The following is a 72089-nucleotide window of genomic DNA, read 5'->3' as shown; positions in this document are numbered from 1 at the left end:
GCTGGTTGATGGACCCATGTTCGAAATGGGGCGATGTGAATGTGGTAAAGGCTGGGCCGGGGGCTAAGAAGTTTAAGACATCGTTGAATGGAATACTTGATGACTGGAAGGCAGGGTCCAATAGCTGCATGTGAATGTGAGTTGAGGGGGGATGAAAATATGCACATTCTTTGGTTTAGCTGTGGATGCAAGAAATTCTTTTGTTGGAGGAGAGGGACAGGGACAGGGATTAAGTCTTGGGCTGGCAAGCATCAGCAGTAGCAGGTGAGTGTTGTTTGTTGTACTTGTACAGACATGGAGGAATTTCGTTTCTCTTCTATACACTTTTAATTAGTTACCAACATTCAAACCTGAGCTGAATGCTCTCTGTTTCTCGTTTTCTGTCTGTCTGTCCTGATTTTGTGTTACATTGAGTTGAATACAGGCACAGCACAGGTGATGGGTTGGGATGGGATGGGATGGGATGCCCAGATAGTGAAATAAGCAAAATTCCTTATCCTTATTAATTCCTTTCTCAAGGAGAATTCGATTTTGTTGTTTGCACTAACTATTATATATATATATATATATATGATGGCATGGACTAAGTTTTTGTTGTTTTTAGTTCCCATGTTATTATGTAACGTTCCTAGGTCGATCGAGGTAAAAGAAAGGATCAGACAAGGCAAAGAATGATGGAGAAGAGGAATTTACTTCTGTTCTGATGCCAAGTGAATATTTACTTGTTGGAGACAACAACACATGCAAATGATGGTCTATGCTGTAAAAATCAAAGGTGAAATCGAGATGGCATGGCAGAAATATAGATTTCAAATGGCCATTTTTTTGTTTTAACTCGCATTTCAGGATAGAACGAATAAATTCCAAATTGAACCGAACTCGGAAATCAGATTTTGGTAGCATTTTTAACGGGAAGAGTTGATGGAAGAAAGAAGAAATTCACTGAAAAAATAAAAATAATTAAATTAAAGCTAGAGAGATATAGATAATCCATGTCCAATTGATTCATTTACACATACTATTTATGTTTATTTTCCTCCACTTGTTCACATACAGTTCACATAATTCAAGGCTTGAGATTTATAGATATCACCAACCATAGCGCGCCCACAACCACACTTGATGACACTTACGGCAGCCAAAGGAAACAAAAGAAAATACTTGGTGGCACAAACTCTAGTTCAACCCTCTTATTCTTGTTGTAGTTTTGGTTTTTGAGAAAATTTAGAAAATCAAATGAAAATTTAATATGTTTAATCATTTTACAAACACAAGTTTTTGTTAGTGAAATATATATGGGTTAATTGGTAAAATATTATTATTATATATATATATATATCATATTATTTAATGATGTGCCAAATAGTTTTCGAATTGGGCATTGGTTCACAATGGTGAACTTACTGGTCGGGTGGAAAATTTTGAGAAAAAAATATATCCACACTAAATGAATATATTTTATTATATATGTGATTTATATTTATGTGTTACTTTATTTTAGAATGTCTAAATTGTTAACCTGGATTGAAAATTTTTAATTGGATAATGATCAATTATCTTATTTTGGAAAATTTAGAGTAATTCAATTTTTAATTTGTATCAGTGCAAAAACGTACGATAGTAAAAAAAATTGAGAGATACAAAAAATAAAATACAAGAATGAAAAGATAATAATGTAAACTTGATTAAGACGCCATATTTGATTTACAATGAATAATATACACTCTATTTATAAAATCTAAAAAAGTGTATTATAAATTAAGATCATTTTAATTATAATTTCAAGAAAATTAATTTCACACTTACATTTGAAAAAAAAAAAAAAAACTCAATTTGCTTTAAATCGGATAGTTATGACAAACCCCCAAGATATTCTTAATTTTGTATTAATATCTTGGTTACAATTCCAATACATCTTTCAACAATTTTAGATTTATATATTAGTAACAAACAAAATATATTTATCTAAAATCACAATTAGTTGTCTGAACAAGGCCACACCACAACATTCTGGTGATTGTGGTCCAGGTGATGAAGTGTCTCGCAGGTGATGAAGAATTACTATATTCGGTTCAACAGACTTGTGAATAAGAATATTGGAATATAGTTTGTTGGATTATCGAATTGTGGGTAGGGTAGTATATGTGAGATATTCAAGAAAGCACAGACATAGAGATAGCCTAGGAAGCATTCATATTAAGGAGGGGTTAAGAAATGAGAAATATTTCTTGACGCATGCAGATTGAATGGTTTCCATGTATCTTGAAGTTTCGATATTTTTCATAGTAGATTACGCCTGGATTTGAACTCCCCAAATGTAGGCTAGTGCAACCAAACTGGGTTAACATTTTGGTTGTGTTATTTCTATTATCTCCATTACTGTATGCATTCGTTGTCTGCCCCATGAGCAAACAACTAATTTATGATTTGGGTATTTATTGGTTTATTGTCATTCTTGGTGTTGTTGTGTGTGCGAGTTGAGCGTTTGGGGATCTACAATTCGTATCAGAGCCTCTTCTTCACGAATATTACTGAAAAGTTATCCATAATCATGTCAGCAAAGGAAGGAACATTCGCGATAAGACCTTCATTGCTAGATGAAGACAACTTTCAATATTGGAAAATGAAAATGATGTATTTCATTATGTCAATCAGTGAAGAAACTTGAGATCGGTTGTTCATGGCTGGACTCCCCCTCAAAAGACCATTATGGTTAATCCGATAGGGAAAGAAGATGATAAGGTGGAAACTATGGTTGTGGAGAAGCCTAAGATGGAATTCACTCCTGAAGAAAGAGCTCGGTGCAATGCTAACTCAAAAGCGATCAATGCCATCATTCGGTGGAGTGGATCTTTCGCTATTCGAGATTGTGTCTACCTGCACTAAAGACAGACGCCCTATGCAGAATGTTAAAAAAATTGGTGCCCCCACTAAGGCTAGTGTTCAGAAGGGTGATGGGTTTAAGATGGTTAAAGTGTCAAAGAAATTAGACATATTGAATGACATCAGATGTTATGGGCATGCCAGGGCTGAGTGTCCAACTTCCAAGAGAAAAGATAAGAAAGCAACGAGAGTTACATGGAGTGACAATGAAATCGAGGAACAGGGAACTGTCCAAGAGAAACGAGAAAATATGGAGAGTGAATTGGTTGTTTTTACTGTACAGGATGATGAGAAGAAATGGGCAAAGGAGGATGTTGAATTTACTAAAATGAGTTGTGAAGAACTGGTTGAGGCGTATGATGTGCTAGTTGCTTAGCATAAAGTCTTGGTTGTGCAAAATGAAAAACTGAAGGCCTGTGTTATGAGGCTGGATAAGAATGAAAAAATAACATAAATGAACGATGAGTTTGTTTCGGAACATGAAAAACTGCTTCAATCCTCAAATGAACAGATTGAGAAAATTGGCAAGTTGAAAATGGAAAAGAAAGATTTGGAAAGCGAAATCAGCATGTTAATGAAGGGGAAACAAAAGCTTGATGAAGTACTTAATGTTGGGAACCCGTATGGTGATCACAGTGGAATTGGGTATATTTATAAAGCTGGAACTTTTCAGACAAAATTTATCAATGGTGGATTACTCTCAGAATCAACTGAAAATCATTCTGCTAGCTGAATCCAATTTGTTCGAAATTCTTTCATAAATCAAAGAAATTTTTGGAAATTAGGTAGACAACTGTCAAGCTGTAAGTATTGCAAACGAACAGGACATCAGTTAGTGAACTGTGATCAAATCAGACAAGATTTGTCTCTGGGTAGAAAAATTTTCGGGCTATCAAAGCAATTGAAGGACAGTATCATGGGAAGATTGGTGTGGAAACTGAAAAAGAATCAAAGATCATGTCTAGTTGCATTCTCCATACAGAATTTCAAAAAAAATGGAACATGGTACTTTGACAGTGGGTGCTCTAGACACATGACACATCAAAGGGAACTTTTGACTAATTATCGGAAAATAAACTGTGGGAATGTCATGTTTGGATGATGGAGCGTCCGACAGCTCTTTTGATTGATGTCTCCCAAAAGGGGAGTATTTCAGGAAGAAAGAAAGCATGATTTGCAGTAAGTTGATGTTGAAATTTTGGTGTGTGGTGAATTTATATGGGCTAATTATGAACTTGAACTGCTCTGGTATTTTGCTTTCTGTATTTTTGTTAGAGTTTTTGTGATGTGAACTTGAATTGTCTTGATTGTTTTTGTTATTTAGGTGCGTACTGAGGTGGTTAGGAATTTTTTTGCTTGACATTGTAAAAAAAAAACAAAAAACTCATATAAAATCTCTGCCCTTGGTTGGAAGACATCAACCAAAAAGGAAGAGATTGTTACTGGTCATTATTTTGTTTGGATTTCACTTGATGTCTGCAGGCAGTCTGGACAACAGATGGACTTCAATTGAAGATTGGGCCTTCGTCATTTCATCCAAATTGTTAAGAAGGCCCATTTAGTATGTGTTTCAGAAACCGATTGAATATAATGATTGTGGTCCAGGTGATAAGGTGTCTCGCAAGTGATGAAGAAGAAATTTATTCGGTTTCAACAACTGATGAGTGGGAACATTGGAATATAGTTTGTTGGATTATCGAAATGTGGGTAGGATGGTATATGTGAGATAATCAATAAAACATAGACATATAGATAGCCTGGGAAGCATTCATATTAATGAGGGGTTAAGAAATAGGAAAAAAATTTTGACGCATGCAGATTGAATGGTGTCCATGTATCTTGAAGTTTCGATGTTTTCCATAGTAGATTACACTTGGGTTGGAACCCTCCGATGTAGGCTGGTGCAGCCAAACTGGGTTAACAACTTGGTTGTGTTATTTCTATTATCTCCATTACTATATGCATTCGTTGTCTGCTCCAGGAGCAAACAACTAATTTGTGCTTTGGATATTTACTAGTTTATTGTCCTTTTAAGTGTTTGGTGTTTCTGTGTGTGCGAGTTGAGCGTTTTGGGACCTACAATTCCGAAGTCTACCCCAAAACATACATACGGCTGAAGGTCTATTTCAAATTATAACTTTGGAACTGCTATATATTTTGTATTGTACATTGAGACTGCTGTCTATTTTGTATTTTATCTCGGGATTGCTGTCAGTTTTTAGATTTTATCATAAAACCGCTATATGTTTTGGATTATATCCCGAAACATCCATACACCTGGATGCCTTTTCGGGATTCTTAACCGGAACACACCTAAACAATCCACGCATTTATGCTATTTTTCGGATTCCATCCTAGAACTATTATCCATTCTGGATTATATCCCAGAAGTGCTTTGTGTTTTGGATTCTACCTTTGAAAAACTGTCTATACCGATTCACACGCTCAGGCAACCTTTAGTTCACCATGCATGGATGCCATCCATGCTCAGCACTCCCAAGCACCTTCTTACCCGGCCACCCCGAAACTCACCACACCTGTATTGATTCGAGTTGTTTGAACGCATTATGTTGGTCATGCCTGTTGATTTCACACGTGATTAATCTTAGGTGGTAATATAGACCCTCTCTATTGTCATATGTGTTAATTTATTGAAGTCACTTGGCAAAACGACTTCAGATATTCAGAATTTTGGATCTGCAAAGACTTGTTTCCTACTACATGTCCCAATTTGATTCGAAATTCTATTTTTAGAAACTGCCACCTAGTAAGCTTCAGAAGACCACTTAGTTATTTTATTTGATTTATTACTATTTTACTTGATAATTACTTTTCACGGTTTATCAAAGATCAACCTGATACCAACAACTTGCCTATGAATTGACACACATTTTCCCCATAAAGGATGGGTTCACTCAATAAGACTACCCTTAGGCCATCGTCCAATCAATTCGGCCAGCCTCTGAACGAGCCTATCGATGATCTAGTAGGTGATTGAAGTGAATCCACATGCAATCCTTCAAATTCTATTGAATCGTTTAACATCCCTAGTTACCAGAGTCAATAGGATTAGTATATGCAACACTATTGAAGATCCCATAATACTGTTAGTAGGGAAGAGAATAACCATGATTCCGATGGCTCTTCTTTTGATAGTGACTTAACTCTAACTAGAAGACCTAACGGAAACATCCCCATTGTACGTCATTTACATCGAAGGCTTTCCTCCATTCGAAGTTACTTACCATTTTGGCAGGGCCCGAGCAAATGAGGGCCTGGTTCGAATGCCTAACATCATACCTTACAAGGAGTAGCATGGAAAGAACATCTTTTTTGCTATTTGGTGCTGACATGCATTTAAGGTGTGTAGTCTTTAGTTTTGTCTTGCACATCTTTATAAAATAGGTTTATCTCATTCAAATGTACTTGTTTTGCAAATCCAATCTTTCCAACATTGCGTGCTCATATTGTTTTGGAATTTAAAAAATGGGTAAATATATAATACTTCCTTGTATTTTACTAAAAACGCATAAAACACCTCGTGTTTTATTTATTGTATGAAACTCTTTTGTGTTAATGTAAAGTTTGTATGAAACACTTTTTTAGTCTTAAACTGATATTTGATTGTAAATATTAACCCAATAATGCAAGTTTTATACAAATAAAAGAGATAAAATATCTTAAATATTTTTTTGTTATAAAATAAATAAATAAATAATTGATTAATCATTTATTTTATAATTTTTTGGAAACAAATTATTATTTGATTTTTACAAAAACAACAAAAAAAATAAATGATTGAGCAATTATTTATTTATGTATTTTATTCAAAAAATATTTAAGATATTTTACGTCTTTTATTTGTATAAAACTTGCATAATTTATGTTTTTCTTTACAAATCAAACATCAGTTTTGGACAAAGATGATGTTTTGTGCAAACTTTAAATTAACACAAGAAAGTTTGACGCAATAAATAAAAGATATGATATTTTGTACATGTTTACGAGGAAATTTTATATAATTTACCCTTAAAAAGTTAATGCATTATGTTTCCTGATAGGGATCCTGAGCATCACCCTTAGCTGATGTGGCTGATATATATTACCGAACTTTTGATTGTTGGCATCACTTTGGACCAAGCAAAGATTGAGGAAAAAGCAGCCGAATCATCCATTAAATCTAATTTATCTTCTTCTGGGAACATATTGCTTTTCTGAACAATTGGATGGTCTATCTCTTTGGCAAGAACCGACTTGATCATATTGCTAAGACCTTCGAGGTACTAGCGTGGGCCATCATGAAATCAAACAGACATCTAATGTTCGATGAGGTGTTTTTATATCACGTTTATTCATTTATTAAAAACTTTATCAAGATAATAGACTAAAGGAATTTAGTGGCCATGCATGATCCCTTCAGATGTGGCGTGCAAAATATTTTGTCCAATTAGAGTAACCCCTTATTACCACATCGTGAGTGCAATGATATCTTCCAATGATATCTTCATTTCTTACATCTCTTTTGTTCTGAAAGAATTTTTCACCCTCACAATCCCCTTTTTTCTCGATAAGAATATTCGTGTATGAATTTTGTTAGCTGATTTGACCTTTAGGCTCAAGAGGTAAGAAAATTCTAGATAGGCCGATGATCTCAAGGATTAGCGACAAAAGATAAAAGACGAACTACGTACCGAAGGATTAGGAAAAAATTCAGGAGCTCAAGACAAAAAATAATTCGAACAAGGAAAAGATTTAGTCCATACAAAGGGTTGAAGAGGAACTAGCCGAGACCATGCATGGCTGTAGACCTTGTTGTTCAAATGAAGAGGTCATTCAACGCATGTAAGTAAAAAAAGTTCAAAGACATATGGAAGAATTTAGGGTGTGTTTGTTTGGGAGTTTGAATTTTGAGTTGGAATTTGAATAGTAAAAATTTTGAATTTGAATAGTTGTGTGATGTGATATAAATAGGTGTTGATGTGATATTTTAAATGTAAAATTAATTTTTAGTATAATATAGAAAATAAAAAATAGATGTTTAATTTGATATTTTTGGGGGAAAAAATTGGATGAATAGTGTAAATCCAATCCAATTCCCCAAACAAACACACCCATGTCAACAACTATTTTTTACAGTAGTTTTCCTTAGCCATGTCTTGGCTAAAATTCTTTGAATTCATATTCTATGAGATTTTCATATGTTTTATATTTATTTATTTCTTTATATCATTATTACTATTGTTGTTATTATTATTATTTTATTTTATTTCATTTCATTTTTTGTGGTATGGTATCGCTTATGTTTGAGCCATGGCATGCAACGTTTCACTTTCACCTAACATGTTCTAGTGTCGATCTTGATTTGGGTATAACTTAGGGTGTGTTTCTTTAGAGGGATTTTGGGAAATTTGGGTTTGAATTTGGTTTTTATTTTAATTTTGAGTTGAGTTCGAATTTGGATGGTTTTCTTGTATTTAGGTTTGGTTGGGGTTTGGGGAGTTTTAATATGATTGATTTGATGAGTAATAAATATAATAATATAAATGTGTATTAATTTGTATAATTTAATTATAAATTTATATTATATCTATATATATTTCTAAATTTTTATTTATCTGTATTATAAAATATTTTATTCTCTATATATTTTATTAAATTATACATATTATAAAAATTTATATTTATATTTATAATTTAACTACATAAATAAATAATCAATAAAACATGTCAGCTCCGTGCAATTGTTGGTCGGGGCAGATAAAAAGGCCCAGTTTGGCGCTAAATCCGGCCCAACAGTGGCCATACAGTAGTTTTGGCCAAAACTACACTGAAAAACGCACCTTAGTGTCTGATGTCAAAGTCCAAATCGGATATCGATATTAAGATTTCCTCATGGCCTTAGAATTTGGATTCAACACCAAAATTCAAATTCAACGGCCTTCCCTAAAATTTGTATCATCATCGACATCATTTGTTATTGGATGACCATTGGCGATGAATTTAAATTTGACGTTGGACCTTGTCTTGATTAATATTGAATGGCAGTCATTTTATTATGAACGGCTGGCCGGAGAATGTCGGTCAATTGAGGTGACATTTCGTGCATAAAATCCCGAGGGCTAGGTTGCAACGTTTATCAGATCTCTTGATGAATGAATGCTATTGCCAAATAACACTACTCCTTGTCCATGAATTTTTGCCCCTTGGTGTAGGCTATATTGGATGGATAGCACTCGCAGGGTCTCCCACAATTAATCGCCATATTTTTTTTATTCAACTCATGAACAACTTTTTTTCGATTGTAGTCACATACAATGTTGGTTCTACTGGGCGTGCCAATTATATTGATTTGAAAATATAATTTTCGACCTTGAAATTCTCATTCATAAGAGACGGTGGGTTCCCGTGCCACTTGACGAGTTCACAGTAGTGTACAATTGTTTTTCAAAAAAATAACAATAATGAAAATCGATTGAAAAAAATACTGACACAATGATAAATTATATTGAATTGAGATCGAATGTCTATTACATGGAATTTTATCTTCTAATTTGCAATAATAATAATAATAATAATAATAATAATAATAATAATAATAATAATAATAATAAATAAATAAATAAATAAATAAATAAATAACATTATCAAACTAAAAGAAAGAAATGTAGCAACATTAATTACCTCTCTCAAATATTCAGCATCTTCTTTAATTGCACTTCTACTATCATCAATAAATAATTATCACTTATCTCATTAATTAATCCACTTCTTAATAGCTAATGACCGTAGGTACTCAACACTATTATGGTATTGTCCGCTTTGGAATGAACCTGCACATATTTATTTTTGGATTTACTCCAAATGCCTCGTATTAGTAGAGTTGATTTAGGACTTATAAGATGTTGAATTTTCTTCACAACTTGAGACTTGAGTTTGCACCCCAATAGAGTGAAGCCTAGATCCTTTTCTTAACACGGAATCAGAGTTGAGGGTAGCCGTATTGGGTATTGATCTTGATTAAGAGATTTTGAAAAGAAAATGTTAAATATTTATTCCACATTAGATTAGTTTTAGGATGGAGCCTTGGAATTTTATTTTATTTTATTTGTAACACATTTTTTTTTTTTAGATTACAAACAACAACAATAAAAATAATAGTAATCCAAAATTAATCTTGCATCATGTAATTCAAGATCCAATACTGTCCCAATCTATATTCTTTGAACCCAGGATAGATTAATTTTCTCCAGTACTACTCCAAAAACGCAATTTATTCAATTCACTCGTAGATATATATATCTGGAGATGGATCAAAATGGATCAGTAGTCAATCCATATGTATGTATGTATCTCATGAAATGCTCAATCGATCTCTTATTCCATTTCTTAGCTGGGAAAACGTATGTTCTCTCTAGCTACAAAAACAGATATATAAGACAAAAATAAATCCATTGAAACCAACTTTAATTTAGAAACTATATATCAAACCTAATAAGTCCTATGGATATATATATATATATATATGATCAAACTAGTTCTTCAATTCATATAAGCTAAGTGTCATCTGCTAAGCTAAGCTAATTAATTAATTAAGGTGCATATATCGATCATCGTCGTCTAATTATATATTAGGCATTGCTGTTGTTGTTGTTATCCTCGGCTTCTTTGATGAGCCTGACAATCTCATCCTTTTTCTCTACAAGAGTTGCGATTTTAGCCTCCATCTTCTCCAACTTGGCCTTGAGCTTGTCGACATCATTATACTTGTCTTTAATCTGTTGTTTCTTCTCCTCCTTGGATTTCTTCTTCTCCCCATCTGCTCCTCCTTCTTTGTTCTTCTTCTTCTTCTTGTCTTTCTTTTCCGCGCCTTTCTCTTCGCCTCCGGAGACGTAACCCTCCTCAGCCTTCGACTCAATCTTCTCTTCATTATCTCCCATTGTGATAGTATTAGTTATATGTATATCTGCATTGCATTTCCCGGTTGTGAATATCCCTATAGAAATTTATTAAGGGTGTGTTTGTTTGGGGGTTTGGATTTTGAGTCGGGATTTGAATAGTAAAAATTCTGAATTTGAATATGTGATATAAATAGGTGTTGATGTAATATTTTGAATGTAAAATTGATTTTTAGTATAATATAAAAAATGAAAAATTAGATGTTTGATTTGATATTTTTGAGGAAAAAAATTGGATGAACAGTGTAAATCCAATCCAATCCCCAAACAAACACACGGTTCACCATCCACATGAAATATATATATATATAGCTAGTTTGTATGTGCACACACATGAGAAATAATATCCAAAGAACAATGGGAAAAACACAGGCTCAATAATGAATGTATACATAAAATGATAATGATAATGACAATTACAATTACAATTATCACAAAAACCTAACACAAAATTGCAACCAGAATAGAACTGTAGAAAGAAGAAATAGTTCTGCACAGAATGAAATTTGATCTTATATTTGGTAAATTAGATGATTGAAAAATATAATAGAAAAATGTGAGATAAACCGAAATAGAGGAATTGGTAAAAAATTAAACCTAATTCGAAGAGATTAGAAAATAAAAATATGCATATACATATAGCTATTTTCTTTCTTTACTATTAATTTTCTTTACAAATAAAATAGATTCTAAAAATGTATTGTACATACATACCAGAATATTGCAAAAAAAAATATCTCACATTTATACCCTATTATTACTTTTGTCATGTATTTATCAACCTAGCAAAATATATCCCACATGTTTACGAAAATCGTTATTTATGTCATTTGCCCGCACGTGAAATTCACACCATGCGCCCTTACGCGCAATCACGCGCGGCCAAATGATAGAAATAACGACTTTTGCAAACATGTAGGATATATTTTGCCGGACAAAAGTAATAATAGGGTATAAGTGTGGGATATTTTTTGCAATATTCCCACGTACATGCATGCGCAGCATCAAATCATATATATATATATATATTACGCACCTCTTGGAAAAAAGCACAAAATATTCAAATATTACTCCGCTTTAAATAGAAGAAAGTTTTTCTTCAATGTCAGTACGTAGATAAGAAGCACCATATATATATATATATATATATATATGAATCGACCTTATGCGGCCACATTAATTAATTCGTGGACTATATCCATGCGTCCGTACATTTTCCTCTGAAAATGCGCTCTCTCACTATTATTAATTTTTTTACATAATAATTAAATAGAGTTGTTATTGAGTCTCAAGGCTTTGGAAAAAAAAAAAATCTTAACTAGAAAATTAATTAGAAAAAAGTAATTTTAAAAATATTTATATTATTTATTTATTTTAATATATTTAATTAATAATATTAATATATTTATTTTATTGTTATACATTATTTATACTATTAATCCTATATATATATATATATATTTAGTTATGAAAAAGCCCCAAAGACCCTCAAAATCTACGACAGCAATGATAATAAAAAATAAAGGATATAAGGCTATGGAATCAATCACAAAATTCCAATGCAATCATTGAGACAAATGCTTATCAGATTAGTAATTGTAGAGATATATTTTTAACTTTCAATATATTGCTTAGATTATTTCATAATTATGTATAGAATAGTTTTCTTTCTTGCTTTGGAACACTCTGAAAATATTAGGTGAATAGTGTCCAGAAAACTCTATGGTCGTATTTGGTTTCGGTTTTTTTTTTTTTTTAATTTTATTATTTATCAATTTTTTTTCTGAAAAAAATATATCAAATTATTTTCTTATAATATACTAAAAATTAATTTGACATTATAAATACTACATTAATATATCACATAAAATAATTATTCAAATTTAAAATATTTACTATTCAACATTCATTTCCAACCAAACACGGGCCGCCCTGGACTCGGGCAAGAGAGGTGTCCACTCAGGGTCCAATATAAATGAAGGTTCCGTCAAGTATTTATGTTATATACGGTTACTTATTTGATTTATTTGAAACTAAAAAAAATAGTTTTGTGTTGTGAGGTTATTTTGTAATTGTGAGGTCATGGGTTTTAATTAATAAGGTTATAAAATTTTGAAATTTTTTTTAATACTGGTTTTCAACACCTTAAATTTCAATTCTGAACTCCAACAAACAATACAACAAAATTGAATACAAACACTGAAAGTTTGTTGTGTTCAAGTGATGTCTATTTATGATTTAAATGACGAACAAACCACATAAAGGACTATGCATAGTGAAAATAAATAAGGAATACACCAATACACATTAATTTATTTCGGCTCTCAACCCGTCTATGTATACAGGATACCAACCTAAGAAAGTTCAACTATGAGTTAGGTATAAACAAGATGCAAAACTTCTTAGACAAACTTCACAAACCTACAACCACACACACAATCTAATGTTTGGATTTCTCTGCCATATATAAATGCATCTTCCTTCGTCAAAGAAAGCATGCACAGGCTCGGCCTTCAGTGGATGTCTTCTGAGATGGGACGAGGGTGTAGCCCGTTTGACACATTTTCTTTCTTCTACTCTCCCTAGAACGCTTTTGCTCCGAACAAATATTCAGTTGTTTGTCGACACAGTAGGAATTAGAAACTCCTTCAAGATATCATTTTTTGCCTTGAATCTCTAGCAATTTTGACCAAGTTCAAACCCAATACAATTGATAAAATCCTTCCAGGTTTTCCTACTCAATGCATTATCTGACCTCACTACGAAAATCTCTCAAAATAATAGAGCACACTCTCCCTCAACAAGAAGAACGACTCAATCTATTACACCATGAAATTTTAGTTTTTCTCAAGAAAAATAAAAGTGAGATGAAATTTCCAAATTCTCAAATCACACCTACAAAATTTCTCTCTTATTTTCTCTCAATGAATTCGAAAAATCCTAGAGCACATGTATACGTAGAATACGCATGTCTCATTTCATCCAATGAAAAATGAAAAACCAAAGAATCCATATAGTCAAACATGTTTTGAACATACACTACAAAAGAAATCCAATTTTATGACGGAAGTTTGCGAAGGATTACAAATCCTTTGCCAATACGGATATTTGCAATCGATTTTTGCAAAAAATAAATTCCTTATGAAAGTGTCCAATATAAAAAGGGACAATAAACTATTGTAAAGTTAGCAAGGTATCATATCCCTCACCAATAATCTCAAATATATTTTTTACAATAAACTTATAATTTTCTAAAATTATTATTATTATTTTAATCTCAATTTTAAGGTAATTGCGTCCATGGCGAAATTTACTTTAAAACCCTTGTCCACACATAAACAGATACTCGCCACACACATAAAGAATGACAAAGACACACTTATACTCATACTATGACGAAGACGGCAGCGACAACAAAGAGCTTTCGACGGCGAGTTTTCAGTGGCGATGACGGCACGCATTCGGCGGCTGCTATGGGAATCTATTTTTAACAGTACGGATTTGAGGTGAGAAATGATATTTTTAAGGCAATTTTTTTCCTTTTGTTTTCGTTTATTTGTAGATTGATCTTCAATCGTGATTTTTTGAATTAAATTCCAAATGTCTTGGTATAATCTTATTCAACAAATTTGCTAATTTACGGATTTGATTTTATTACTTTATTGATGATGGAAGAACAAAAAGAAGTAGAAGATTTGCAGAATGCCGCAAATGAAGCTGGAGGAATTGAAGACTCAGGGAAGATTACCAACATGATTGAGGAAGAATACCATCAGGAGATCCTTTCACTCGACGATGTATGCCCAATATGTTTCAACAGATTCACCCTCCTTACAAATCGAATAATGGCCACTGATTTTCCGGTGAGCCTTTAATTCTTGTTGAGTTTTGAGGCTTGTAAAATCATTTATGACGATTTTTTTGTCACTTTTTTGTAAAAAAATTGTTGTGGATCACCTTTTAGTGTTTGCTTATCCTTTTTTTTGCTACCCTAATTTATATGTCTTTATTATTAGATCAACAAATTGATAAATAAAATGAGATTTTTTTTTCATTTCCACATACTTAATACATATGCCTTTAGTTGATTCATTTTTGGCAGGAAAGAAGCATTTTCTTAGCTGTGAATATGTCGGATCAAGATGTGATATAGGGGCAGCCTCATAGTGTGTATTATTGAGTGATTGAGATAAAGAATGTTCTTGAGAATTAGTAGTTACTGATGATCGAATTAGGAGCTTCACAACTTCCCGTGTTTCTCATATTGATTGTGTTACGCTATTTGCATTGTTATTTCTAGCAATTAAGTTGAGTTACTCTTTAATTTGTTGAAGAGATGATTTAATCTTTTGATTTATTTATTTATTTATTTGTAGTTTCAACCTTAAATCTTCTCAATACCAAAGATTTAATCTATGAACAGACCAAACTACCAATAAACTATGCTAAACACAAGCAATCACAATCCTGCAGTCAAAACCAATAAATTTTGGTAAAAATTACACAACGTCAAACAATCCATGGTTAAACCTAGTACTGTAAGCTCAAACCAACAAGACCTGTACTCATTTTATGCCTTTGAATATCACTCACAAACTTGGTGCAGCTTAGTTTTGTCCTTTGTTGAATCTTCACCTTTTCTTTTACATATTTATCATTCTCTTATAATTGACGTTTTAGGTCTAGTCTTCTTCTTCTTTTTTTTTTCCTTTTTTCTTGGTTGTTTATATTCAAATGGTTGTCAGGATATTAAATTTCTTTTGCTCACAGATTTTTGGCATGAGATATTTTGGTTGTATAGTGTGGTCTTAAATGTGGATTCAAATCTACTATTAGGATGTCTATGAAGATCTATTTGAGGAAATTAGCAAGTATGGAGATATTGATAATTTTGAATGTTTGTGACAATCTAGCTAATGACATGGCAAGCATTCTTATTCTTTGAACTGTAAACAAACCATACTTTTTGTGTAGTTCTACTTGAATTCTTATTTAATATTAATTTTTTTTAGTTCGACCGTGAATACATTGCAAGTTTATCATGAGAAAGTATCATTTGATGCTATTTTGGGTCAAACCACAACATTAATTTAATATGTGATCTAAGCCACTCAATAACCAAAATAGATTGATCATATTCTTTATGTTGTTGCCAAAGATTTTATTTTTTTAGGATTATTTGAGTAGGATGATCGTGTTTTGCAATAACTATTGTTAGCCTTTAGTCTTTTTAACAAGCTAACCTATTTTCTTAATGCATTTGCAAGACCCCTATAAGATATGGATTCCATTGACTCACTGTTTTGGAGACAATTGAAAATGCAGATTTTGACTCGAAAGTACAACCAATGAAAATTTTGTGATCCGTGCATACAATACAAGGAATTAAAGAAAAACATCCAGCTTAGAAAAGCAAACTCTGTTACATTCAAATTTCAAAATTACAAGAAAAAATATGCTTCCACCATCATCCAAAGCCTACAAATATCACTCCACTTCATTTCAAATATCACCTACAAATTTTCATATTATCACTATCCTACGTCTTATTAGGAATTCTATATATTTTCCCAAGAAAAATTATGCTTAGAAAATTTAGATAAGTTCTTTAGATCACTTAAAATCTTGCAATTCCGACCATGTATCATTCGTGTTTGTTAATGATATTAAACAATTCTTGAATGATCTTCTTGAAAGTTTGTGATCTTTCATACTTGAATCAATTAAAGTGCATAGAACATATCGCTCTACTTATACTCGTATTTTGGTACCAGTAGCATACACAAACAAGAATTTGGATATACAAGATCAAAAAATGACAGAATTTTTGGAGAAAAATTAGGAGTGAGCATTTGGATTTTGTCAAATCCAAATCAATCCAAAATTTCAATTTATTTTTTAAAAAAAAAAATTAATCCAAACATAACCAAAATATATTGAATACAAATTCCGAATTATAAACTGAATGAAACAAAAAAAAATCCAAATTTACATAATATACTTAACAATTCATTATTTTGATAATTTTATTTATTTTTATTAACATATTAAATATATAACATAATAAGTGTATTAATAAATAATTATGAATTTAAAGTTTTATTAAATTATTAAATATATATAATAAAATATATCAATATATGATATTTTAGATTTAAATTTGGCTCAAATTTTTATTATGTCAATCCAAATCGATCCAAAAATTCAAAATTCAAAAGAAATTTAATCCAAATCAATTCCAAAATTCAAAAAATTCAAACCAAATTTTAAATTTTCATTTGGTTCAGATTAGATGTTCAGATTTTAGATATATTTCTCACCCAAAAGTAATTTGATTTTAAAGATGGAGATGTACTCAATTTCATAGATAAAGTTTAAGTACATTTAACGATAAAGTTATGGCCACGGTAAGGCAAGAGATAACAAAGGGAAAAGCTTAAAAGAGGGCCAAAAATCCACATAGAAGTATGTGATCAGTCATTTATAAATTTTAAGGCTCTTACACTATACGAGTTGTACAAGGCTAAGGTCCACAGATTGGAAAAAAGTTTTTGACACATCGTTATTCTTCTCAGATGATGTTATTAACTGGACACCCAATAGACTTCACCAACACACAGTCATAGCGCAAGAATATTAATTAGACTTACAGGCAAAAAAAAATATTTCTTCAATTTTTGTTAGAGTCTAGTGAATCAACGCCAAAAAATTGCTAGATTTTTAGCTATGGCTACAAACCGACCTGCCTGAGTAAAGGTGCAAGACAATCTCATGAGGATGGGTCCCAAATTTTACCGATGATCACATCCTAAAATTCTTCAAGTTGTTCAAGAGCCAATAATTCAATATAAGTAGTTCGTCTGAATTAGTATTAAAGAATAATGCATAGATTTGGTCAAATGATCCTGTGCGAGAATTTTGTTTTACCACGATCAAGAGGTAATACTAATTTGTTATCATAGAGATTTTATGAGATTTTTGGGTCAACGTTTCCAGGATCATCAACTTCAGCATCTCTATTCGTGATGAAAATTTTAGTAACACGATGACAAAGATTTTTTGAATTGTAAATAAATCAAGCTCTTAACATATACATTTTCCTTCAATGCTGCCTCTCAGTAGAAATTAGCGACACACGATGGGTTTCAAATATGTAAAGACACAAGGCCCTAGTCAAAAACTCTGGCACCAAGACAGCGGTGAAAAAAAAAAAAAAAAAAAAAAAAAGGCAGTTGAAATCCCAAGAGCCACTCAACCATCCCCGAGCATGAATCAAGCCCTTTAATTTCTCTCTCTGGCTAAGAGCTTCACTACCATCGCAAATAAGGACTGTATTTAAATCTTCCTCAAAAAGCAAAAAAAAAAAAAAAAAATGTCAAAGAGAGAGACATCTTACTCAATGAGAATGTACAAGTGCTGCTAAGAAGATCACAACAAGGTATTTCTATTTGAGATCCAACAGAGGAAACCCAATCTCATAAGCATGATAATATGATGTATTTATAGTTACTTTCAAAAGGAACCATTAATAAACTTAGTGGCGGATGAGCTAACTATTGTTGTGGCAGTCAAGATATGGTTATTGATGATATGGATGTCACGGTGATACCATAATTTATAATTGATCTCACAGCGTTGCAGAAAAATTTAAGAACACAATCATCATTTACACCACTAGAAGATTTAAATAAAGGTAAATGGTGGCAGAAATAGCATAAAAATCGATGTCATTGAACCATAAATGGAAGTCTAAGCCAGGGGAAAAATAAATGCCATCACAATACAAAAAATAGAAGTTGAAAGATTGAGAAATGAAGTTGAAGAAAGAGCCACTGCACCAAAAAAAAAAAAAAAAAAAAAAAAATGTCATTCACCATAAGTTGAGATTTGTAACAATTGCATTATAACAAATGGCTATTTTCATTATAATAAAATCTATGACAAAAGAATTTTTTTCCGGTCAACAATTTAGGTTCAGTAGTTATGCAAAATTTTTCGGAACAATTACAAAGACGGAAAACTTTGGTCAAAATAACATTAGTTATGGCATTTTTTTCTAACTAATGCCATTAAAAAAAAAATAAATAAATTTGAATTTAAATTGAATATTTAAAAATTTAAAAATGATCGCAATTAATCATCTATCATTTTGGTCGAACGGAGACACCTATATAAAGGGTCACACTCCTTCATTCTAAAATACACCAACAACATCCTCTTCTTCTCTTCTCATCTCTTCTAGTTTTTCGTTAACCTCTTCAGTTCAGTTTCTCCTTCGTCTTTGTTCGCCAAAGCTCCGATGATTTAAAGTCTCACCCTCATCGGAGATAAAAATCATTTTATCTTTGGATTAGAACGTCGGCCACCGGAAACACTACCGAGGTATATCTAATTTTCGGAGATAAGATTTATCCTCGATTCGGTTTCACAGTATTTTTATTCTCGCAATATTTCTTTAAACTAACATCGTAATATCAAATCTATAACATGAAGCATGAATTTTAATAGGAAAGCAAGTTGTAGTTGTACCAGAAAGCAAAGCAAAAAAAAAACAAGCAAACAAACAAACAAAACAAACAAAGGTTGATTTATATGTTAAAAGCAAAATAGGGGTTTAACACTTTCTCATTACATTCCATTTGAATAATGCATTCCACTTGTTATTTTATTTTGCAAATGTCATCTTCTGCTATCTAGAAGCTCAAGCTATAACGGTTCCAAATAATTTATTTGGTTGGTTGGCACCACTCGTGATATGAATCACATGGCTAGCTTTCAAAATCGCGTTTGTAATAGATTTACTACTTTCTAGATGTATTTTCAATTTTATGTTTTTAGTAATTAATTAAATATCATTATTCTTCAATTTTTGATTACCTATGGTTGATATTTACATAAAATGACTATTTCACATAATGCATAGAGCAAATATATATATTAACTAATTGAATCTTACGAGAGAGTACGAAAATAGTTGTATTGCTAGGTAAACTAAAAGGTGATCACAAAAGTGACCCTTAGCACTTAATTCAGCTTATAATATATAGTAAAAAGATAGGGCATATGCTAACCATTTGGTTTATCAGTTGCAGTAACGAATAGAATAATTTGTTGAATACCGAATAATATTCACAGAATTGAATATTAGCTCAATAACTAGATATTGATATGTCATCCAGTATAGATTTTAGGCTAAAAACACTCGTACTAATCAAAAGGTAGTTCTCAATGTGGAAATCTTGTGTGATTGCTTTCACATAATGTTTCATATATGAAATTATATATTGGGATCATTTTTCTATTTCAATTTTTCTTTTCTTTTTTTTATACCTTGGTAGAACTATATCCCCACTAATTGCCATTTTCACCTCATTCCTAAATTGGGAACATCCCTTTGGCAACATTGTCACTTCATATAACCTTAATTTCTATGGGTAATTCATCCATGACTCATTCTATTTTATTGTTATTGAAATTTTTTCTATGATGATGAATGTTGTTTTGATCTATCTTCGAGAAGGGAAGTATAAGGTGCGTGCTCGAAGATGTCGATGCAGTGTAGAAAAAAATATAAAATGATGGAATAAAACTAGAGAGTGAGAAAAATACAAAAGAGAAAATGGAGAATGGTAGTTTAACTTACTATGACTAAGTAGAAGATATCTCTGAAAAGTCATTTTCGTCCTTAATTTTAATTTGAAAGATTAAATGATTAAATTAGGACTTTATTAGTTAAATTTAAAAAATTCCTATACAAAATCAATCAAAATGCATAATTCAAAATTTTTTGAATTTGAAAATAGTAACTATAAAATTTAAGTTGCACTTCTTTCGCTAAATTGAACAAGACACAAAGTGTATTTCTATGAGTTTGGTTAGAGAAAATTTGATTTAGATTTTGTGTTAAATAATATTTGAAGAGATATTTTTCAAATAACGTAAAATTTGAAAAATAAAAATTGAGCATAAACAAACACAATTCATATATATTAATTAATCTTTGTCTTCACTAGTACATAGAGATTCAATATACTCCAGATTTTTTAAAAACACCATCTTCATACACAAAATCCTCTGGACATGCTCGAATTTTCACCTAATCTCGGGTGTCACCTTGTTTTATCTTTATACAAATTTTGTAAAACCCAATGTTTTAATAGAGTCCAAACATAGTATACCTGTAATATTCACCGATGGGTTCTTGTCTTAAGCTAAAAAGATGTATTTGAAGAAAGCAAAAACAAATTCTATTGAGGTTCTGTTCCAGCTGTAGCAAAATCAAACTTGGTTCACTGTCTACTGAAGGAAATCAGTCTACTACCAAAATCTGCACTAAAATCCTTAGTATTTTAAAAAACATTGCACAAAAATCTTTTTTAGGGGTTTTTGTGAATATTTTTTAAAACACGAATAAGTCTCGTACAATTTTTAGAGGAATATTTTCTAAAATACCATGTACTCTCATGGTGGAGGCAGAATGATGCAGACTATAAGCAAGTTATAAACAATTTCGCCAATAAAATTGTGAAAATAAGAAGAAAAATTTTAATCAGGAGAGTAAATACATACATACATAATTCATTCTACAATCTACTAGGACACGAAAAAACCTGGCTGGTTGTTACCTGTTAATTCTGGAAGAGCTTCGTCGAATCCATAGCTCATAAATGACCAAGTAAAAGGCATCATAATCGACCGGCAAGAGATGCCACTGAAAGTGTTTTCTCACCTTCACCACATTCTTTTGCAACTCTGTGTATTCGCTGTCGCTTACGCTTCTGAGGATCTTCTTCAGGAGAGGGATATCCAACGTTGCAACAACAATGGAAAAACTCTTCCAGTTCAATATATCCTGAAAAGGAAGATCATAGTGGTTTGCGATTATTACAGGAACACATCCATAGTACAGCGCATCGCCAATGCGAGCTGTGTTGACCTCAAATCCTTTGACATGGAGACAGAACTTGCTGCTTAGAAGCTCCTCCGCATAGGACGTCGAGAGGTACCCCAAGTGGACTGTTATGTCCGAATCATTTTGCCATGTCTGGAGAAGCTTTTGGCGTACAGGTGAGTTAATTGATCCAGCAAAAAAGGCCAGCTTCGATCTGAGTTTCCAAGGAAAGTCATGATAACATTCAGTATATGTCAATGGGAAAGAATCGAGAAGGAAAAACATTATTGCAAATCAACCAGCTCAGTATTGACTTAAACAACTAATCTATCAATTCAGTTTTTAGTTTAACAGCAGTCGTACATTCCAAGTCAACTTATCACTGCTTACTTACTAATAAAATAAGGGTAAAATTGTCCATAACTTCCCTATAGTTTCGAAATTCAGCATAAAATTTTCTTATATATTAAAAATTACATGACACCCCACTATACTTTAAAAAATATTGCATGAAACTCCACCGCCATGAAACCTCCCTTGTATGATGAGAATATGATTTTCTATTTATATTTTTTGCATGGCAGGGGTTTTATACAATATTTTTTAAAATAAAAGGATGTTATACAATTTTTAAAGTAAGGTGGGGATTTATGCTGCATTTTGAAATCACATAGGGGTTTCATGCAACGATTTTTAAAGTATAAATGAACGCCATGCAATTTTTAAAGTATAGGGGGAATTTACGCTGAATTTTGGAATCACGAGAGAGTTATGAACAATTTTACCTAAAATAAGTAATGGATAAACAGCTGCAATGAATGGAATAATATTGAAAGGGTTTCCCACACCTTTCACGATCAAGATTGGGAGGGTTGCCTTGTCTGGGCCAAATTTGGGGTAAGGATGCATCTTTGTGAGCCGTGTAGAAAGACAGATAATAGCTCGATGTGCATACAATTTGGATGGCATTATTTTTCACCTGAACAGCTTTCTCCATGGCAGTGCGGCCAATTGAATGGCAGGCAACATAAAAATGATCAGCACCTCCACTACGATTCCAGTAAGGATAGTCACGACTGATGTTGAAAATATAATTTCCAATGAAGTCCTGGATGCCATCAATACCCACTCGTGGATCATGTCGCAACCTTGCAATTGAAAAGGGCAAAAAGAATAGATCTGCCGTGGAAGGGTCTTCTGTAATAAAATGACTACTGTATAGATTCTTCTTGAAGTAGCTTTCACTGGCGTAATTACCACCGGGTTCAAAATCCACAGGCAAGAGCACATTCGCAAATGGATCATCTCGGCTATGTGGGTAAACAAAAACCTTTAGGCTTCTATTCATTTCCTTGTAGTTTTCTAGGAAGACATCTCTATCGTGGAACAGCTCTTTGTCAACACTGTGTATCCCTGAAACTATAGCCAACTGTTTAAGAGTCTAAATGAGTGCTTGTTTTAAAGAATGATAATAATAACAATAATATACTAAAATAAAATAAAATTGACGCCGCTAGAAATTCAGTTTCTACAGATTTGCCTAAATGCTTCTGAGGTCCAAAGCAAAAAACATTCGAAATTCTAATACAGATTCGGAAAGAAGAAAGGAATTAACTTTATCAAGTTCTTCATCTCGCAACAAGCTTATGTAGTGTATCTATCGATTTGCACATTTATCAACTATAATAGTACCAACAACTCTGCAAATTCTAGCCTCAGAAATTTAACTCTATGCTTAAAGATTCGATTTAACCTCAATGAAATGAAATAACAGCTCCTTCGCAGTCCATAACATCAGAAATTCCTTGAATTCGAAATTTGAGGAACAAATTGAATGAAACAGTACAATCTAAAAAGCTGGCTTAGCAATGTCAGAAGAATTGACTTCGAAAATCTTTCTCCAATCGGCGATAAATTAGGCTTGCATCTGCCCGCAACTGATCATACTGCAAAAAACTTGCACTAAACGTAGCCAACGAATGACATTCCAAAATTTCGGCTTGTCATTCACAAGAATTAAAATTGTGCAGGCGTCGGATAGTCTATTTACTCATGGTTATGGGCCAAACTCACAGAATTCCAGAACTGCTAAATTAAAATTAAGCGAATTCCATAAACGCAAAGAAGGGAAACATAAACTAAGAAACGCTGCATACCATGATGAGAATCCATATTTGATATAGAAATTCCTGGATCCTCAGAAACTATATCCCTATCGGTGAAACGAGGAATTTTCCTGAAACCAGGTAATTTTGGCGAGGAACGGGACGAAACCCGTGCGCGCTCCTCGCGATTGATCGAAGCAGCAGCGGTGTTCGCGAGGTTGTGCGGATAAACGAAGAAGAGATTAGAGGTGGAGGAGATGTAGAGTAGAATGAGGAGAGAGGTTGTGAGAGCCAAAGTCGTGGGAAGGAAAAAGAACCATGACTTGAGCGTGGGGGAGTGGTGGCTTGGATCACGGCGGCGCGTGAGGAGAGCGTGCAGTAAATGGAATGAAGAAGCAGCCATTGTGTGACTCATGAACAGTGAAGATGGCGGCGGCGACGGCGGAGGAGGAGGAGGAGGAGGGCGGAGGCGGCGATCACACGCTCAGTCGCTCACGCGAGTCTGGGGGGCAGAGAACATAGAAGAACTCAAAATTTGGCAGAAAGAAATAAATGGGGAATAGGACGGGCAAGGGGTAGGATTATAATTTTCAGCAGTGTCATGTCCCAATTTAAGGTATGTTTTTTTGATAAATTTTTTAAAATTTTACTATTTTGAGTCAACGTTTCTTTTCGTAAAACATCTCATCAAATATTATAAACAACTGTTTGAAAGTTTTTACTCCTCCGTCCTATATCCATATGCTTTTTATTTGGATGGTACTGTATAATTTGTCTATCTATAATTATATTTTAAATTTTCTAATTTATAATTTTTTAATTTTAATGAAATTATTTAATTATTTTTATTATATATTAATTATTTTTATTAATTATATTATACTTAAATTTTAACTTTACATAAAGTTGGAACTTAAGAAATATCTTTTAGAGGACTGCAGACTCTGTATTGATCCGGCCAAATCAGTGTGATTGTTGATTTGAAGCATATATTTTATTATTGATTACCATATATATATATATATATTTCTCATTTTGTAAAATAGCATATGTTGTGTTATAATATAATATATTATATATATTAAAAAATTATATAAATCTATGTTGGTTACCCCATAGCATATATATTGATCTGGCCAAATGAGTACCATAGCAGTTGACCAATTAAAAAAATTAATTTAGATATTTAATAAATTAATTTTTTAAAACAGCTTATTGAATAAAAAAAAAACATATTTGAATATTTATGGGTGGTTTCTTTTTTTCAAAATAAATCAACACATTTTTCTAAGAAAATTAATATATTACACATATTCATTATTTTTATATTACCTACCTAATTTTTTATACCGTAAAAAAAAATAGAGTAAATTATGAATTCAATAATATAAGTTTATAAGTTTTATATAAATAAAAGAGACAAAATATCTTAAATACTTTTTTTTTTAATAAAATTAATAAATAATTAATTAATCTTTTATTTTATAGTTTGTTGGAATCAAATTATTATATTTTTACAAAAATTATAAAAATTTATTTATTTTATTCAAAAAAATATTTAAAATATTTTACGTCTTTTATTTATATAAAAAAATTATTTAAAACAAAATATCAACTTTGGACAATTTGGTATTTTGTGCAAACTTTATATTAACATTTAAGTTTCAAGCAATAAATAAAACACATTAAGTTTTATGTATTTTTATTAAAATACAAAAAAGTGTTATATAGTTAACACAAAAAAAATATTATTTTAAATTATCTTACAAAATAAATACATATATCTCAGGCGTTTAGAATAATTATTTTATGTTCTAATCCTTAACCATTAATCATTCATTCGTATATATTATTATATTTTGATGCACTATTTATCGGTTATTTTAGTATATTCTTATCAATATTTATAAAAGAATAAAATAAAAAATAAAAAAATTTAGTATTTTAATGAAATTCTTATAATTTTCGATAAAATTCTAAAAAAAACATACAATAGAAGAATGCAACTAAATATATTAAAAATATAAATATAATATGTTTTAAATTATCATTTCACATATATAATTAACTAATATTAAATAGTTATTTATCAAATATTTTATCACAAGTAACTAATATGTTTAACTAGTTAAATAATTTAATCTAATCAACTAACAACTAACTAACAGTTAATCGAATCATCTTACACTATAAAAATAACAGCTAATTGTCATTGTTATAAAAGCTAATTTTTTTAAAATTAATATATTCTAATATTTTGAATTAACATTTTAATTAGAATTATTTTTTCTTATTTATCCTTACATCTTTTCTACTCTTTTGCACTATCCATTATTTTACTTCTACTGTGTTGTACTATTTTTTTTCTAAGTTAAAGTTGTTTTGAAAAAAGAAAAAAATTTATTTTGTTATTTAGTAATTATCTTAATATATTTTTTATTTTATTAAATTATAGTTTTGTATTTTTTTAATTTAAAATCATTAAAATTAATTTTTACATATAAATTATTTTATTTGTAAAAATATATAAATTTATTAAAAAATTATTATTTTATTTATATATATATATTTATCGCATAAATTTTATATTACAAACAAATAATATTTCTTCCGTCCATTTAATAAGTTTACATTTATCTTTTGCGTCATTGTACTTAACATTAAAAATATCATTATATTTGTATAATTTTTTATATTTAAGGGTGTGTTTGTTTGGGATTTTGGATTTTGAGTTGAGATTTGAATAGTAAAAATTTTGAATTTGAATAGTTGTATGATGTGATATAAATAGGTATTTATGTGATGTTTTGAATGTAAAATTGATTTTTAGTATAATATAAAAATGAAAAATAGGTGTTTGATTTGATGTTTTTTTTTGGGAAAAAATTGGATGAATAGTGTAAATCCAATCCAATCCTCCAAACGAACACACCCTAAATGTCATTCTATTAGTACAATAAGACACTAATAGAAGTATTTTTGTCTTTTTTTCCTTGATTTGTCACATCATCAATGTATACCTCTATAAAATTGCCGATAAGGTCATGAAAAAAAGCATTCATAGCCATTTGATAAATTGTTATCGCATTCATCAAACTAAATGACATAACAATTCATTCAAAGATACCCAAAGCCCTAGGACATTTGAAAGCCGTTTTGGGAATATTTCTTCAGCTAGAAAGATCTTATTATATCTAAAATATCTATCCATGATATTGAGAATCCAATGTCTGGCTGCCAAATCGATCAACATATCAGATATTGACATAACATACTTATCTTTAGGGGTTATCAAATTCAAATCTCTAAAATCAATACAAAATATAATCTTGTCATTCTTTTTGGTAACTGGTATGATATTCGCTAACCATTCGGCATATCGACACAACCGAATGAACCCTACCTTAAGCAATTTCTCTATTTTTTCTTTGATTTGAGGCATCAACTCGGGACTCACTCATCGTGAGAGTTATTTTTATGGCTTGAATCTAGCCTTGATAGGCAACCTATGCTCAATAAGATTTCTTTCTAGCCCTAGCATTTCCAAATAATCCATGCCAAAACAATCTATATTCTCCCGAATTAACGTAACTATTTCCTTTTGTCGCCCTGGATACAACAGACCACTCACCCGAATCACTTTTGGAACCTGTTCAATTCTTAGATTGTACTCGATTGGTGGATAGCCAAAGAACATGGTTTCATCTTTTCCAATAGTTCTTGCCATCGAAATTGTTCTTCACTACACACCTCTGTAGTACACCCTGGATTCTGTAACCTTTTAGTAACTGACTCAAGTACAACTTATAAATTAGACTATTGTAATAATTCATACTTGCATCAATCATAACAATGTGAGAATAAGAATAGTAGATCAGCTATCAGCCAGCCATGAAGTCCAAACTTTGTTCTTTTACAAGAATATATACTCTTCATTGGTGGGTTTACAACTTCGTCATGGGTAATCATTCACAAACGCAATCTGGAAGATTGGCGGAATATGTTCTGAATAGAGTATAGATTCCTCGATAGCTTCCGATGAACTAAAAGGGTTGACACTAGCTTCTTAATTTATGCATAGATTTATCACTAATGTTGTTGGAGAATAAAGATTTTGTTTATTTTCTTGCAAGAGAGTATGAAGAAGTTTGTATGGGATATATAGCAACAAAAGGTCCTTAATCAAATAAAAAAGACACTTGCATATCCCTCTATCTTCATGCATCCCATATATGGGAAAGAAATGAAGTTGTATACTATAGCCTTGATGAGACCATCGGGTGTTTGTTGGCACGTGATAATGTTAGGAACAAGAAAACTTTGTGTTTATTTAAGTAAAATATTGAATAAAACTGAAGTATAATATACTCCTATTGAAAAACTTTATTTATCCTTACATTATACTTATTTGATATTAAAATATTATCTTATGTATGTGGGAACCAAATTTTTGTAAAATCAATCTTTTATGACACTTACTAAATAGCCCTGTCCTTCAAGGCTTTTTAGTCAAGTAGGTTATGGAATTATTTTCGTTTGATTTAACCTATGAATCCTTAAAGGGCAAGAAAAAATATATTTTTGCAGACTTCTTGGCGAAGCACCCATAAATAGTTTAAGTCCCTAATATAACCTTAGAGTAAGTTGGTTTGGAGCCATATAGTGTTATGTTTTAAGATTTTAGTACTGAAAAAGAAATTGTAGTTAGAGTCATAGTAAAAGCTCAAGTGGGGAGCCTTGGCGGTTCGCTCATCAGTTGCCTCAAGGATATACTAACAATTAAACAAGTACAAAGCTCTTCTATAGGCCTTGCATTTTTTGTGTAAAAAAATATGTGCAGTGTGATCTTTCAGGGGGACTCACAACTCATGATTTTCCAAACCTTAAGAGAGTTCAAATATTGAGAGCCTTATTTTCAATACCTATTTTGGGAGGTCAGAGATTTCATGGTATATTTTGATGAAGTAAACGTCAATGAAATTCTAAGGGAGAAAAATCCAAAGACTAATGATTTGGTGCAATTGCCCTTCGAATTCAAGGAAAAACAAACTTTGAATGGCAAGAATGCATGTATATTGAGTTGTCACTAGATTAGCGAAAAACACTAGTTAAGTTGCTTGAAGAACCAAATAGAGTTTATCAAAGTACTCCCAAGAGCAAATCCTAAAATATATTTTGTTGGATAGGGAATCAGGTCGGCATTGATCTAATGGAACATTGGCTCAGTGTTTGAATAAGTAGGAAGTAAGAAAGGTGATGACTTAGATTTATAAAGAAATTGGGGGTGTTTACGAACAGGACCTTTTAAGAAATGGAGAATCTTTAGGCATGTGTATTTTTGGTCTACCATTTCTCAAGATTGTGTGGACTATGCTAAGGGATATGCGGATTGCAGGCTTCACAAACCAATGCATCGAGTTCCTGTGGAAAAGCTCCATCCTATTGCTAAGTCATGGTCATTTTAGGGACGGGCCATGAATATTATTAGTAAAATTTATACACTTTCATCCAAGGATTATGTTTTATCCTTGTTGTGATGGACTACTTTACAAAAAAGGGTTGAAGCCATTCTCCTAGCTTAAGTCTGGCACAATCATATTATCCGGTTCATAATTATAACATCGTCCACTAACTTGACATTTCACAGAATATTACCACAAATTAGTGGATGATTTTCACCGGCTCCAAAATAATATTTTTTTTTTTGCTCAATACAAAATTTAGATATTTCATTTGTTATCATATTATCCTCAAGTCAATGGGCAAGCAAAACCGATGAATACAAATTTGATTTTCATGATAAAAAAAAAAAAAAAAACTTTGGAAGATAATTTGAAAACTTGACATGAGACCTTGGAAGAGGTATTGTGAGTCTATCACAATACTAAGTCATCAGCTACTAGCAACACCCATTTCGGCCTACATATGGACAAGATGCAGTATTTTCTCTTTAGATTATAGTATTTTCTTTAAAGGTTTTAAAACAAAACACTATAAACATGGAAAAAATAATTAAGAGTTGTTGCAAGAATTAGATACACTTTCTAAGAAAAGGTTAAGAACTCTAGAAAATATTCTCTTGTATGGAAATAAGGTGGAAAAGGCTTATAATAAATATGTGATTTGAAACTCATTTCAAAAAAGGAATTTAGTGTGAAAGACAATTTTTCCGGAAGCATCAAATGATTCAAGATTGGACAAATAGTTCCCTCCGATAGGAAGAACATTCATTATTTCAATGAAGCTATCTAATGGTGCGTATAAGATTATGGAACCCCATGAAGGTGAACATAAAACAACAATGCAAGATATTTGAAAAGATATTACCTATCGGTTTAGAAAAAGAATAATGACTAAGCTGTATAAATAAAAAAAACAAAATATTTCGAAAGTGGCAAACCATATGCCAATTGTCTAGCAATAGCACTTGCAAATTCAAAAGATCAATTTTGGCAAAATTATTCTAACCTTAAAGGTTGAAAGATTTGGGATCTTCTAAATTAGTAGAGGTTGAGATGATATCTATATTTTTCAAAAGCGGATGCATGAGTTGCAGGTATATCTACACCTTCATCCCCAAAATGGATATAGTAGTTGTGGACCTGTCTACACCGATAGTGAATTTAAAAGCTGCATGTATTTCCATGAAGTACATATTCAACGTGGGGAGCAACAAATCCCCTCCGATAGTGGATGAAACTCCCTGATGACCAATCATCAAGAGTATAGTAAACACCATGGCAACTTGTGTAACATGTTCCAAGGATTTTCCGGAGAAAGATGTTATACCTATGAGAAGAAAATACCTAGACAGAGTGTAACTTTTTCCAATACTGTACAATTTCTTTCCAAGCCGCCTCAAGATTCTCCTTTGCTTGACAAATTAGAGAAGTTCTTTTAGCATTTTCTTGGATTCTTTGCAACCTTTTTTGGAGGGTGTTCTATTCGAGTTGTAACTTTTTAAATGAAATTTCTCCCTAATTTATTTTTCGTTTTCTCTAATAAATGATTAGACATAAGATTCTTTTTTTTGTTCCAAACTCCTCCAGCTAATCATAATAGATGACTTGGGTATATCCAAAGAAGTGGGAGGAAGATGATTTATTCTTGGAAGCTTTGTCCGAGTAAGAACAGTATTTTGTAGAAGAAGTTTGATGACATACGAACCAACCGGAATAAAATGAGACAAATGAGAAATAGGAGAAGCAAAAAAAGAAGAATGAAAAGATATGGGTGAATGACGTGTATGGTAACAAATTATGTAATGTTCCAGAGTTCTGGTAAAGTACAAAAATATAATAATTGAGTTAATAATGAGATATGTCTTAATTAAGGGTGGCTATGAAAATAAATTTATGAGTATATATATGGTCAGTAAAGTACATAAGAGATAAAAAAATTATTTTAAGAGTTTTGGTAAATTACAAAAATATAATAATTAGTTATGTCTTAACTTAAAAAAATATTATAAAAAAATTTGTGAATATATTTGTTTTTTATTTTTATTTTATTATATTATATTTTTTTTATTTTAGAATTTTATTTGATATCTTTTTTGTTAGTCTACAATTTAATTATTAATCTTTGAATTTTTATTTTTTTATTTTTATTTTATTGAAATTTTTGTTTTTTTCAATCTGTCTTACATATGTAAATTTGTACAAAATTTGTTTGAATTAGTTTGGAACTATCATTTTATCTTGTTGGTCCAATATTTTAGTAAACTTTTAATTGAAATTTTTAAAGAACGATAATTATATAAAAATGATATTTTATTCGTCCATTTTTAATATTTATATATTTTTATTTTTGTTCGTCATAGACTCTACTATTAACTACTAATATAATTTTTTTTATATTTATTTACCATTTTACCTTCATTTTATTATATATTTATATCTAAAAATAAAAATAATTTGATATTTATATAATTATATCTATCTACTATTATTAAAATATTAATATTTTTGAATTAATTTATAAAAACTAAATATAAATATTACAACGGAAGTTAAAAAATGAAAAAAAAAAAAGTATATTTTTATTGAAATATATATACAGTCATTAATAAAAATTTACAATGGGAACATATTCACAAAAATGTCTCGTGTGTACCAAAGACCAACTACTTGTCGCAACATGTGTCGGAATATGATGGGTAGATAAGAAAGTGTGATGTGTACTCGACTACAGGGTATCGCTTTCCCACATAGTATTCATCAATTCCCAATTAGCCCTTCTCAATTTCGGAAATTCCCAGATTTATCCCTGTCGGAAACCAAACTCTGGAAAACCCACCTCCCTCTCTCTCTCCCTTACTCTCTCTCTCTCTCTCTCTCCTCGTTCCTTCGCTCCTCCTTTCCCTCTCTTCCTACTCTCAATTACATAAATTTCGTTTCTCTGTGATTTATCGATCGGGTCGGCTGTAATCTCTCCCACCCATGACGATGATGACTCCTCAGCCAATGGATGTAAGGCCACTCTTTTTCTCCTTCTCCTCCCATTTTCCAATTGCGCTCGATTTCGTTATCTTGTCGCCTGTACATGTGCATGCGTAGCTAAATTTGTCATGGGTTTTCCTGCTCGGTCTCGTCTCTTGGGATAGCAGTTAATTGTGTATTTGCTCGAGCTAGTGTATGGGGAGGGATTAAAGAGTTGTTGATCTACTAGGGTTTTCGTGAACTCAATGGAGGTTTATAGTTACTTAAATCGTTTTGATTCATTACAAAATTTGCTAATTGAAGTGGCGTGGGCGGATTCAGTGTTTAAATTTTGAAGTAGGGTTATCTTTTTAACTGGATCAAGCTTCTAAGACTTTGTTTTCATTGACTGCTCAACTGTAGCAACAGGAAGATGAAGAAATGCTGGTGCCAAATTCGGATTTAGTTGAAGATCCTCAACCGTTAGTTGAAGGTCCCCAGCCTTTAGTGGAAGGGCCTCAGCCAATGGAAGGTCCTACTCTAACCCAACCAATATGAACTCTCTGCTCTATTTTCTTTTGTTCATTAATATTTTCTTTCTGAAAAATGATTATCATTATTGTTGTATACATTTTTGTTTGTTTGTTTATGATTGTGGTGTTGCTGCACTCTGATATCTATTAATGCAATTGAAGTTCCACTGGTTTTATTCAACCGAACTGTTTTTTGTTTTTGTTTTTGTTTTTGTTTATTGCATTGTCATTTTCTTCCTTGCACCAGCGGACAACCCTGGAACAGTTGAAAACCAGGCCAATGATGAGCCACAGGCATCACGGTTCACATGGACTATCCCTAGCTTTTCTCGATTGAATACAAAGAAGCTGTATTCAGATGTCTTCCTTGTTGGGGGTTATAAATGGTAAATCAATAAATGTAATTTGGCCTTTACGTTTATATGGACATCAGCCCCGGGGGGGGGGGGGGGATACTACTACGTTTTCGGCATTTAATGAAGATATTTTCATTTATTCAGAACAAGCTGAGGGAAACTAGAATTCATATTCTTTTGCAAGTTAGCGTACAGTTTAGAAAGTTATTAATTTTCCTTTCCTAATGTATTGGATTCTGCAGGCGTGTGCTTATTTTTCCCAAGGGAAATAATGTGGACTATCTGTCAATATACTTGGACGTAGCTGATTCAGCTACCTTGCCATATGGGTGGAGTAGATATGCTCAGTTTAGTTTGGCTGTAGTTAATCAACTGCGCAGCAAGTACACAATAAAGAAAGGTATGTCCTGGAGCAGATCTGATTCTGATTTCCTTTTCTGTTACTGAAATGTGATGTCTGAATTCATATTATTTTATGCATAGGGAATTATTTGCATTCCATGTGGCTATAGAGCATGATATATAATGTTGTTTCCTTTCTTTCTGCATCAAGCTTTGTTATATAGTATAATGTTGAGTTTGCATGTTGTCTGGCAACAACTAACAAGGAAGATGAAAAGGGAACAGCTAAAAAATGTGGACTAGCTATTATAATTTTCAGGTTTTCCTTAAATAAATATTGTTGGTTTGTTGGAGAATTGAGTTTTCCTTGTTGCAATTGAATTAAGTTTGGGTTCCAGTGTATTTCTTGCTTTAAGCAAAATATCTTCAGGCAAAGACTCTGGAATAATTTCAATTCAGTTATAGTTGAATAATTTATGTTGAATGAGTTAACTTAGTACTGGTTCATAATATGTATCTTTTCGTCCTTCTTCAAGGATATTTTCTACCTTAACTATAATTATATGGTCACTGATCTTGTTTGTGGGTTCCACAGATACACAGCACCAGTTCAACCAAAGAGAAAGTGATTGGGGTTTCACATCTTTCATGCCTCTTAGCGATCTCTATGATCCCAACAAGGGATATCTCGTTAATGATACATGCATTATTGAAGCTGATGTTGCTGTACGTAAGGTCATTGATTACTGGGCGTATGACTCAAAGAAAGCGACCGGTTATGTAGGGCTTAAGAACCAGGGAGCAACTTGTTACATGAACTCTCTACTCCAAACTTTGTACCATATCCCTTACTTCAGAAAGGTCACAATATGCTTTTTGTGATATATATTATTCAGATATTTATCTTTTTGGTGTATGAATATCTTTAAGGAAGAATGGTGAAGCCTCACTCGAAATTGTTGTATCAGGCTGTATATCATATGCCTACTACAGAAAATGATATCCCTACAGGAAGCATCCCTTTAGCATTGCAGAGTCTATTTTATAAGCTCCAATATCATGACACTAGCGTCTCTACAAAAGAATTGACCAAGTCGTTTGGATGGGACACATATGATTCCTTTTTGCAACATGATGTGCAAGAACTCAATAGAGTTCTGTGTGAAAAGCTTGAAGATAAAATGAAGGTTGGATTTTTTTATAGTATTATCTTCTTTGAAAAGTTCTTCTTTCTGAAAAAGGATTGTGTGAGGTAATTATAATTATTTCACTGGTGCAGGGAACAGTTGTTGAAGGGACTATTCAGAAGTTGTTTGAGGGGCATCATATGAATTACATAGAATGCATCAATGTAGACTTCAAATCCACAAGAAAAGAATCATTCTATGGTATTTTGTTTCTCAGACTTCTCACTGACAGCTTATAGTAGATGATCAAATGTTTTAACGTATACTCCTTTGTCAGACCTTCAACTTGATGTAAAAGGTTGTAAGGATGTCTATGCTTCCTTCGACAAATATGTGGAAGTTGAACGTCTTGAAGGAGATAACAAATATCATGCTGAAGAACACGGTTTGCAGGTATGCTACTCCAAGTAGATAAATGTCATCATATTTGAGCTCTTCACTTATTTTCATATTTACATGAACACTTTTCTGAGCTGAATGATATTCTTATCTTTCGCCATAGAAGATTTGCGTTGTGTGAAAATGAATGCAAAGTGTATAGAAGATGGATAGAACTTGCTATTCTGGCGGATAAGAGTGGAGGTTTTGTCCCATGAATGTCATTAATTTAGGCCATTAAGTGAGAGTTTTTTTCATGTAATACATCATGTGCAGTTAAATGTATACAGCTGACCATTAGAGTATCCTCTTCTATTCAATGTAGATGGCCATACTCTGCTTGATTTTGTTTTAATGTTAAAATCCTTATTCACCTTAGAATGTTTCAGTTCGATGTTTCTCAGGTTGTTGTTTTGCCTTTTATAGTTCATTTTATTTTTCTAAGATAAAATCTTGTAAGAAAATTAAGGCCTGTTGTTAAACAGTAAACAGTTGCAAATTTTGGCATATAATTCAGTCCAACTGCAGCCATTCAGTAGTCCACAGAATCAATTATCTGCATCTTAATAATTTGTGTAGATCGTGTATAAAATGAATAATGTTGAATAGTTGGAGAATAATCTTTTATGTAATTTAGAATGCCAGATTCATTTTCTTAAATGCCGCTTCTTGTTCATATGCTGTTATCATCAATTGATGGGCCTGGAGTTGTTCCACAAATAGAAAGTAATTGTTGGGTTTGTCATGAAATCCCTTTCAAATAAATAGTAGCACCCTTATAGCAGACTTCAGAGATTTGCTGATGTTTGGTTGATGTATTAAGGGTGTGTTTGTTTGTAAGGTTTTGGTTTTGATTTACTATTTCAAAAAAAAATTTCTGCCAAAAATATTGTTTTTTATTTGGTATATTATACCAAAATTTAATATACATTCAAAATATCACATCAAACACATTTATATTTCATCAAACAACTATTTTAATTTAAAATTTTACTATTCAAAACCAAAACCTCACAAGCAAACACACCATTATAAATCAAAATGGCAAGTTCATAAGGTAAACACAGTGCTGTTGTGTAGCGATACCTTTTGAACCACCATGTAACATGTGCATTCGTTGTGGACTTGTGGTTGCATGTAAGCAATATGAAATCAACTAGCAGTCTCGAATAAAAACATAAGCCTTATATTCTGTGTCAGTTTGTCAACAAGTTACCTTTTTACTGTTCTCATTGCACATTTCTCTTTGATTTATTTGTTCCTTTCTTCATTTGTGCAATTGTTGGTACACTGTATTCTTCTAATTTGCTTGGTTCTTGGATTTTACCAATAACACACACACAAAAAACAGTAAACCTTTGTTGCTTGGTGATGGTTTAGGCCTTGCTTGATTGTGTTTGCCCACATTTTTTTAACCATGCATTTACAATATATTTTTGCTTTTTTCCGTCCCAAAAACATCACATCACAAACCTATTTTTTATTTAGTATATACCATACAATATTTTATTTTCTATTCAAAACATTACATCAAATATTATTTTATATTATACTAAACAATTATTTCAAATTCAAAATTTTTAATAGTCCAAAATTTGTTTTTTGGAGACCTTTGTATGAGTGTGATTTCAAACAGCTTTGGCGTGCGTACTTCTCATATGTTGACGCATTCATCTTTTTACTGGCAGACGGTTGTTATGCACTGATTTAGAATGTCTACTTACATTTGGTCGAGGCTACTTAGTTAGGATGCTTTGATTACAATAACTTTATGTATTGTTTGTATGCTTATTGGCCTGAATTTTCTGAATTTGAATCTAGGATGCAAAGAAGGGTGTATTGTTCATTGACTTTCCGCCAGTTCTCCAGCTTCAGTTGAAGCGTTTTGAATATGATTTTATGAGGGATACTATGGTTAAGGTATGTAGTTAAAACATTAATGTTCTTCTTTTCAATGAGTTACTATGGTCAGTTTCTCTCTCTTTCTTTTTCCTCTATTGTGTTTTGGTATAAACTTTACATCTAAACATTCCTGTTGCTTGCAGTGTTGTTGGCACAGGCTTAAGAATTGAAACTAACAGATAGCTTTTATTTTGTGGTCACTTACTCATACTTATTTGCAGTTCATATGTCTCCCTGAGGCAACCAAGGATAAAAATTATTTTCATTATGATCTCAGTACTATTGTTTGCTTGTGACATAATTGGTTTGTTTGGTTTTTGTTTGAAACTGAGTTTTTGTTTAAATAGTATTTTGATGTGATATTTTGTGACAGAAAATAATATAAATTTATTGAAAATTATGCCGACAAAATATTTATAAGTTCTGTTTGAAATCAAAACCACACACCCAATGTTTTAACTAGAAAGGTCGTGACGCAGTGAGAACGGAAATTTCTTACTAAACAAAATTTTGTAACTTGTAGATTCAACTATGAAATAATAATATGTAAAATATCTTTTAGAGAAAAAAAAATAGAAGTTTATACACAATGAGAGAAAATTATATACGCCAATATTACCTGAAAACCTAGAAAATGTAAATAAAGAAAATAGTTACTGTATTAATATAACATTGTGCATTAAAAAGTATGCCTTAGCCTGCTAAGATACACAAAAAGGCAACTCAATGCATTTGTATAATGTTATAATTGACTAAGATATTTTAGATCTTGTAATTATATGTTTGACGTAGGGAAAATTTAACTTATCAATATCAACCGGTATATTTTGGCTGGACCAGATTATCTTAATGTGGCCCTCCCTGCAAATTAATCAACATTTATGGCAATTTGAATAAAGTGAGAATGAAAAGAAAAAAATGTAATGAGTTGAAATTGTTTGTTGATGGTGAGAAATAAATGCAATAATTTAAAATTTGAAGGACGGAAGGATAAATAGTGTTCCATAACTTCTCAATTGGATTAAAGGTGGCTACTCTATTGGTTGATGCGGTAAAATGGTATGGATTGATTAAATCTCTATTTTATCGACAATTTATGTGATAGGATATTAAGCAGTTTCACAGTAATTTCCTCTTGTTCATTATTATTTTCATCTCACTGCTGGTTAATGCTTGCTTGTGCTCCTTCAGTAGATTAGAATGGAAATGTTTTCTAACTAGTATGCATCAGTGATTTCTACATCTTGCCCTCCCGATTTTAAGTTTTTATTACCATATCATGGTAGGATAAATGAACTATGCTATTCTTAATTTCCTTTGTACATTTCACTGTTGGGGGTTGGGGATTCTCTTGAAAATATACAAATAAAATGATAAATGCCTGTTTGAATACATGCTTCAAGAGAAGTAATAGCCTCTGGAAAAACCCACCCCTTCCTCTCAGTTTTTATACAGGTCGTCCATATATGAATGTAGTAGAAGGTTCGTACAGAGTGATACCCAACTGCAGGCTTGTCTAAAATGATTTTTAATTTTCTGGTAGACTATTAACTCCATATAACCAACCGAATGTGCCCCATACTTCCTACTTTAATATCTGTAAACCCTTAGATAATCCATAATCATCTAATGATGGCAGATAAATGATCGATATGAATTCCCATTGGAACTGGATCTAGATAGGGACAATGGAAAGTATTTATCACCCGATGCAGATCGAAGTGTGAGAAACCTCTACACACTTCACAGGTTATCACACTCCCTTTACCTTTCTGTGCATTCATGTTATTTTTGCTGTGAAATATATATATATTCTTTAAATTACGCCAGGGATGGGGTTTCAGCAGCACAATCTTCTTAAACTAAAAGTTGATTTGAAAAGACAATAAGAACTGTTCAAACTTCAAAGTTCATCCATTTGAAGTAGCTTGTTTGCTAATTGAGACTCATATAAGATCATATGCATCCTTTCTGTATCATGTCTCAGCTTGTGATTGCTTTCTTGTGTCAATTAATGATCTCTTTATTTGTTAGAAATTCTGACTTGAATTGATTGCTAACAAAACTGTTTGTCATTATAAGTTGGAAAAATTAAAATGATACTATATCATCTAATCCTTCCAGCGTACTGATACTACTAAGCACACATAATATGATTTGATATTCATTTGTCAAATCAAAGTAATTTTACCTTCTCCATAATGCATTCCCTTATTGAGGAACTTAACATTTTTGTTAAGTTTTTTTTGTATGAGCATGAACATAGTAATTTTTCTTTTTGTGGGTTGTAGATCTTTGGAACATATTTCCAAAGATATTTGATTGATATCATGCCATGTTGAATATAACATTTAATAGAGTAATTTGATTCGATTGTCTGATAGATGTAGATGGCTGTGTCATACATTTGTGGTGATAGTAGATTTCTCTATCCTGTTGGCAGCAAGATCCACTAGGCTTGTGCCTGTGGTTTTATATACTGTTGATAAATAAAATTTTATTTCCTTGTTAACATTCCCATTTTCTATGCCTACTACTTTTGTCTCCCAACAGTGTCTTAGTTCACAGCGGCGGGGTGCATGGTGGACATTACTATGCTTTCATCCGGCCAACACTCTCGGATCAGTGGTATGCAATATTATTCTAAAGAATCTTTCCCTTCCCTATCCTGACACCGACAAATGATAATTATTATTATTTTCTGCTGCTTATATATGATCCTAAATTCAAATGTTACATTTGTATATGCATATGCTCATATATATATACAGACATAAAACCTAATTATAACCATAGAAGCTTTCTTAACATTTTCAGCACACCACAAAATTCTAAAATGAGATGTATTGAATTTGTACTCAGTTCAAGATACTTCTACTCCAAATTGATCACTATTTTCAGTCCTTAAAAAGAATGAAACTTAAAACAAAGCATGCCTTGTGATATTGAAATATTTCAAAGATGCCCTCAGTTTCTATTATCAGTATGACACTGAGAAAACAGTCATGAGCTTTTGTATCTAAGGTCATGTATCAGTTGGTGTTAATTATATAAGCAACCACATTGTATCTTCTATATGTGCATGCAATCATTTAACGTGTCAATGTTAATGAGCCATATGAGGTAGTGGAGTTTTGTGCATTCCCTTTTCAGGTATAAGTTCGATGATGAGAGGGTCACTAAAGAAGATGTAAAGAGGGCATTAGAGGAGCAATATGGTGGAGAAGAAGAGGTGATATTTATCTGCGCTACCCTTCCCCCCATTTTCATTCTCCTGTGCATCTTTCTGTTTGTGTGCTTATGTTTTCTTTATATTTCAGTTGCCTCAGACAAACCCTGGCTACAACAATACACCATTCAAATTTACAAAATACTCAAATGCCTACATGCTTGTGTACATACGAGTCAGTGACAAAGATAAGATAATATGTGATGTGGATGAGAAAGATATTGCGGAGCATCTTCGGGTATTTTTTTTTTTCAGCATCAAGAATTTTTTCAAATTTCTGATTGTTTTGTGCTGAAGTCTCTGATGAAATGTCACAGGTAAGACTGAAAAAAGAGCAAGAAGATAAGGAGGATAAGAGAAGATACAAAGCTCAGGCTCACCTTTATACTATTATCAAGGTTATGGTTATGAAGGCACATTCTTGTGCAAACCTGCACTCCACATTTCTGTTAATGCATTGCTGAAGCTATTTATTAATATTTTACAGGTTGCTCGAGATGAAGATCTTAGAGAACAGATTGGGAAAGATATACATTTTGATCTTGTGGATCATGACAAAGTTCGTAGCTTCCGAATCCAGAAGCAGATACCTTTTAACACATTCAAGGTGCTGCATTTACTTATTCAACTTGTTATCACGAAGCAAATTACATCTAGCTGTTTCTTTATATGTTCAAGGAGTTTATTCTATTCCATAAAAGTTGGCGAGTGTAATAGTTGTTAAATTCTAATGCTCTAGAGGTTGGTAATGACAGGAAAGCTTCATTCAAACTTACAAGTAAGTTGATTAAAAAAAATCATAATGTTGAGATGATGAACCACCCATTGAATCCATAACAGGGTTCTGAATTGTGTGTTGAGATGCTACTTTCATGTGTTACCGAATCCTCAGAAACACATTCTTCAGATTCTACAGATACACAATGAGATTGCTAACTAATATTTACTTTGCGAATATAAGTCATGGATGTGTTCAAGTGTTCATTATGTAGGAATGAAATAATAGCTTTATTCTTGGCATTCGTAATAAAGCTGAACTGTGAGTGAATGAGTTACTGACAGTTATTTTGATACAGTCCTTTGTTTTGCTACTTTGCATATACATCATCACAAGTGGGATGTGAGCCCTGATTGTTATGCATTACTGCTCATTTACTTATGGAAATAGTTTTGTCATGCATCCCTTCCGGGATTTAAATACCAGTAAGCCAACTCTGATCCCAACATAAGTTAATCAAACATTAATTGTAAGGTCCATTTGCAAGTTAAACTACTGCTTCTGTTTGTTACGTATGTCAACGATTGCTTACAAGTTGAAGCATTTTTTTTATTTGTTTCTTTATGTTTCCATGCTAACTAATTAGTTGTGTTTAATGAAGGAAGAGGTTGCCAAAGAATTTGGCATACCAGTTCAATTTCAGCGTTTCTGGATTTGGGCAAAACGACAAAATCATACCTATCGTCCAAATCGGCCATTGACACCCCAAGAGGAAGCACAAACAGTAATATTATTGCTTACTTTACTGTTAAATTTTGAAAAATAACAGCCATATAATTTTTTCTGGGAGAATCAAGTTTTTGCCTTATCAATTGGTGAGATAAAAAGTTTACCTGTGAAATTTATTTATTCAACTTTTTATATTAAGTCATCTTCTGATCTTTTAGAGTGAATTGGCTGTTGAAGCTTTGAATGCAAGTTGTTTTGTTTAGGATTCAGCCATGTTAAGCAGTAAATGTAAAAAATATAGGAACATAGTATAAAGAGAAGAACATAAAAGATAAACATGCAGAACTTGTTACTGCTTTCACTGAGAATCCCCATATTGTACACCATAATTCATAACACTATTCAGAGTCTGCTCACTCCTTTTAGGGTTCAGATATATTATTGTGTTGGTTATTCTGGTCTGAAGAGTCTCTGAATTTTGCTGCCAATTCAATATGCAATCCCTTTGTTTGTTATTTCAAAAAGTCACTTTTTATATTTTTACGTAGTCCTATTTGATGTTCCTCAGGTTGGAACATTGAGGGAAGCATCCAATAAGTCTCATGCTGCTGAGTTGAAGTTGTTTTTGGAAGTCGAGCATGGACTGGTATCCCATTACAAAATTCGAATTCATTTTGTTGGTTAGCATGGTATTGTGGTCGTTGAGGTTTCTTGTAGCTCCTGTCCTCACTGTATCTTGTGTGTTGTATGTGTAGGATTCACGCCCAATTTCCCTACCAGAGAAAAATAAAGACGACATACTGCTATTCTTTAAGCTCTATGACCCTGAGAAAGAAGAGATTCGGTACCTCTTTTCTCTTTAAATGTAGTAATAATTTCTCTTCTCAAATTATTTTATTCTTGTATTATGCCCTATGATTTTTCCAGATATGTTGGGAGACTTTTTGTAAAAAGCACTGGAAAACCTATTGAAATCATGGCAACATTAAATCAACTGGTTGGATTTGCTCCTGATGAAGAGATTGAACTCTTTGAGGTTTGTCTTGAACTTGTTATTGAATTATACCGTGATAACACTGTAAACCAAGTGTATTACTTTTTTGCTTTAATTTTGAGCATGCAATGTAATTCATAATGCATATCCCCTGTTTCTATTTTGTCAGGAAATTAAATTTGAGCCCTCTGTGATGTGTGAGCGGCTCGACAAAAGAGCTTCATTCCGCTTTAGTCAGGTATTTTTTTTTGTAGTACTCCATCTATATGAGCTTCTATTTCTTTGTCGTGTATATGTTTTACCCCCTACAACGCTTCTGTGATTCATCAGATTGAAGATGGAGACATTATTTGCTTCCAGAAGCAGATTTTGCCTGAAAGTGAAGGAAAAGTTCGATTCCCTGATGTTCCTTCTTTTTTGGAGTATGTTAAAAATCGCCAGGTCAATCATTGATTTCCAGCTTGTCTTTACACTTCCTGTGGCTTGTAACAATTGTACTTGTATTTGGTATTTGCAAATTATTCCTTGGCCTTTCCTGGGAGGGAAATTTGATTCAGTTATATAAAGTTGTGAAAATGCAACAACTGTGTGCCAAAGTTCAAATTTATTCTCTGTACATTAAGTAATTTTGTATTTTTATAGCCTTTAGTTCCTTATTTTGTTTACTAGGTAGCTTCTGCCTGTGAGATGTATAAACCTGTAGGGGAAAGTAATTCTCTACGGAGCTGGGAACCATTAATTACCCCATCTTTAAGCTACCTACTAATTTTTATATGTCCTCTTTCAGATTGTGCATTTTCGATTTTTGGAGAGACCCAAGGAAGATGAATTTTCCCTAGAATTGTGAGTATCCCCTATGCGTATCTCTGGAATGTTGAAGAATGAGGGGTGTGAGCTCTAGATTAATATTCTCTAGCTTTGCTGGAAATTGTTTGGGAATATGATATATGCCATTTAACTACAGAGCAAAGAATCACACTTATGATGATGTTGTGGAAAGAGTGGCCCAGCATCTGGGCTTGGATGATCCATCAAAAATTAGGCTTACACCTCACAATTGTTATTCCCAGCAACCAAAACCCAATCCCATCAAATATAGAGCAGTTGATCAATTGCTTGATATGCTTGTCCACTACAATCAGGTACTTAAAATTCTTTCCATAATTTCTTTTGTGTGGCTTTCTTGCGTTTCATTTCGTTTATAGTGGTTTGAAGCTGACAACTTTGCTGCCTTTTGTGATAGATTTCTGACATACTGTATTATGAAAAGCTGGACATTCCTCTTCCTGAATTGCAGTGTCTTAAAACACTCAAAGTTACCTTCCATCGTGAGGATGAGGTGCAGATGTTTCTATAATCTATCTTATCGTATAATCATCAATATTTTTAATTAAGTGATTTATGTTTGTTGTCCTTTTCAGGCTGTGATTCTCAATATCAGATTGCCAAAACAAAGCACTGTTGGAGATGTGCTTAATGATATTAAGACGAAGGTTAGTTAGCCACTGCAGACGGCAGTCTTCCTTCAGTATCTGTATCACTTGCTATGCAATATGAAATACAAAATTGCATTTCATTGGTAGTTCTGTTGAACCAAAAACACGTTAAAGGAACTGAAGTAGTGCCATTTCACCAAGTCCTTCCAATACCTGCTCTCTTACTAAGATTAATTGTGTTCTATGACCTTTTCAAGCAACTCTCTTGGCTATTCATCTCAAAATAGTCTCTGAGTATCTTCCAACTTCCATCATGTGCATAAGATAGAGCTCTCACTCATACCTTTTGATCTTGTCATAGGTAAATTTATCTCATCCAAATGCAGAGCTTAGGTTGCTTGAAGTTTTCTACCACAAGATTTACAAGGTAATGTCCTCTTCTATGACATGCTTTAATTCTTAATGATCGATGAAATTTTAGGAACCATATCCTCTCTCTACAATTTCAGCAATGGATCAAGTGCAGTGGCTGTGAACTTGTTGTATCCTGTACTGTATACATCACATGCCAAAAATTTGAATTTGGATTAGAAGCTAAATAGCTCTGATCTGTTTCTGGGTTAGGGTCGAACTTGGCCTGTGATTCTGAGGAACTTCTGACATTGCATCATTGCATATGTGATTTTAACCTGGCATCTTCAATAATGTAGGGTCTGCCTTTCAATTTTGCAGGTTTTTCCTGTACAAGAGAAGATTGAGAACATAAATGACCAGTACTGGACTCTGCGTGCTGAGGAGGTCTGTCCGCTTTTCAAAACTTTATGGTTCTCTTTGCTATATATATTGTTAAATGTAAATGCCCGCAGACTGTTTTGAATCTTCTGGACATTGTTTGACCAGTTTCAGATATGGACAACCTCTTCCACTGTTCAAAATTTCAAATAATCGCCTTTTTCTATTGGACATTGGTTGCCTGAAGTAATCATAGAGTATGCAATTGTCTTCTTTTTTATATTTCAGATTCCCGAAGAAGAAAAGAATCTTGGGCCTAACGATCGCTTGATTCATGTATACCATTTCACAAAGGAAACTACCCAGAATCAAGTGGTAATTCAGCACGGCTGATTCTATAATTGCACATAGAATCTTATACGAATATTTAACTAATTATATGCTGTATTTGTTCCTTAACAGCAAGTTCAGAATTTCGGAGATCCTTTCTTTTTGGTCATTCATGAAGGCAAAACGCTGGCAGATGTCAAAGTTCGCATTCAAAAGAAATTGCAGGTTCCTGATGAGGAGTTTTCTAAGGTATATTACTGGATTTGCTTCACTTGCCCTTTTTGCTAACTAGTGAATATTATATATATATGTGTGTGTGTGTGTGTGTGTGCGCGCGTATTTGTGTGAAGATTTGACCCATTGCTAAATTTATCAGTGGAAGTTTGCATTCTTGTCATTGGGACGACCTGAGTATCTCGAGGACTCTGACATTGTTTCAAGTCGTTTTCAGGTCACAGATTCCTCATGCTTGTAATTTCTATACTCCCCGAAACCTAAAACTAATTTTGACTCCAGATGTTCATTTTTTTTTTTTTTGTTAAGCAGAGGAAAGATGTCTATGGTGCTTGGGAGCAGTATCTGGGGCTAGAACACTCGGACACTAATCCGAAAAGGCCATATGCTGCAAGCCAGGCAAGCAACTCTACATTACCATTATCTCTCAGTATTAGTATGTGATGTGAGACTGACAAATTATTCTTTTTTATTATTCCAATATTTAATCTTATTACAGAATCGCCACACATTTGAGAAGCCAGTAAAAATATACAATTAAATTCCAAACTGCAGCTGGCTTAAGCCCGTAATGAGAAGATTTGCCTTGGTCTGCTTCTCTCAAAGGTTCTGGTTATGCTTTTATTTAATAGCTCGTATCCTATGACTGACTTAGATCGGAAGGGGGAGCTTTACTCTTAGACGTGCATTCGTTTTTGTGGTTGGTATATATTGCACTTTCATTTTTGCATTGCTATCAAGTATTCGGGCAAAATGTTGGATTTTTTTTAAATTATGTGTAAGTTATGATGGACAAGACAGACGATTTTGGGTGGTGTAGTTGTAAAGATGAGTATAGTTAGGCCTTCCGCCTTCTCCTTATCCTTTTTCCCATGTCGATTTTATTTTGCATCGCTGTTGTGTTGTTTGTATTTCTTTGTGTCTTCTATAAACAGACGGGGAGAGGAGAATGAGGATCTGTTTGCCTGCCTGCCTGCTTTGTAAAACAAACAATTATCCTGCTTTTTCAAAGTACATATATATTATTGTTGTTATTGTTGTTGTTTTGTGTCCATATCTTTTCTTCTTCAATTTATTGTTTGGATATTCTTTCTCTACTAACGGATAGATGCCTGCCTGCCTACCTACCTACCTACCTACCTACACTTCTCTGAAAGTATAAAAAAAGAAACAAGTTTGGATGGATGAAAGATGATATTTGCAAGGCCAAAAGATTGTGCTGTGTAAACAATATTGATCACATCAATTGTGGTTTCTTAATTTGAAAATTATTTGGGTTTTAAGTTAGAAAGTTTTAGAAGTGGTTTATTTAATTAGAAGTAGTGGTCATGTTTGGATGAAAGATGATGGATGTGTTTGTTTTGTGAGATTTTTTGAAAGGATTTTTTTTTTTTTTTTTTTTGGTTGTTGAAAGAACATACCCTATGTTTGCAAGGCCAAAAGATTGTGCTGTGTAAATAACTTGATCACATTAATTGTGGCTTCTTAGTTTGAAAATGTTGATGTGATCATATGCACAACCTTTTGTGGTTGTGAAGTTGAGAATTAATTGGTTTTTAAATTGAAAATTGGGTTAGAATTATAATGTATTTATTTTTAATTTTTACACAAATTAAAAATATATTATTACACATGCATAAGTTACAAAAAATTAAAATGTTAAGAGTTATTTTATACGTTTTAATTAACTAATAAATTACGGTAGCTACAGGTCATTTATAGAAATTTTACTCCAATTATAAATTTTAATTTCCACTCTATATTTCTAATATATTTTTCTTTTATATAATTTTTTATATTTATAAATTATACCCCAATTTTAATTTATTTTTACAATACAATCCAAATATATATAATTACACATTATATATCACTTTTCAAAAGGTAAAATTAATATCATTTTTGAAAAATAAAATTATACTATCATGTTTAAAAAATAAAATTATATCACTTTTAAAAAATAAAATTATATATTGTTTTTAAAAAAAATAAAACTACACACTGTACCTTGATGCAAAAATGGGGGAATTTGGGGATGGGTTGAAGCTCCTCTACTAATGGGGGAATTTGAGGGTGTGTAGAAGCCCATCCCCCAATTTTTGCGCAATCCACTGCATTTTTTAAGTGGGTTGAGTTGCTCTAATATATATATTTAAAAGAAATACAATATATATATTGAATCTTTTTAATAAAATATACTCTCTATCAAATGTACTTATTTAACTTTTACAAGCATGTTTAGGTATATTAATATTTTATAAATATGTAATGTAATATAAAATTATGTAGTGTAGTATAAAATCTATTTTATCTTTAATATTAGTGAAATTAAAAGAATAAGGACAATAAAATAAAAAATATTTTGATATTTAATTGAGAGATATACTTTAAAAAAATGAAAAAAAATAAATACCTTTAATTTGAACGGACATAAATTACAAAATAAATATTTTGACTCAGGCCGAAGGAATATAATATAGATATCATGTAGGTAATATAATTTTATATAATATAAATAAATAAATAAAATATAAATATTTATTTATGACTAAAATAAATTAATTTTATTAAACAAATAGAGAATTTTGAATATACGTAAATTTATTTATTTATTAACAAATAAAAATATAAAATTTTGAATGTGTTCACATGTTTTAATATATTTTTTTTAGGAAAATGGAGCACAGCAACAGTTAAGCGATAACCAAACAAATGGTGCAAAGTGATAACCAAACAAATGGTGCATTATATAAACAAATGGTTGATATTGCTTTGTTTTCTATGACTGCCCTTGTTATAGCAATCAGATAAATGTTTATGTGATTTATATAGTTTACCTTTATAACATATATATATTTGAGTTTTATCATTATTTATATATATTAAAAAAATAAATTAAATAATAATTTTTTTTTAATAAAATATTCAGTTTTTAAATATTTTAAAATTTTCTAAAATGCTTATATGAGATTTTTATAAACTAATTTTATCTTTATTTTTAAATAAAACATTTGTGATTTTTAACGACTATTTATTTTTATTATTCTTATTTTTTTTATAACATAAAAATTCGCAAATTTTTGGTTGAGTCTAATAGTCTACAAATCAGGTATGATAAAACAAGTTGCAAATTTTCGGTTGAGTCTAATAGTCTACAAATCAAGTATGATAAAACAAGTTACACCATAGGAACTATGTCTAAGTGACTATTTATTCATTTATATATTGAATGCTTCATAATTCAATATGTATAAATGTACAAATTGTGCATTATTGTGTATTAATATTTTGCCATAGCACAAAATTTAAATTGGTTTTATGAAATTGCACCAAATTCTCTATATTTTTAGAACTGTGTCAAACTCTCCCGTGGTTTCATAAACTCTGTGTCTAACCATCGACGGTTCTTATTTAATGGTACTTGACCTAAATGCCTCCAAACTGCGAATAAATTTTAGAATATCAATTTCTAAACCCCTAAAATTACAAATATATTTTTTTTTTTCTTATATTTAGCCTCAAAAACAGTAAAAAATTAGACTTTAATCTTATTTCAAAATTTTAAATTTATAATTTTTTAAAATTTTAATTAGACTAATTAATTATCTTTATTTTAATATATAATTATTTTAATTATGATAATTTTTTTTACTAATACATTTTTAATTATTTACTAATCATATCCCTTCTAAATTTTTCTGTCTACAGTGAAGCGAAAATGATAGCCGGGACGGAGGGAGGAACATTTTTTATTATCAATATATTTTTAATATCATGATCTTTTTGACACACATTATGAAGATTTTTTAATTAGATAGTTAACTAATTTGATTGAATATGATTAGTATCTATGTTCCAACTCAAGTATTTTGATTGTAGTAGATAAAATCTATGTTCCAACTCAAGTATTTTGATTGTAGTAGATAGTATCTATGTTCTAACTCAAGCAAAAATAATTATATTTTGATTGTAGTAGATAGTTATAAGTAGTATAAAAACTATATTGTCCTTACTTTCAAATATAGAAATAATGATGTGATGGTAAAGTAAAAACATTTATACAAAAATGGAGTCAATAGTTATTAAAAAAGAAATATATAATTACAGAAATAAAAAGATATATAGGTTAACGCGGGATGAAGGGAGTATCATTTTTAATTATAGTAAATGTAATCGTATCTACATACTAAAATATCCTTAAATTTTATAAAAATATTAATTGTTTTTGTATTTGTAAGAGTAAAAATATAAAAAACATCTTGTATATTATATTAACCAATAAAATACTATTATTTTTAACTTAGTATAAAAATAAAGAATAGGCAAAATAGCAAAAAGCTCTCCTGTGGTTTCCCAAATTTGATGAAAACCGCTCGTGGTTCTAAAACTCAAAAAAAAAAACCTTCTTCTCCGTACTATCAATTTCTTCTCTTTTGTTTTACCAAACCCACAAATTTAATAAATCAATTTGACATCCAAATTTGAAATCAATAAGGAACTTTATGCTACTGGGTGCAAAAGAAGAATTGAGGAGGAAAAATAAATAAGAAAGAAAATTGGGGAAAAAAGAGAAAGAAAAAAAAAAATTAAAGAAAAAAAAAAGAGAAAAAAACCAAGAAGAATTGGAGAGGAAAAATAAAGAAGAAAGAAAATTTGGGAAAAAGATAGAGAGAAAAAAGAAAGAAAATTGGAGGAAAAAAAAAAAAAACTTGGTCAGCCCGCTTGTTCTTGTTCTTCTTTCCCTTTTCTTCTTTCTTGTCTTTCTCTTCTTCCTTCCTTCTTTCCTGCTCCAACCCGCTTCTGTTTGTCATTTTTTTTCTTTTCTCATTATTTTTCAATTCTTCATTCTTTAAAGAAGGAAAAAAATTTGGGGAAAAAGAAGAAAATAAAGAACCGAGTGGGGCTGCAGCGGCATTAAAAAGATTTTGGGAAGAAGAAAAAAAAATTAAGGAAAAATCTGGTGCTCATGTGAAGAAGATGGAAGAATTAGTGTTGTTGGGGAGAAGAGAAGAAGAAAAAAGAAAAGATTAGAGAAATAAATTAAAATATATATAAATAAGGGTATAACGGTTAAATCTTATAAAATTTATCGTTCTTTAGTCAAATTTAGAGAATGTGGAGAATGTGCAACATTTTGGAAACCACAAGTAGGTTTTTGAAATTTTAAAATTACGGGGGATCAACGAATTCGGAAAGCCATATGGGAGTTTTTTGCTATTTAGCCAAAAGAATATATTGAATCTAGGCAAAGGAAATATTTGTTATAAAGTGATATTTAATATATTTTTTATTGGATGAGATATTATATAAACTCTACGTCTAAATCATTGGTCGTTCTTATTTAACGGTATTTGCTCTACACGCATCCAAATTGCGAATGAGTTTCAAATCTCATTCTAAAGCCCTAAAGTTATAAATATATTCATTCATTTTATATTTAGCTTTAATGAACATTAAATGATACACTTTTAAAAGTACGAAGGTTTTGACGCAATTTTATGAAATCAATATGAATTTTGTACAATTTTGTCAAACAATTAAATAATAAAAAATATTAACCGAACTTTAATCCGGTATGGTACTGTGTTAAACTACCGTGCTAAACAAATTCAAATAATTAGATTATAATACTTACTCTATTCCTTAACAAATTATCCATTTTTTCATTTTGTTCAGTCTTAAAACAAAGTAACTATACTATCTATCTACCATTACAGATATTCTTTCAATATACAATATGTTATACAAATTTCATTACATTTATATTATACAATACTAATAAGGTTAGTTTAGTCTTTTTACTTTTATTTCTACTATATTCTAATATAATACTAATATTTTTAAAAATTATGTGTAAAAAGTAAATAAATAGATGTACTGATGAAGTATTAATTATGAGATTAATTTCTTCATTTATGACCATAATTAAGTGCTATAAATATAGAAAAGAATATATAATTATATAAATTATTTTTTTATTTTGTGGTGGAAATTATTTCACACAAAAAAAAATTAATTTCACTCACTATCATCCAAACGAAGTATAAAATTCTCAAAAAATAAAATACAATTGTGTAACACTATAGGCCGAAGTGAAGAAATAACGGACATAAGAATTACATTCAAAGAGCTTTGAATTCCAATAAGATTTCATTTTGAAAGTAAATTTACAATTTTTATTTTACCGCATCTTATATTTATTTTATAATATGATCTTAGAAAACATAAGAAAATGTTTATACAATCAGAATATTATCACTTGTATTTTGGAACAATAATCCCTTGTATTTTAGGAACAAATATATTATTTTATCAGTTATGATTATTTTTAAAATATATAGTACTCCCTCCGTCTCATTCCATTGAAAGGTTGTCATTTTTCATTTTCGTCCGTTCCAAAACAAGGTTACAATTTTCTAATTTAATAATTGTACTACTTACCTAACATAATAAATACCCTTTCAATTTACAATATATTACACAAATGTCATTACTTTTATATGACACTATACTACTAGGGATATTTTTGTCTTTTTTTACTACAATTCAATATAATACTAATATTAAAAAATCTACGTGAGCAAACGCCACTCTTTCACCGGGACAGGAGTATAATATATTAGAAATTTTATATTATTTTTGTTTTTCATATTTGCAAACTTTTCAACTATCATAGTAAAAACATAAAAAAAAATTGATCAACATCATTTTTTAAAAAAGCTTTTACTTTTTATTTTTCAAATTTTCATAAAATCCTACTAATTCCTAATTTACAAAAATATTTAAAATTCCATTATGGTAGTTTTAGGAATTGAAAATTTAGTTCAATTTAATTACATAAATTAACAAAAAAATTAATTTATATTTACATTTTAGAAAATATTTAATTTATTGATTATAATACTAGATTGACCCATAATTTAAGAAAGTATAATCTACTTTATTTTATTAATTGTGGAAATTAATTTATATATATATATATGTTTCAAAATATTTAAACACAATAAATCTAATAATTTCATTATTACGAAATATAGAATATTGAAATATTACAAAGAGCATATTATATTGTTGATTACAACAATTCACATCATTTACTCGTTTATAATTTTTTTAAATCTTGAATCCCCATGATGTATACAAATTTTATTATTGGTATACTCATATGTAAAGACTTTTTTGTCCGAATTCAAATGCATAAAAGGTCAAAAAAAAAAAAAAAAAAAAAAAACCTGATTGCAATACATTTTGTTAAAAAAATAATAATAAAACAAACAAATCGTTCGTGAGCTTGATTTGATTCGGTCTGAACTCATGACCTCGTGGTCACAAGTCCAACCTCTACACCACCACCAGGTGATCCCTTATGGGACCATAATTCTTTATTCTTCAATTAGCATAACATGATCGGTCTTATATAGATATATTTCTTTAATGAACGAGCCCAAATCTTATTAGTGCATATTCGTTAAAATAACATATTTGTAATATATATATATGAAATTATGAATTAAAATATAACTAAAGAAATAAATAAAATATCATATATATATATATATATATAAAAGCAAACTCAATATAGCAGACCACGAACTAGAACTCGAATGATGAAATTGCTTAATGAACCAAACTCAAATACTACAAGCGAGCTCAACTATTTAACGAACAAATACGACCCTTGTTCATAAGCTTAACAAATAAATACAAATATTTAAAATTATATTATATTGTACTAGTCTGAGGACATATAGTTGTAGGAAAAAGAAAATGTAAGGCTTACTCAACCTATTTGGCTGCTGATGGTTTTTGAGGATACAGAAGCAAAGAGGACTGACCAATAATCACAAAACAAAGTAGTATGTAAATTTGCAGCTTTCAAATAATTGATATGCAATCTGAGGGTGTGTTTACTTTGGCTGTGACTGCGGTAAATCATATTATTTTATCCAATCCAATCCAATCACATATATATTATAATGAATTAAAATCCAATATTAATTGAAGTTCGCCACATTAATATGTTAATTAAAAATGATTAATCCTACCTAGATGGATAAGATTAATTTTTCAAAGTAAAGGCACCATGAACATAAAAACTTAGAAAAAAAGGCAGACAATTTAGTCCCTACTGGATCACCAGTACTTACTTACAGCATCTCTCTGTGTGTGTCTGTAAAACTTTGTAAGAAATGACACCTTCATTTGTCTCCACACAGAGCCTGTTCATTTTTATGAGCAACAGCAAGTAAGATCTTGCTTTGTAACCTGCATTGCATAAAAAGAGAACCAACAGACATTAATTAAATTTGAACAAACCAGAATGTTCCTCGAACAAGATTTTCAGTTTGTGCATGATACCTACCCACCACCCAGTCATTATAACAAACCAATTTTAAACATCTAATTATACATTTCTGCCTTGACTCTGTTTCCAACTACATATATAGAGGAACAAGAAGAAAGAAACAACTCTTTTTATTCTTCTACATGTTTGAAAGTGCAGTCTCCATTACCAAACTAGCAGAAGATAATGTGAGGGGTTATTCAGAAACTGAAACTACATTTGTTGTTAGCTATTAACATCACTAGCAATTCTGCTTCCGAAATCAAAATGATCAAATCAGTAGGCTAATTAGACTTTGCCCAGACAAAACCAACACCCCGGAGCCAAAACTTTCAATTTAGGAAAATGGAAAATTTCAAGCTAGAGATAACTCCCCTGCCCCTTACATACCCAAGTCTAACAACTCAATTTCATCTTGTTGGATGGTGTCGGGCTTGGACTTCTTTGATTGAATATAGGAGTTCAGTTTTTCAACTGCAACCACAAGATCCTACACAGAAACATAAATGAGTATATAATACAATAAGTTCTAAGCAGCTTGTGAAAACAAGAATTTCTTACCTCCCATGATGCCAAACCTTTCATGTGTTTGGGGAGACTTTCATAATCCTCTCTTGACACACTCAGATGGCACTGAGACACATTGTATTGCTTAAAATCATCAGATGAGTCCCCTGGGTTCATCATAAACAATTGTATGAGTTTCCATAAGATTGAAGCTTCAAAATTCAAGAACATGCAACACACAGCCCACACCTATATGGAACTCCGGCTCATCCATCTCGAATTCAAGCCCAGCTTCACCATTTGTGCCTTTTCAGATGAATAAATGAACTAAAATAATCAATTTTCTTCTAATAGGTAACACTGTAAATATGCTGAAAATTAGAGTCAGCTTACCTTGAGATGCAATGCTTGCAAGAGAGACATCAGATATTCCAAAGTTTTTCAAACTCAACGAATCGTCAAACCTACGCTACGTGTTAAGTAAAACAACCAAAACACATGACATTTACATACATCCACACAAAGCAACATAGTATACAGCACAAAATTTCCGCATCATATGCAAAATCCAGAAAAACAACAGTTGCACTAAACATAAATGCAGAAATTATTCATGCAATCTCAATAAAGGTAGAATCCAAAACTCAGAAGGATACAAGGCATCCTGTTCTGCGTAAGCCTCATTATTTGACTCTAAACTTTGGCTTCCGGGAGAGAAAGCACCCAATGCATTGCTGTCTAAATCATCTTCTTCATCAAAATTAACTAAAGATTCAAAGTAATAGTCACGAAATTCAGTAAATTAGATCTAGAACAAGGCAAGGCTGAGGAAAGTAAACCGAAGGAGGCGAAACTAACGTGGGGGAATGTAATTGAAAGCAGTGCGTAGATGATCCTCAATCGCATAAATATCACTTTGATTCTTCTTCAATACCTCAGTGCAGTGCCCCAAGAGCTCCTCAAACGACACCGTGGCAAAGGCCATGGATTCCAGCATGTTCAAATCGCCGCCAGCCGCAGATATCCTGCGATTAACACTTTGCACGAACGTCGTCGATGCGGAATCTAAGAATGCAATTGCAATTTTCAAGTGGAATGCGTTAAAAAGGGACGAACACAGGGAACCGACACAAAAGAAAATAAAATCTGCTCCACTACATACATACCCAAGGGGATGGGGCGGCGTTCCACAGACTGTCTGAGAGCGGAACAATTGGTTTCGAGGTGGTTGCAGAACTTCGCCACCGCCGAGCACAATTTCCCGATCGAATCCTCCATCGGCAAGCGCAAGTCCTCCCCTCGCCGCTCCAAAAATGGCTGCCTTTTGAATTCAAATGTATTTCAAAAATTAATTATTAATGGAAAAAGATTTATTGTTGGTTCTTTCTATTCTCTTCGTTAGATTAGCTTCTTCAAATTAAAATTAATTATACCGCCACATGAATTTTGCTATCTTGCCGTGAATTGATTAAAATTTAGGAGTATCTTCAACGTTTTTAATTGGTTGGATCAATTCTACCGATAATTCCACAAAGTTTGATTGAGGGTATTTTGGTAATTCAAAAAATTAATTAAAATATTTAATTAGAAAGATTAATTAGAAAAAATTATTATAATTACTTCAAATAATTTCGAAATTAAGTTTTTTTTTTAATGAAACAAAAACGTTTGCAAATAATTACTTTTAAAATCATATAAATTCAAATTATAAAAATTTATATATTATCACAAAATAATGATAACTTTATAATAGTATGATATTTTCCATGAAATATTTTTTTTATAGTATAATTTAATTAAACGATGTCCAAGTGAATACATGTCAACTTATGGATTATAATATGACATTTATTTAAATAAATTAAAAATCAAATATATATATATATATATTAACCCTTTAACTTTTCTCATCCCATTTTATTTATCAAGTTCTAAATTCACTGCGCACAGATACTCCTCTCCTGTCGCACTGCTTCCGCTGACCTCTTCAGCCATGTCCGCTGCCACCGCCGATCTCTCCAGCCATGCCCGCCGCTGTCAAATAACTGCCGCCGCCATCGATTCCTTCTTTATCTGCACATCTATACTTGACGGAAGTCAACGCTAAATAGTTCACATTTGACGAATCTTTCAATGATGGATTCAACTAAGCGAGATCCCAAAGCTTCTATTAAACCCAAAACGAAGATAACGAAGCACATTTAAGTATCATATGTGCCAAAAAAGATAGCAGATTTAAACAACGAAAACTCTTTCGCCAAGCGGATAGATTTGTTGGTTGTGTAATGTTTTTATGGTGATCATGCGTATATGTGCATTCTTGATCAGTATCTTTTAGAAAAAAATATCAACACAGTTATTCCTAAAAATCTTTTTGTTGGCCTCCGGACACGTACGATGTATATTCATGACACATATGTTATTTAACTCATAATAGAGTGATAATACTAAACCTGCACACTTTTATTTCATGTTATAGTTTATATTTATGATTATATTGCATTGTTATGATATATTTATCAGATTTAAATGATGGACTATGTCATATATATTTTTCACCATTATGTTTATAAATATGATATATAACTTCAGTAGACAAGATATATACATCAGATATAAATGATGTAAATTGTATATATATTGCACGTATAGTTATGATATATTTCATTTTATGATTTCTAGGTATGATTTATATATTGCATAGTCATGATGTCAGGTTTAAATAATGGATTATGTTATATATATTTTTCACAATTATATTTATATGTATAACTAAGTGACAACATCCTCTCAACATGTTCGTTTATTATTGGGTTAAACTTTACTATTATTTTTGCACCTTTTTTTTTATTGCGGCAGTAATGAATGTAGTAATGTATATTTGATGATCACTTTTTGTCTTTTTGCATTTGTTTTTGCACGGCAAATCTTTGTTTATGCGCATATTTACAATATGACTTGTACGCATAATTGGAGCTTGAAAAATATGCATTTGTCCAATAGTCGTTACCTGAAGAGTCAAATGATATATATTGTTATAAAATATGCTATTTATTTTAATGTAATATTGTTTACGGAATTTAGTATTACGATGTTGCTTCTGCGCGAATATTGAGTAATTAAATTACTTGCTTTGCTTTCCTTTTTTACTTTATATGTTTTGAAAAAAATAATATATATGATTTAATTTGAAAACTGTTTAAACTCTTCGTACTTGTAGGAGGTTGATCCTAAGTTTAAAGGCAAATTATTTTAATTCAACACTTCAAAATTTGGATAAAGTATACTCTTTATGTTTCAAATATAATTTCACATAGCAATCGATTATATATTAGAAAAATAAAAGTTTTAAGTAAGTACTTATATAAATTCTATAAAAATATAATAAAATTTAAAATCGTCTCAAGAAAATAATGTAAACAATTTTTTTTAATTTCAGACTACATATCATTCGCACAAATATTAATTCGACAATTAATGTATCTAATTGAACTAATGGTTGTGTTGAGAACAGGGCAGAAACATGACCTAGAACATGGTTGTGCAGAAACATGGCTGTATTCCGAATACGGGTAGGAACACGGGCAGGAACACGACCGTGTTCAGAAGTGAAGGTAACCAAAGCTGCTTGGGACGCCAGTCACCTTTTGAGTCATCCGTGTTCAGTCCAGTCAACCATCTTGGGACTAAAATTAATTAATTTTTCTTTTGAGTGAGACCATTAATATTTTTTTTGAATGAGACATAATTATAATATAGAATGAGACCAAAAATAATTTTCCTTTTAAACAAGGGAAACTTGGACTAAAATCCCTGTCAGTGAAATCCAGTTGTAATTCAATCCCTATTGAAAATTAATTAGACTGCAGAACCTACTTTAGGGATTAGATTTATTATAGCTCCCTAATTTGTATTTTTCTCTCAATCACCATTATATACGCAACAGATACTCGAAATAGATTAATCAATACTTCTAATGTTGTAATATATACCTACATTACTTCCCGCTCTACCCCCATTATAACTTTATATACTTCTAGTTAAATATCGCGTGCCTTTTTTTGCGAATTAAAAAATAGTAAAAAAAGACAATTACCCACGATTTAACAGAGGTTGAGGCAGGAAAAACCCCAATGACTCCCCTCACCCCGATTTTAAACCCTATATCTTCCATCATCAAGCGAATCGGCGTTCTGCAACCTCTGGCGATCAAGTAGCGAGTGATCGGTGCAAAAATGGTGAAGAAAACAGTTAACCCACTTTTATCCCCCAGGATAAGCTCGAAAAAGTAAGACCTTTTTTGATTTTTTGATTTTTTTAATATTAGTATTTTATATCGTAGTTTGTTCGATTGTTTGACGTATAAGCCTAGGTCTAGGGTTTGTATTCCTCGATCAGTTCCGTGTTGAGGAGTCCTGGATGATCGGTGTAGTTGTGTTTGTTAACTAGGTTTGAAATCGTTCGTATATTTGCCAACATAGACCGAGTTAGGTGTTTTATTTTGGCACAAATTTTGGGTAATTTTATTTGTTTAATCTGTGATTTTAGTTAATTTTACAAATATACATTTTGTTTAGTTATCTGGAGTTGAATATTTTAATTTTTTTTTGTTTGATTGTTCGATAATTAGTCATGTATGTGGGTTGGTAAATACAATATTGTTAGGTACCCCGAGTTGCATTTTTTAGGTCTAGTTTGCTAAGTAATATACTTTTAGGGAACTACTGTGTACTCGGAATGTGTTGTTACGTAGTCTTGATAGATTCTGATAAACTTTTAAATAAATTCGATGTTTGGATAATCTGGATTGATGGTATTTATTTACAGATCGGGTAAGGAATACAAATCGATTATCAATCCGTTTGCAATGCCGATTGGTCTGTATGTTCTCTAAGTATTACATCTATGCAAATTTGGCAGTATCGGCGGCAAGTTTGATGATGTGAAGAGATGTCTCGGTAAAATTACGGCCAAAATACTGAAAGGTGCACCTCTGAAACGTAAATGCCAATGAGCATCACACAGTAAGTGAAGGTTGTAATGAATTTGAATGGATTTGGGATTGATTTGGGTTTTGTTATTTGTGGTTGATTTGGATAGTGTGTTATTTCGATTGAATTGTTGGTCGAATTGGTTAGACTTGCCTTATGTTCGATAAGATTGTATTAAGATTGATTGAAGAATTGAATCATGGGTTAAATTTGGTGAAGCTTAACGTTTGGAGTAATATTATAAATTGTGTCGTGAATGATTATATGATTAATTCTTCATATGGTTAAAATTACAATAATGCACATAGTGTACCTCCACAACGGATCGATGTACCCGTCTAACTAATTCGAAATACCTTCAAACTGCATATATATATATATGTTCATATACATGTTATTAATTAGTTAGGAAGGTTATCTTTGTACGAATACAACAGCGAGCCAGAAAAATTATGCATATTGGTCTTAAATTAGAATTAACTAATTCATTACAAGACCTTGCAATTCTTGAAGTAATCCCTGCAATGAACAAAAGTGGATATACGGATACCTGACTATATTAGTGGTGCACATAAGAAAGAAAAACATATAAATTTACTGCGAAGGTTTATGCCCTCATCACATTGATATGTATTTCCTGTCAAACACGACATGCCTCGATTATTTAATGATATAACTATATTAAACTAGTAAATACCCCAAGTTAAGTTACTTATGCCCGGGGGGTCTAATACTTCATATCTTGAACATTAAGTAAAGTATAACATTATCTTTAGCAATATTCATACATGAAATGTATTCATCTTTAACATAGTCAATTATACCACTATAGAAGATTAAAAAGTTGTTTAGAAAAATTAAATAGATGATCTATATAGGTGAATAATAGACAATTGAGTTACTTAGTTGTATTGTTGGTAAGAGTAGTACTTAGTTATGATGCATATGCAATAGTTGTACATATTAATGGAGAGTATTAATCTACTAATACTTTATCCAATTGCATTCACAATAATATATTTCAAACACTATAGGAACAACATAATATTATAACATATCATTTTTTCACACAAGTTCGCATCAACGGGTACCTCAGTCGTTTACCAATATACCCCATAACTAGTATGTCATATGCTCTTGTAACTAATATCTATGCTTGGAAACCTGTGCTTGGGAAATATGTCATTCTCAGTTCAAAATATTCAATTTTCTATGTAAATAGGAATAAATTTATCGTTATAATATTTTTGTGAATTCCGTAATTGTATGTAAAGGTAAACAACACATATTTATTATGGATAGCTAAACAAGTCATAAATAAGTTAGTTAAAATTATGTTTTTTTTGTTACACATACATGTTTTGTGGTCTTACCATTGAAAAGTATGGCATGAGTTGTCAAATATAAACATACAGTACCTAAATTTTTCCAACGAGGCTAGAAAAAGAAGTATTCTCACCGAGTTTGTGCCCCCCGTCAGGGGATCAACTGAAATCAACCGCATTCACGGATACCTGCTACTATAAGGAAAATACCTAAGCAATCATCATTCATACCTTGAATGTCGGTGTTTGTACCTGGAGCACATACTTACATACCTGCATCAAATACCGACATACCTTGTCACAGATCTTATGTACCTATAATACTGGTATTATATGCTTCAATAATGAGTATATATAGTCTGATACATGTGCTTGAAAACTGATATTTTTTGTTCAAAATATTCACTTGTTGTCGGTAACCAATGATGAATTCATCGTGATAATATCCCCGCGACACCTTGAATTGTATAAAAAGATAAATAACATATATTTACTATAAATGACTAAGAAATAACTTAATTCTATTGTGTGGTATATGTACAATTATAGTCCAATCTCCACTTGTAGATGAATAAACAAGTCATAAATTACTAAGTTAAATTATATTGGTTGTTAGAGTAAATAATTGCTGCCACGAATTGAAAATATTTACACCTATTACATAGTAATCCACATTGTAACACACACAACAACATTCAAGTGAAAGTGCGAGTTGTAATCTACTACTAAGACTTCAAGTGTTTTTTGTGTAATAGGACAAACACATTTTTCTAAAATATTTTGACCCATAACATAATAATCAAAATTGTCGCACACTCATAAACTCAAAAATCAATCAGTTAGAATCATTTTACACTCATAAACTCAAAAATCAATCAGTTAGAATCATTTTTAAAATAGTAACTCTGTTGAACAGGAAAGTACTCCAGCATAGCTCCGATGTACCTCTGTTACATTTTCAGAACCCTCTGTTGTCAACAAGTCATGTATAAAAGACCATCATCACATACCCGTAATTTCCGTTCATCTACCATAATACATAAAATTTACAAAAAGAGCTTCAATGTAAAAATATTATTATTATTGTATATTTATATACAATATTACATTATGTTTAGCACGACAAAAGTAATTACAAGAAAAGGATTGATGGACATTCTATCAAAATAAAAAAATTACACTTTTAAAAATCTACGACAATTGTGCTTGGCTTTAACCAACTATCACGGACCAAATTGAATACTTCTGCAGCTGCAATTAAGATATCAACTTCATGATTTGTTCTGAGTTTTCGGTAAATGGATGAAGAATTGTCACTTTAGCACGATGCTTCAAAGAAGTGCTCTCACCGAGTATGTGAATTGGTTCCTCTGCGTGAGAACGACTGAAATCAACAACATTCAAGGAAACCTGATAATACACAAACAAAATAGGACTGTCAAATACCCGTTATTCGTATTTATGTACCACAGTACATCTAAATTACAATCGTGGTTCTATGTAAGTTGGGTCATTTTGTTTGTATATTTACCTATAATATTACATTATATCAACAAAAATAAAAATTACACCTTCAAAAGGACTACCGTATCCGGCATTTACAATATCTTTTGTTCTGCTTTAGACAACCACAATAACCTTATTTCTGTTACTGCTTCTAAAGCTATTACATGAAGTCTTACCTTTATATGAACAAGTGATTAGCAGTTTCAGACTGTTTTTTCCCATTTTCGTTGAAGCTAATCAAGTCTCTACAAAAATTAACAATTGTGCCTCACCATCTACAATTATATTACAAAACCAACAAATGTAAGTAGAAAAGACACTAAATCAAATGCTTCTACATATTTTTAGTATTTAAAGTCAAGTTTTCCTTTTTCTATAGATATCATATGTTGATAGATAATGACTCAATCTGCTGATTAATTCATCACACAAATCTAAAGTGCTGACAATTGAATGGTAGTTTGTTTTAAATTTTGACAAAATCAAAATGAAATGCATTGATAAAAACATTCATATCTAAAAATTTGCTTAGTTCTATTTTTAAATACAAGCGGTTTGAGCAAGAGAAATGTTTGATAATTGTAATCCATATTCTTAATAAATACCAAACCAAATCAGAAATGCTAGCTGCAATAAACTAATGTGCTAAATAATAAAATTAGTACATTGATTAGAATAATATAGAAACAAATTGATAAAAACTTTCAATAAAACGGACATATTCAACATATGGATGAATTACATTACTAGAAGATGACTCTCATGATCTTAGTTAACATATGAAAAGAGCTATTATCCACACAATTTTCAATATCTAATTGTTTGAAAAACCAAATCTTTGCAAATGAAGTTTGAATATATTTACATATTGATATGTTTGAAAATTTGTTAATTGTGAATAAACATTCTCGAGCAGAGTATTTTAATTTTTCACAAAAATGTTACCCCTAAACTAAAATATAAATATAAATTTATTTCTTTAAAATTATTTTATTAATTCTAAAAACTATATATTTGTGATATACTTTTAGTAACAACATATATACCAGTTTAATACTCATGCATATACTCCCACTTAAATTATATACGCTCAGGCATGTTGTCAATGTAGTCATGCAAGATTGTTGTAATCGATTATGATTTTTTGACATAACCATCATTCGTGTGCTATGAACGGCTTGGAATTGGGAATCACAACTAATACTTTGACAATAATTCATCAAATTCTTTGACATTAGCAAAAACTCCTTTTTGGAACATTTTATCAAACATATTATGTGCGTCATTCAAACTTCCACCTTACTAATATTCCTATAATGTATTCCCAATGAGAGATATAAGAAAAAAATAAAAATGAATGATGAATCTAAATTGAGAGACACGACACTACTGAATCCAAAAATAATAGATAAATTCTTATGCTTAAAGGCATAATATTTCGTTTCGGAAACAAAAAATATTATATACTCACCTGAATGTTAGAATGTGAGGAAGAGAGATGCAAGGATATTCGTTAGGGTTCTAATGGGAATATAGGAAACACATTTGTCCAACTGGAGTGAAGAAGAGGACGATGAAACTAACTGCGAAGAAATAAAAAAATACTATACAAAAAATCAAAAACCTGCCCAAACAAATGGACCTGAAGCAAAAAGATGGATTAAGCATTGGGGAATTAAATATAAACACACTGGTAAAGTAGAGAGTGCAGATAAGCATATTTAAAATAGGGGCTGAATTCCAACCAAAAGGGCTAGAGGATTTTATCTTAATTCTCCCTTTAAACAAAACGAATAGAATCAAGATGGCCACGATCACCGGACAAGGACGGAGTTATTTTAAATATATTTAAAAATTATAAAGCAAATAAACCCCTAGTGTCATAGCCGTCAGCTCCATCGTCGGAAATCCAGCTCTCCGCCGTCGTTTTCCATCCAGCTCTCTGTCGTCGTCTTTCTGCCTATTTTGACGTCTCCTTCCTCGGCTCCGGCACCTCCGTCTTCGCCTTCGTATGCCTTCATCTCCGCCGGCTTTTCTTTTCTTTTTTCTTTTTTTTTTAGCCGGGAGTTTGAATGAGGGGTGGAGATGATATGGCGATGGAGATCAAAGATTTCAGTTCCCCCTTCCAATTTGCTCCTTTCTGGTGGCCTACGCATTGTTGCTTCACCAATTAAATCCACCGGAAATGCCACCGCTCAGCACTCGTTCTCCTTGAAATCTTTAACAAACAATCACCATCGGAATTGTACCCAGACCACTCCCAATACTAAAATTCTGACTCCCCAACTCGTGTTAAGCACTTTACGCGACTCCCCATCAGATTTGTTCGCTCTGCGCTTTTTCCTCTGGTGCGCTGGCCAGCCGCACTACTTCCACGATAAGCCTGCATTCCGTCACATGGTGAGTGTGCTCTCGAACTTAACTCACAGGTATGGAACTGTTAGAGGGATTGTTAACGAATTGGAGAGTGTGGGTTGTGTCAGGAAGGCGCAAACCTTGCTGCTACTAATGAGAATTTATTGGTGCGGAGGTATGTATGATATGGTGTTGGAATCTTTTGAGGAGATGTATAATTATGGATATGTTCCGAATACGTACGCCCGGAATATTGTCATGGATGTTGGTTTTAAGATTAAGAATGTGGATGCTGCCTTGAGGGTTTTGGAGGAGACCAAAGATCCTAATTTCTTGAGTTTCAGCATTGCCATTTATAATTTATGTAGACTCTATGATGCTGATAATGCTAAAACTGTGCTTAGGTGTATGTTGAGGAGGGGTTATTATATGAATCCTGAGACATATGCTGTGGTGTTGAATTGTTTCTGCAAATTAGGCAGGTTGGATGAGGCAATCGAGTTGCTTGGCATGATGATAGTTTTGGGTGTACCGATTTCTGTGGCTGCGTGGAGCATATTGATAAATGGCTTCTGCAAGTTGGGCAAGATTGAGCTTGCAGCTTGTTTGCTAGATAAAATGGTGAAGGTTGGTTGTTCCCCGAATATTGTGACATGCACCTCGCTGATTAAAGGACTTCTGGAGCATAATATGCTGGAGAAGGCGTATGAAATCCTTGGCATTCTTGAATTGAAAGGGTGTTTTCCTGATCTGGTTCTTTGCAATGTGTTGATTAATTGTTTCTCTAAGATGGGGCAGTATACGGATGCGCTTGAAGTATTCTCTTGTTTGGGAGAACTAAGGTTAACACCTGATGTTTATACACTTTCATCTATTGTTTCTACAATTTGTTTGTCTAGACAATATGAACTTTTACCTTTACTGATAAGTGGACATTCGATACAACCTGACTTGGTAGTGTGCAACTGCCTTTTAAGTTATTTTTGCAAAGCTGGTTATCCAACTGGTGCTGTTGAGTTTTACAATGACATGTTGGTCAGAGGGTTTCTGCCTGATAAATATACTTTTGCCGGCGTTTTGAGTGCACTATGCCGGTTAGGAAAGACGCAAGCAGCTGTTGAGATGTATCACAGAATTCTCTGTAGCTGTGGAGATATTGTTGATGCACAAATACATACTATAATCATTGATGGACTAATAAAATCAGGCCGATATCATGAAGCAATGAGCATATTCCGAGATGAAAAGTTTCCACTTGATGTTCTGTCATACACTGTGGCCATTGATGGACTTATCAAGGCTGGCCGGATGGAAAGGGCTTGTGCTTTGTTCGACCAGATGAAGAAGGCGAATGTAGTGCCAAATAAGCAAGTCTGTAATCTTATGCTTTCTGGTTTCTGCAAGCGTGGGGACATTAACATGATTAAACATGTACTACAAGAAATTGTTGCCAGGAATATTGAAATAGATTGTCACACATATAATATTCTTATGTCTTGTTCTTCTGATCCTCATTTAGTATATAGTCTCATTTTGGAGTTGAGAAGCTTAGGGTTCTTACCTAAAGATGATCAATGGTTGAGATTGGCCAATGGGCATGACAATTTTGCACATGCTAATTTCGTTTCATCCAGTATTTCGCGGGAAACATTAGATATGAGTGCATCCAGCTCTGACGAACTCTTGGATTCTATGGCTTTGGTTGGTTGAGCAAAATATGCAACAAAGTTTGGTTCATTGTTTCCTTACGGATTTTAGAGCAACTGTTACTCTACCAAATGAAGGCTGATATCACTGTCTGAATTCTGCATGAATGTATTGGTCTCGGGAATGAGAGGTGTGAACTCTAGACAATATTTTCTAGTTCTGTTGGAAATTGTTTAGGAATATGATATTTTCCATTTAACTACAGAGCAAAGAATTATGATGTTGTGGAAAGAGTGGCCCAGCATCTAGGCTTGGATGATCCATAAAAAATTAGGCTTACATCTCACAGTTGTTATTTAATCCCATCAAATATGGAGCAGTTGATCAATCGCCCAACATGCTTGTCCACTACAGTCAGGTAAATCATGCTCTAATTGCATTTTTGTGGCTTTCTTGTGTTTTCAGATTGTTTATGGTGGTTTAAAGCTGACAACTTTTGCTGCTTTTTGTGAGAGATTTCTGATATACTCTGTATTATGAAAAACTGGACCTTCCTCTACCTGAATTGCAGTGTCTTAAAACATTGAAACTTACCTTCCTTTGTGAGAAGGATGTGCAGATGTTGCTATAATATTTACTGTTCATCATCAATATGTGTAATTAAGTGATTTAGGTCTGTTGTTCTTTGCAGGCTGTGATTCTCAATATCAGATTGCCAAAACAAAACACTGTTGGAGACCTGCTTAATGACATTAAAATGCAGGTTTGTTAACCACTTCAGACTGCAGTCTTCCTTTTATCTGTATTGCTTGCTAGGAAATATGTATATACGAACGTGCATGTTTCATTAATAGTTCTGTTGATCTGAAAACATGTGAATATCATAACCAAAATTAGCAAGCAAAATAGAAGAAAAGGGTCAAACCACGTTATGACTGAGCTACAGGCAATGCTTATTCAATTAATATTAATGATTAATTTTTTAGAAACATTTGAATTCAAAAGGCAGCCATTTGTGGAGCGGAGAGGAAGGGAGGCATTGTGCTTGCCGATGGAGGATTCGATTGGTAAATTGTGCTTCGGGTGGCAAAGTTCTGCAACCACCTCGAAACCAACTGCTCCGCTCTCAGACAGTCTGTGGAACGTCGTCTCATCACCTAGGATATGTATGATGGTGAGTTTAATGGAGCAGATTTTCTGTTGTCTCAGATCCCTTTGTTCGCGCCTTTTTAACGCATTCCACATAAAATTGCATTCTTAGATTATTTATGGTCATGCAAAGTGTTCATCGCAGGATATCTGCAGCTGGCGGCAATTTGAACATGCTTGAATCCATGGCCATTGCCACGCTGTCATTTGAGGAGCTATTGGGGCACTACAATGAGGTGTTGAAGAAGAATCAAAGTGCTATTTGTGCGTTTGAGGATAATCTATGTATTGCTTTCAATTACATTCCCCACGTTAGTTTCGCCTGCTTTGGTTTACCTTCCTTGGTGTTGTTATAGGTCTAATTTACTGAATTTCATGACTAGTACTTTGAATTTTTAGTTAATTTCGATGAAGAAGATGATTTAGACATCAATGCATTGGGTGCTTTCTCGCCTGGAAGCAAAAATTTAGAGTCAAAGAATGAGGCTTACGCAGAACAGGATGCCTTGTATCCTTCCGATTTTTGCATTCTACTTTTATTGAGATTGTATGAATAATTGCTGCATTTCTGTTTAGTGCAACTGTTGTTTTTCGGGATTTTGCATATGATGCAGAAATTTTGTGTTGTATACTATGTTGCTTTGTGTGGATGTATGTACATGTCATGTGTTTTGGTTGTGTTACTTGACATGTAGCGTAGGTTTGACGATTCGTTGAGTTTGAAAAACTTTGGAATACCTGATGTCTCTCTTGCAAGCATTGCATCTCAAGGTAAGCTGACTCTAATTTCCAGTATTTTTACCGTGTTTCTATTAGAAGAATTTGATTATTTTAATTCATTTATTCATCTGAAAAGCACAAATGGTGAAGCTGGTCTTGAATTCGAGATGGATGAGCCGGAGTTTCATATAGGTGTGGGCCGCGTGTTGCATGTTCTTGAATTTGAAGCTTTAATCTTATGGAAACTCATACAATTGTTTATGATGAATCCAGGGGACTCATCTGATGAATTTAAGCAATATAATGTGTCTCAGTGCCATCTGAGTGTATCAAGAGAGGATTATGAAAGTCTCACCAAACACATGAAACGTTTGGCACCATGGGAGGTAAGAAATTCTTGTTTTCACAAGCTGCTTAGAACTTATTGTATTATATACTCATTTATGTTTCTGTGTAGGATCTTGTGGTTGCAGTTGAAAAACTCAACTCCTATATTCAATCAAAGAAGTCCAAGCCCGACACCATCCAACAAGATGAAATTGAGTTGTTAAACTTGGGTATGTAAGGGGCCAGGGAGTAATTTCTAGCTTGAAATTTTCCATTTTCCTAAATTAAAAGTTTTGGACTCTGGGGTGTTGGTTTTGTCTGGGGAAAGTCTAATTGGCCTACTGATTTGATCCTTTTGATTTCGGAAGCAGAATTGCTTGTGATGTTAATAGCTAACAACAAATGTAGTTTCAGTTTCTGAATAACCCCTCACATCATCTTCTGCTAGTTTTGTAATGAAAACTGCACTTTCAAACATGTAGAAGAAGAAAACGAGTTGTTTCTTTCTTCTTGTTCCTCTATATATGTACTTAGTTGGAAACTGAGGCAAGGCAGAAATGTATTATTAGATGTTTATAATTGGTTTGTTATAATGACTGGGTGGGTAGGTATCATGCACAAACAGAAAATCTTGTTCGAGGAACATTCTGATTTGTTCAAATTTAATTAATTGTTGTCTGTTCTTATGCAATGCAGGTTACAAAGCAAGATCTTACATGATGCTGTTGCTCATAAAAATGAACAGGCTCTGTGTGGAGACAAATGAAGGTATCATTTCTTACAAAGTTTTACAGACACACGCACAGATGCTGTATGTAAGTAAGTAAATGTGATCCCTTCTTGATTGTTCGGTCCTCTTCTTCTCTGGTTCACTTCCTCGAAAAAGAAAATAGATGGATCGGCGAGTAAAGGAGGCAACACGATCCATATTATTAGATCAACGATTTGACTGCAAATTCTTAGTTTATCAGTTGAATGACATGTATTTCCATCGACCACATTGGTTTGCTTTATTGCGGTCTTATCTCTGTGACATTTAGATTCCCTTACCCCTTTCTACTTCTCACCATGGGACTCAATTTTAAAATCATGCCTCATTTTTCCAAGTAAGAAACTTGATAGAGGGCAAAATTTTTATCAGCTCTCCCTTACAATGCTGAAAGTTTCTGAACTGCATATGTTAAGTCAAGATGATAATGGGTATGTAGATCCCAATTAAATAGAATATTATTACAGTTTGTTGATATTGTATGTCAAGTCCAATTCCTATGTTCCTTTCTATCATCTAGCTAGCTCCTGGACTACTTTCAAGAATGGTGGATGGTTGTTTAGATGCTAATAGATAAGTTGAACAATGAGTATATTCAACTATTATTCCCGGAAGGGCCAACTGGACCAGTGTTGCTGCAACAACTTCCCGACCTTTTTAGCTGAGACACTTGCTTCTGCCAAAGTGCCTACAGCCTTGAAGATCAAGTCACAGTCAAAGATGGCCGCAAAGAAACCTGTCAAAATAGGTGTCGAACATCTTGCCCTTCCACCTAAAATGGCTATTACACATCAGGCTGTGTATCTTCGTACTTGTAAGTATTTCGAATTTTTCCATGCTTTCAATGGGTTATGAGTTCTTGTCCATATTGGTTCGTCTTTTCTATTTTTTTAGTGTCGGATGATGAGGACGAATGCTTTTGATCTGGAGAAAATCGTCGAGAATGTTCAATGCGACGTACCTATGGTATATGCTTCACTTTTCATTATGACTTGTGAGGGAGGTGTTTCAAATTTATATTTGGGAGTTTGCACAGGCCTCTGTAGTTGGTGGCTCCCTATCTGTTGCATCTTCCCTTTGGGAAATTTGATATGTTTATCAAAACAGAGGCCAATTGGGTTTAATCGCTTATCTTGTGGGCGGTCAGCTGGTTTCATAATCGTACATGCATACTTTTTACTACTAATTTGGTCAATTCACTTTCATCGATTACTGTCGGGCAACTGCTCTTCAACTGCCTCTCGATAAAATGGATTGTGCTTGTCTAATAAATCAATTTTAATTAAATTAAATTATATCAAAATGAATGATTGAGATTTAATTCAGCAATTCTGAGATGCAAAATTCAACGTATAATCTAACTTGAAAAAAAATTCTTAATTTTTAATACAAATTCTTATTTACTCTCTGTATATATAAATATATTTTTTCTTTACTTTCTATTTTAATAATTTTTTTCTTATTACTCCTTATCCATCTAGAAATACTAAAATACTATTATTTACTTCATTTCATTTTTCATCTAAATTTTATAATATTATACGTGAATTCTAATTTTACTTTTGTATTTCTTACCACGAACAAAATAGAAGCAATGAATGGTGATATCAACCACCGGAAAATGCAACAAGAGATAGAAACATCTAGTACGATCAATATGTAATGAAAGTTTCCTTCTATCTATAATACTCCCTCCGTTCCGGTGCAAGGTTGCCGTTAATTTTTTGCACGTAGATTTTTGAATATTAGTATTATAATAGATTATAGTGAAAAAGATCAAAATGTCTCTATTAGTCGTGTAATATAAAAGTAATGATATTTGTGTAATATAATATAAGTTGGAAGAATATTTATTATGTTAGGTAGGTAGTATAATTACTAAATTAGGAAATGGTAACCTTGTTTTGGGATAGACGAAAATGAAGAATGACAACCTTTCAATGAGACAGAGATAGTATGTAATATTTGAACGATAGAAAAATGTTTAGATTTAAAAAATTTTGTAAAATTGTCCATAACTCTCTTGTGGTTTCTAAACTCAGCGTAAATCTCCCATCTACTTTAAAAATTGCATGACGCTGCCTTATACTTTAAAAAATATTGCATGAAACCATTATGTGGTTTCAAAACTTACCATAAATACCCACTTTACTTTAAAAAATTGCATGACATTCCCTTATACTTTTAAAAATATTGCATGAAACCCCCCTGCCATGCAAAATATATAGATATGAAATTATCTTTTTATCACATGAGGAAAGTTTCATGGTGGTGGGGTTTCATGCAACATTTCTTAAAGTATAAGGGGGTACCATGCAATTTTTAAAGTATATGGAGATTTTACGCTGAATTTCGAAACCACAGGAGAGTTATAAGCAATTTTACCAAAAAATTTCATAGTTTTTGATTTCTCAACTAAATTCTTAGATTATTATTTATTTATGCAGTAAATAACCAAATTTTATTACAATATAACAATTGTATTCTTAATCTATTGACAATTATTGTATTTTGTAATTTGTTAATCTATTGGAAGAGGGAAAGAAATGTACATGATAAGTTTTTTTTGTTTGTAAACTCTTTGCTGATGACTTCAATGGAAATATTATTTTCTATTAAAATATATTCTTATTCAACAAGAAATATGTTCATATAGAACCAAATATAGTACAACCTTGTCCATGGAACACCAGAGACTTCATCCGCACGAGTAAATATTTCCTTTTCTGAAGAACTAAAAAAACTACTACTGCTGCTACTAGTACTACTACTTGTTGCTAGATAATTATGGTGTATTTTTGCATTTTATTGGTACAATATTTGTTTCATTTTATCTAAGTAAGATGGTGATGATAGATAAGGAGTTCCAGAAGCATACAAATGAGAATACAATGGTTGTGTTGTCTATATATAGTATTTGTATAGAAGATAGGATAGTTCATTATGGAAGGTGTTAAAAGAGTATTTGAATGCATAGCATAGTAGATTTATGGGAATACACAACATAATTACGGTTCTAGAAAATAGGTGGTTAGGTGGTCATAGAAACTTGTAGAGACTGTGAAATAGAGACCCTAAGTATTCTTAATCTACTA

At 32.0% G+C, this 72089-nt stretch overlaps 6 protein-coding genes across 21 annotated transcripts in view; 3 read left to right on the top strand and 3 right to left on the bottom strand.

Moving 5' to 3' along the window:
* The window catches only part of LOC127265001 (beta-glucuronosyltransferase GlcAT14A-like), a 2946-nt gene extending 2603 nt beyond the window's left edge, over positions 1-343 (top strand). The window contains exon 4 of the mRNA XM_051294635.1: positions 1-343. This exon is cut by the window's left edge and continues 381 nt beyond it. Within this exon, the coding sequence (XP_051150592.1) occupies positions 1-134 (134 nt within the window). The 3' untranslated portion in view covers positions 135-343.
* A 10168-nt stretch (positions 344-10511) lies between these two features.
* Positions 10512-10820, bottom strand: LOC127264810 (heavy metal-associated isoprenylated plant protein 4). Its single transcript, XM_051294355.1, has one exon. The coding sequence runs from the start codon at positions 10818-10820 to the stop codon at positions 10512-10514; it is 309 nt and encodes a 102-aa protein (XP_051150312.1).
* Positions 10821-18063: 7243 nt separating this feature from the next.
* On the bottom strand, positions 18064-24401 carry LOC127265105 (probable glycosyltransferase At5g03795). Of its 6 annotated transcripts, XM_051294796.1 has the most exons (5): positions 23886-24401; positions 22515-23148; positions 21775-21943; positions 21464-21690; positions 18064-18179 (listed from the first exon to the last, which is right to left on the bottom strand). In XM_051294796.1, exons 1-5 carry the CDS (start codon positions 24247-24249, stop codon positions 18149-18151), a joined length of 1425 nt encoding a protein of 474 aa, XP_051150753.1. In that variant the 5' UTR covers positions 24250-24401; the 3' UTR covers positions 18064-18148. The 6 variants fall into 6 exon arrangements, with proteins under 6 accessions (XP_051150753.1, XP_051150750.1, XP_051150754.1 ...); XM_051294793.1 differs by having other exon boundaries at positions 21464-21943; positions 22515-23142; XM_051294797.1 differs by having other exon boundaries at positions 21464-21943; positions 22515-23158; positions 23886-24019.
* Positions 24402-32123: 7722 nt separating this feature from the next.
* On the top strand, positions 32124-46388 carry LOC127264758 (ubiquitin C-terminal hydrolase 12). Of its 2 annotated transcripts, none has more exons than XM_051294268.1 (32): positions 32124-32305; positions 32684-32786; positions 33035-33173; positions 33386-33543; positions 34081-34346; positions 34454-34672; positions 34765-34873; positions 34950-35065; positions 36872-36970; positions 38592-38701; positions 39506-39580; positions 40106-40184; positions 40273-40419; positions 40499-40579; positions 40669-40788; positions 41561-41683; positions 42197-42274; positions 42384-42472; positions 42556-42664; positions 42792-42860; positions 42953-43063; positions 43410-43465; positions 43587-43764; positions 43866-43961; positions 44044-44115; positions 44420-44485; positions 44791-44856; positions 45079-45165; positions 45253-45369; positions 45497-45571; positions 45667-45753; positions 45854-46388. In XM_051294268.1, the coding sequence occupies exons 1-32, from the start codon at positions 32276-32278 to the stop codon at positions 45893-45895; spliced, it is 3372 nt and encodes a 1123-aa protein (XP_051150225.1). In that variant the 5' UTR covers positions 32124-32275; the 3' UTR covers positions 45896-46388. The 2 variants fall into 2 exon arrangements, with proteins under 2 accessions (XP_051150225.1, XP_051150224.1); XM_051294267.1 differs by having other exon boundaries at positions 32678-32786.
* Positions 46389-53105: 6717 nt separating this feature from the next.
* On the bottom strand, positions 53106-55581 carry LOC127264940 (uncharacterized). The gene is made up of 8 exons (XM_051294549.1): positions 55372-55581; positions 55064-55270; positions 54862-54970; positions 54599-54669; positions 54455-54511; positions 54260-54372; positions 54089-54188; positions 53106-53619 (listed from the first exon to the last, which is right to left on the bottom strand). The coding sequence occupies exons 1-8, from the start codon at positions 55481-55483 to the stop codon at positions 53498-53500; spliced, it is 891 nt and encodes a 296-aa protein (XP_051150506.1). The 5' UTR covers positions 55484-55581; the 3' UTR covers positions 53106-53497.
* An 8313-nt stretch (positions 55582-63894) lies between these two features.
* Positions 63895-70199, top strand: LOC127264901 (putative pentatricopeptide repeat-containing protein At1g16830). Of its 10 annotated transcripts, none has more exons than XM_051294488.1 (13): positions 63895-66219; positions 66295-66447; positions 66721-66792; positions 67035-67203; positions 67324-67489; positions 67578-67686; positions 67879-67949; positions 68035-68090; positions 68172-68284; positions 68356-68455; positions 68922-68993; positions 69515-69808; positions 69889-70199. In XM_051294488.1, the coding sequence occupies exon 1, from the start codon at positions 64113-64115 to the stop codon at positions 66090-66092; it is 1980 nt and encodes a 659-aa protein (XP_051150445.1). In that variant the 5' UTR covers positions 63895-64112; the 3' UTR covers positions 66093-66219; positions 66295-66447; positions 66721-66792; positions 67035-67203; positions 67324-67489; positions 67578-67686; positions 67879-67949; positions 68035-68090; positions 68172-68284; positions 68356-68455; positions 68922-68993; positions 69515-69808; positions 69889-70199. The 10 variants fall into 10 exon arrangements, with proteins under 10 accessions (XP_051150445.1, XP_051150447.1, XP_051150446.1 ...); XM_051294490.1 differs by having other exon boundaries at positions 67016-67203; positions 67324-67442; XM_051294489.1 differs by having other exon boundaries at positions 67016-67203; positions 67324-67463.
* The last annotated feature ends 1890 nt before the right edge of the window (positions 70200-72089 follow it).

Source organism: Andrographis paniculata, unplaced genomic scaffold (genome assembly GCF_009805555.1).
Source record: "Andrographis paniculata isolate CXL003 unplaced genomic scaffold, ASM980555v1 Contig71END, whole genome shotgun sequence".
NCBI classification, from domain to species: Eukaryota; Viridiplantae; Streptophyta; class Magnoliopsida; order Lamiales; family Acanthaceae; genus Andrographis; species Andrographis paniculata.
This window is presented reverse-complemented; position numbering and strand designations above follow the sequence as displayed.

Excerpts from the sequence above, each read along its gene's own strand:
- LOC127264758 (XM_051294267.1), top strand. The coding sequence starts at position 32,276 with ATGACGATGATGACTCCTCAGCCAATGGAT. Across the intron at positions 33,174-33,385 it reads CTTGTTGGGGGTTATAAATG|GCGTGTGCTTATTTTTCCCA; the intron begins GTAAATCAATAA and ends TGGATTCTGCAG. Across the intron at positions 40,185-40,272 it reads AATATGGTGGAGAAGAAGAG|TTGCCTCAGACAAACCCTGG; the intron begins GTGATATTTATC and ends TTTATATTTCAG.
- LOC127264901 (XM_051294488.1), top strand. The coding sequence starts at position 64,113 with ATGATATGGCGATGGAGATCAAAGATTTCAGTTCCCCCTTCCAATTTG.
- LOC127264940 (XM_051294549.1), bottom strand. The coding sequence starts at position 55,483 with ATGGAGGATTCGATCGGGAAATTGTGCTCGGCGGTGGCGAAGTTCTGC. Across the intron at positions 55,271-55,371 it reads ACGCCGCCCCATCCCCTTGG|ATTCCGCATCGACGACGTTC; the intron begins GTATGTATGTAG and ends TTGCATTCTTAG. Across the intron at positions 54,373-54,454 it reads TGAGCCGGAGTTCCATATAG|GGGACTCATCTGATGATTTT; the intron begins GTGTGGGCTGTG and ends TGATGAACCCAG.
- LOC127264810 (XM_051294355.1), bottom strand. The coding sequence starts at position 10,820 with ATGGGAGATAATGAAGAGAAGATTGAGTCGAAGGCTGAGGAGGGTTAC.
- LOC127265105 (XM_051294791.1), bottom strand. The coding sequence starts at position 24,249 with ATGAGTCACACAATGGCTGCTTCTTCATTCCATTTACTGCACGCTCTC. Across the intron at positions 21,944-22,514 it reads TTATCCATTACTTATTTTAG|ATCGAAGCTGGCCTTTTTTG; the intron begins GTAAAATTGTTC and ends TTGGAAACTCAG. Across the intron at positions 18,180-21,463 it reads AGCTCTTCCAGAATTAACAG|ATTTAAATACAGTCCTTATT; the intron begins GTAACAACCAGC and ends TTTTTGAGGAAG.